Below are 72,089 nucleotides of genomic sequence, written 5' to 3'. Positions count from 1 at the left end.
GAGGCCAAGAACAACTTTTCAGATGATCCGCTCGTGCTTACATGCAGGTAATCATTCAGTAAAGTTTAAATTTAGAGTGTTTATTATTCAGCAATCATCCTTCCTCCTATCACTCTATCTGGGTCATGTCGATTTGGGATGGCGAAAGATAATGATTTTCTGTTGTAAACTTCCTGATTGATGGCCCTATTTACCTCCACCAACGAAGTTGGAGGAGGTTATGTATTCACCTATGTTTGTTTGTATATCACACAATATCTCCAGAAGTTCTCTATGAATTTCAATGAAATTCTGTGGAAGGGTGGGCCAAGGGCCAAGAAAGAAATGATTAAATTTGGGGGGCGGATCCGGAATTGGATCCTATGTATTCCGCCCAATATCTCCAAAAGTTCTCAATGAATTTCAATAATATTTTGTGGAAGAGTGGGCCACGGGTCAAGGAACAATTGACTAAATTTGGGGGCGGATCCGGAACCTATATATTCCACACAACATCTCCACGGATTCGCATCCTTTTTTAATGGCACTGGCACTGGCGGTGGTATGCGCTCTCAGTGCTTTCTAGTTCTACTATATTCTTACCACTGCCTAATGATTTAATTCAGCTCATGGAAGATCACAAGGAGTAATGGGGTTAATGAGGTGAATGATGATAATATAGACGATTATCCCTGTAGAGTGGCGCGGAGAAATATCAAGGCCTCACAGTTGGCTGCTTGGAGGTATGATGTATCTGCATTCGGTAATGTATGCATGAATATAACATTTTTTTTTTCTTCGTTTTTAATCCTACACACCTTTATGACTTTCCATACTTGCGAAAATTTATTTCAGCAGCCCTACAATACTTAGATAAATATACAGGCAAATATACGGTAAAATTCGCCTGTTCCACTGTCCGTTAACTCTGATTTCAAGGTGGGAATAATGTCGAAGTAATAATATCCACGTCGTCCCTGCGCATCAAAAAAAGATAGATAGATAGATAGATAGATAGATAGAGAGAGAGAGAGAGAGAGAGAGAGACGCAAAAAGCTGGAAACTCTTATTATCGCAATCTCAACGCCAAGCACTTGTGTTGCAAGCACCCTCGTCCCTCCCACGGCACGGTGAGGATAACACTGTACCTGATCTGTCCTTTCTCCTTTGATCTGAGTCCTTTCAGAGATTAAAAGGTATTGCTCTAACTCTTTCCTTTACTTTAAAACATCAAAAATCGTTCTAAGATCATGATGATGATGATGATGATGATGATGTACTACAGCTGCAGTGACAACATTCCGCACTATCAAACATATACCTAAGATGCAGGAAAAATATCTCGAGGAAAATCGCTTAGTACAAACTGCGCCTAAAATCAGTTTGCCCATAACCTACACCTACTTAACATCTATAAGCACTTGTTATTGTGGGTCCAGGCTCAACTGAACGTGAACCCAGTAGACTGCAGGTTGAACTTGCCCTCATCCCCCAGCCCACCATCCTTCTTTCGGGGGATGGGGAGGGGTTGAAGCCGCTCTCTTTCAACAGTCCACCATCCTTTCAAGAGATAGGGAGGATGCTGAGGGACGTTATATAACCGGGGCGCTCCACTGCCTGGCTATATCAGTGTCACCACATGAAGGGGACCCTCTCCAGCACCCAGCGGTAAAACAGAAGCCACCAGATAAATATGCGCCAGATCCTGATGTTGGATGATGTGCCGAGAGGAAATCCGCTTATTACTCTTAAATATCTCATTCTAACGCACCAGATGCCAAAACAATCGAAGTGGCTTAAAACTTATTACAACTGGATCTCCACGTCTTCAGTACCATGCAGTGTTCTCTCTCTCTCTCTCTGCTTCCGCCAGATAACTATACCGGTACTCAGGTTAGTGGAGGCCTCTCGCAGGGAAGCGGTTAACATTAGGGGCCGGGGAGACAATAGTGCGTTTACGGTAACCTGACAAAGAGTACTCACCCTCTTCAGCTTGACTAAGGGCCAAATGTAGTCAGACTGGAGGATCGCTTTGACTAGTAACCAAGGAGAACTATCCCTACCTCATAACCAAGGCTCGTCGAATGTCACGTAATCATGACTTAATAGTGAAGTTCTGGGAGTGGCCCCGTTCCGTCAGATGAAAACTAACGTACTAATATTCTTGTAAATGATCGTAGTATTACCACCTCCATTACGATGAAGATTTAGAGTCTACAGTATTATATTCTTGCTACCGATATACGATTTTAGTCAGCCTAAGGGAGACCTGATATAGTAAAGGAGTTATATAATTTCTCACCCCGTAATAAACATGGTCTTCCTGAACTAGAAAAATAAATCAAAATAAATCAGTAACTAATAAGTCATACGACATCAAGAATATGATAAAGACGACATTGTATTGAAGCTGGTACCCCTTCAATCCGATGACGCACTTTTCAATTCAACGTCATTCCCGCCAATTAGACGATTTTATTCAGCTTCTCGAACCGCAGGGGTTACACACAGCCTTCCTTGAGCTGAGTGAAATCGTCTGGAAGCAGCAGGAACACAGTGGAAAAAGACGTGCTCGGGTTGAAGGGGTTAAGGTAAAATCTGACTTGCCATATCGTGTCTTGATATTGTCTTAGAGATCAGGCTGGGTGTTGGATAGGGACGCCTTCATGTGGTGGCATCGATGTTACCAGACTGCTCCACTGCCTGGTTACACAAATGTCTCTCAGTTACCTCTCTATCCCCCGAAAGGAGGATGGTGACCTTCACAAGGGCAACTTTGGTTCACTATAGTCACATCCAGCTGAGCCTGGAATTGCAACTACTACCGTACTACTACAACTACTACTACTATACTCCCACTCCTACAACAACAATAACAACGGCAACTGTAACTACTACTACAACAACAACTACTGCCACTACTACTACTACTACTACTACTTTCCCATATTGCAACATTCTAAATACAGCTCACTAACCCCAGCCACTGATATGCCAACCACTTTTTGCCCGTTCGATGTAACAATGTGTATTTGACGACTTATTCAGCTTGAGGCAGACCTTTCGTAATGATGAGGTTATACAATAGTTCCCATTAACCTTTTCAGTACGATATTATCCTTTATATTTCATTCTTACTAGCGCCAGACGATTTTACTCGGCTTAAGAAAGACCTCGTACAGTAAGAAGCCTAATCCCCTTCAGGTCAAGGAGAGTCAGCTGAGAATCGTCTGGAGTTAGCTATAAAAAGCGTCCTTGACCCTAAGATGTCATGCATAATCACTGACGAATCGCTAAAGGAAACGATCAAGGGAGAGTCACGAGTATTTTATTTAAGAAAAACACTTCGACAGAAACTGCATACGTTGTGCGATGACTAATACGGCCTTCCTAGTGTGCCATGTGCCTGAGAGGTCGGGGTGAGGGGAGGGGAGAGGGTGGGGGCGAGAGGTGAGACATGAATGGGTAATAAGTGTGTGTGTGTGTGTGTGTGTGTGTGTGTGTGTGTGTGTGTGTGTGTGTGTGTGTGTGTGTGTGTGTGTGTGTGTGTGTGTGTGTGTGTGTGTGTGTGTGTGTGTGTGTGTGTGTGTGTGTGTGTGTGTGTGTGTGTGTGTGTGTGTGTGTGTGTGTGTGTGTGTGTGTGTGTGTTGATGTGGTAGTGAGATGTGTGGGGGTGTTGGGATGATAGGGATAAGGGGGAGAGGTGGAGACAGAGAGGAAGGGTAACTGCTGGTGTGATAGACTAAGAATTCAGGGATAAGGTCAATGACTGGGGAGGAAGGGGCGATGAGGAGGAAAGAAGGGATAGGAAAGGAAGAAGGGGTGGGAGGAGAAGGTAGGAATGATGAGAGGTGTCGATTGGAGCGAGAAGGAGGGGGAGGGGGCTGTGATCAGGAAAGGGGGGGGGAGGGAGAGAAAGACAGAGTGAGTGTGATGGAGAAAGTGGGTTAGGGTCATGAGAAAAGCAGGTAAGAGAAACAGGTACAGCACTCATTGGAAAGTGGGTGGGTAGAGTTGATGAGAGGTGGGGCAGGGAGCGAGTGAGGAGGGGTGGAGGGGGAGGGACAAGGGGGGAGGGGAGAGTGCTTAGGGAAGGGGAGAGGTGGGTGAGAGTAACGAGAATGAATGTGGGTGAGGAAGGGAGAAGTCAGGGAAAGGGACGAGGGGGAGGGAGATGAAATATACGATGAGGGGAGATGAAAGATGAGGGAGAAGGGATGCAGAGTGAGGGAGTGGGATGAATGGTGATGGAGGGGGAAGGGATGGGAGGGGTAAAAATGAGGATGGGTGAGGGGAGGTTAAGAGAAGGGACAAGCGCTACAGCTGCCTTCTGTGTTCATTCAGGAAAGAGCGACAGAGGGCGCTAACTATGCCAGAATGTTATGCTGTCTTGTGTGTTGGCCGCCCAAACCCACAAACACAAAAAATAATACATACATAACCTGATGTAACACATATACATGTACAAAACCTGATGCATATCACACACACACACACACACACACACACACACACACACACACACACACACGCACGCACAAACAGCTTGTTACATTTATGCACACACAGTCCTACGATGAATAAAATAGATCACAAAGAAACAGCACGAATAACACCACATGGCGGTCCTACTCTCCTTTCATTGCCTTCTGCAGGGCCCGGAAGATGGCCTTCCTGTCGAAGGGGCATGAAGAGAAGGCAGTGGCACAGGCCCTGATGCCCTCAGTGGCACCCAGCTGACCCGCAGACAGGAACACCTCAGAGGCGCTGCCGGGTCGCGATAAGCCGTCCAGTCTGCAGCAGGAAAAGTGGTTAAATTAATTACTATTGACTGCACAAGGAGTAAAGGGGTTAGAAATGATCTCTGTTAACCCTTTCAACCCAAAAGCGTACTTTATATTTCATTTTGGCTAACGTCGGGCACATTTACTTAGCTTAAGGGATACCACTCGAAGTGAATGGGCTAAAACAGACAACCAGTTTTCCCAGTCACGGTCTTCCTTCACAAAAACTCACCCGAAGAGGCTACGTAGCATCAACTCCTCCTGCACCAGCTCTGCCACAGGGGTGGCCTCCAGCTCACACACGTACCGCTGCCCGCACTGCTGCCCGTCAGAAAAGACGGCCATCTTGAAGTATATCTCCGGGTTGGTGAAGGGTACGCAGGTGCGTGAATTGGCGCCCCCGAAGGTGTCACGCTTGCCCCTGCTTAGCGCCCCCAGCACCACGGCGCCGGCAAACAGGTGGGCGACAGTGAGAGCCGCTGCAGTTGTCACTGCACCTGCCGCTGCACCTGCAGCTAGCCCTGTCGCCAGCCCGGCGTCTATCACGACTATGGGTGCGCTGAGGCCGAACAAGGCGACCACCACAGCGATGAACAGAAGCACACGAGAATTCATCTGGAGAGAAAGTCGGGTTTTACAATTATATACCTCTAAAAGCATGAGTATGTACGAGCATGTACGTATGTAAGTATGTATATATGCAGGTGTAGCAGCCGGCTTGCAGAAGCCTGACATGGGCAAGTAGCTGTACTGTACACGTTTAAGCCAGTGATCCGTAGGGCCGAGGAACACCACTATCTGTTACCGAAGAAGTGACCCGCCCCCACCCAGTGTCTCCTTGATGTGGTAGTGTGTCGAGTCTTGGGTAAATAATAACAAACGAGAGAGAGAGAGAGAGAGAGAGAGAGAGAGAGAGAGAGAGAGAGAGAGAGAGGAGGGGGATAAGAGAAAAGTTATGGGAGGTAAGGCTAAGAAAGGTTAGGGTTCCCAATATAAGAATTAGGTAACCAAGACTGAGGACCAAAGAGGAATGCGGAAGGGCCGAAAGCTTGGACATAATCGGATTGGAACCTTCAACTACGTAATAGTGATCGTGCATAGGGGGGACCTGAATCCATAAAGCTCAGAAGTTTAAAAAAAAAATAGTCGTAATTTTTGTTAGTTGAAATAGGTGTATGTCTATCGCCAAAACAATGGCTATGACGGCACTACAGTCATATCCTCCATATTTTGATACTTTCATATATTTTTTCTTTCTTTTACAACTTCATGAGGAGACAGATGGATTGATATATAAGTATATAAACAGACAAACTTTTTTTTTTTTTTTTTGCTTATTCTTACCACCTCTGGACGATTCTATTCTGCTGGAGAAAGCTTTGATCGGAAGGGTACTGATATGTCCTTAACAAATCCTTTCACACCTACACACCCTTCCACAGTTAAATCAAATCGTATGAAGAGCAGGAACTGAATGCAAAAAATCCGTCACCGTAACGATGAGGTTAATATCCCCCTGTATGCTACTGATGCTAGCCATAAGTAAATAAACAAATAAATAAATAAATAAATACAATAAAAAACAATCAAGACAATGGGAATGTAATATGCAGAATAAGTGCCTTACGAACAAGAGCTAGGATGTTTCGTGTGGCTAAGAATAAGGCTTCAGTGCTTAACACCTTCTCTCCTATTACGCATATTATTTTCTTTATTTTCTAACCCCACATGATTTTATTCTGCTTTGAAGAGACTTTTGGACCTGGTGGGGTTAGGTACAGCTTTATTAATCCTTTTATTAATAGAGGTTCCTCTGCTTTGATGAAAATCGTCTGGCAGTAGCGAGAATAGAAGGGAAAATAAGTCCACGGGGGAAGTGGTTGAGATGGCAGGCGAGAAGTGCTGTCACCTTGCCCTCCCTTGCGTGGTAATCGGATTGGAGGCTTTGATCACAGCACCCCTCACCGCGTCAAGGTAAACATATACACCCACTGGAATAGCAACGCGTCATGTGCAAAAGTCGGACCTAAAGAGACTTGATTTTTTCCATCACATATACCTGACTTCAAAAATGTGATAGGCTTAGATGTGAGTAAATTGGAGCCCTCGTCAAATATACCTAAACCAGAATACGAACGTGTCACATTTATGTAAACCTTTAGGAGACTTTTATTCTTTACCCAGCATACTAAAATTAATTGGATTCAAAGTTTTGATTACACCAGATTGTACAGGTGTAAGTACCGTTTAAAGCTGGTTCTTGAGATTATGTAATCACATATTTTAGCAGCCGGCTTGCTCACGCCTGACATGCACTACAGCTCTACGATACAAGTTTCAGCCGTGTCTGCAGATCCGGAATGACAACTGATACATAGAGCCAAGAAACACCACTTTTTGCTGATGGATAAGTAATACTCCCCCCCCCCCTCCCAGCCACCGCTACACGTGTGGGCAAAGGTCAGAAAACACCCAAATGCAACATCAGGAGTGCGTGTGGATGAGTGGGTATTTGTATGAGTCGTGATTGTAAGGCGCTCGAACAAAAAAATCCAGTGTGGCTGCTGAATGCGTAAACGTATTAAAACTTGGGTATAAAGGCATTCCGATTGTCGACCGTCAGATCCATCCAGTAAGATTACGCCTTAATGTTTTAGTTTTTATCTCCTCGCCTTTATGTTTTATTTTTGCTCACACCAGACGATGATATTGACATTATTAACAGTTTTAGAAATAAAGGTTTTAGACACAGCCTTCCTTAGCCCTTTCCGTATTTTTTTTTTTCCTGAGCTGAATATATCATAGTCGTGAAGTTGCAGATAAGATTTAAAAAAGTATATATATATATATATATATATATATATATATATATACAGTATATTGTAGTAACAGGGCTGAACATAGGAAAAAGGGAGTGAATCTACTCAGGCTTGGAGCATGCAGGTAAATATAGATCATGAATTTTGTCCACTGAACGAGTGAGGTGATGCTGGATTCCTTACAATAAATACTTTCCCATTATGTACAATGCGAGAGTCAATTTCCTCCAACTACACCTCAGCACACAGAACCAACCTTTGCTGATGAGGGCGAAGTGGGTACTGATCCTGGTGGGGACGAGGCGTGTGTTTTATAGGCGAGGGGAGGACGCCCTTGCCTGCGCCACCCCACACAAGCGCCCCACCTGACCTTCCCACAACAGTTACCCGGGAAAGATGCCCAACAGCAGGAAGGACCGCCAAGGTCGCCGCGCGGTGCCGACGATGACGACGACGACGACGATGATGATGATGGTGATGTGATATAAGAACATGATGATGATGACGATGATGTTATATGAACATGATGATGATGATGATGTTACATGAACATGATGATGATAAAAGAACATGAACATGATGATGATGAAGAAGAACAATGATGATGATGGCAATGACGATGACGATGAATGATATATGACATATGATGATGATAATGATGATGATGACAATGAATTATATACACATGATGATGATTATAAAAACATGATGATAATGACGATGATGCCAATACAGAAACATATTACTCACTCAGTACTGCCCTCATTCCCGTTAATGGCTTGAAATTGGTGGAAATATTTCATTAAGGACGCTATATTACCGCAATACAAGGTGCTATTGGAAACACCAGTATCAGAAGGAGAAAATTCAGAGTCAGACAGGTCCTCTTCCCCTGTATAAAGCCATGTAGTGGTATCCAACATAAAGTTTTCTCTGGATGACTTGCATAAAAAAAAAAAAAAGACGTTCTCTACCTGTAAGCGATACTACAGGAAAATCAACTCGTATTACACGTTCGAAAGAATCCCTTGAAACTGGAGGAAAGTCTCTCTCTCTCTCTCTCGCTCTCTCTCTCTCTCCCTCCCTCTCTCTCTCACTTTTGTTACCAAAGGTCATGGGAAAGGTTCTCAAGAATAATAGTTTTTGATAATGTACCTCTTTCATTCACAACATTAATTTCCTACTATCACTTTAAAGAACTTTTATATATATATACCTCTGTTATTTCACAAGCTAATATCTGAGTAGCCTACTTTCCGAGGTGGCTGAGATTGAAACAGCCAAGTTTTTTTTTTTTTATAACAACTCATTATTTCCACTTTCTCCCGGCACACCAAGGCCAAGTATCAAAGCGACCTATAATAAAACTAGAACATCATCAATATCATCATCAACATCAACATCATTAACATCATCATCATCACCCAACCCTATTTAAGTGTCAAAAATGGGGTGGGCATGATCTAAATGTCTAACAACAGGGAATGGAAACAAACTGACACAAATTTCACTCCGACTATCCAGTGAAATTCGCAGTACCATCAATCAGCCATCATGCAACGCCTCCAGAGAAATCAAGCAGTATGTAAAGGCAAACCACGTACTTTACACTGAGTAGCCTTTGATATTTTTTTGGCCACACTATTTCAAGAGTTTTCCTTCCTTATTTTTTTGTGCTTCTTTCATGTGTTTGGATACTACCTCAGTCCATCTCGCAGGCAGGATTTGGGTTGACGGTGGTGGTGGTGGTGGTGGTGGTGGTGGTGATGAACAGAAAAAGACTAACTAGCAAATTTAAACCAAGTACCAGCTGTCCTTCCTACACAAAATAAAATCGTCTAGAGTTACTCGGAATGAAAAAAGGAAAAATTGTCGGAGAGTGTTGGTGTAAAATGTTCAATAATAATAATGATAATAATAATAATAATAATAATAATGAACATGATGCTATATTCTACAAAAACTTTACACACAGACACAGGCGCAGATACAGAAAAAGACACAACTACACATGCAGAAACAAACAGCACACACACACACACACACACACACACACACACACACACACACACACACACACACACACACACACAATGAACACCGAATATGCATAGACGAAGCCTGAGATAAATTTAACAGCCTTTTGCAGCCCAATCCTACGCTGCAGTTCACTTATACACTACAGGAAGAGACTGTAAGCATGCCTGACGCTAGGATTTATGGCAGAGAAGCGTGTTGGAAATTATCAGTGCCATTAGTCAGATGGCGTAGTTTTTTCTGTTTTACCCTTGCTGATGTTAGGTGATTTTGCGGAACTTAACACAGCTCTCGTGATGAAGGGGCTAATAAGGGTTACACCTAAGCTACCCGAGTAGAAAAATGTCCCCCAAGCTAAGTAAAGTGGTCTGCTGAGAGGATGATTATAAACCGCGTCATCATAGTGAAGTTGGTAACCATTCTGATGACTGGGGTTGTTAAGAGAGAAACTTTATAAGGGTAAATCTTTATTGGTATAATGTTACCATGCTAGATCACTGCGTCGTATAATAAAGGCTCTTCCTTATAAGTTTCCTTTGCTATTTATTTATTTTTAACAACTGTCGGCTCTCCAGCTTATTCAACTACTGGGATTTCTCTTTGCTAGTACACCATCGCCTTTTTTTTTTTTTCTGAATATGTAAGTGTGTCGAGAATAGCCAAAAGGTTAATTACGCTATTTTTTTTACCCCCCTCATTACTAGGATTTCTCTGAGCAAATATTAATAAATAAAATAAAAACTTAACGTCAACCTGAATAAAACAAAGGTGAAACGTGGGAGTCAAGGGGTTACTACAACTCTCTAGCAGCGATGCAAGTTTGTCACTGTTTCCGTTGCTGTTTACTTACTCATGCCAAGATAAAACAAATAAATCTACCAATGTACTATCCTTCTCGTAGTACTAGGGACTGTATTCTCGTGGGCTTATAAGGTTCCCAAATTCACATCTTTGCATATTACATTTTATTGTTCTCTTGTACGTCATTCATTTATCTTTACTTCTGTCACACTCTGAATTCGAGCAGTGTTTGTTTATTTACTTGTCTGTACAAGTATTTCTGTCTGTCTCTCTGTACTCGTCCATTTATGGGTTCGTCTGTCCACCTGTCTGCTTGTTCATTTATCTCTCTCTCTCCAACTTCCTATCTGTCCGTCGTTCCACCTGATTACCTTCATTACCACTTTCTGACGGTCCAGCCATCACAGGGTAGTGCTCATGTGTCATCCTCTCTGCTGGAGTTAACCAGCACAATGGCGCCTTTTGGCTACCGACAGACGTTTGTATTCAAATTGGGGATACCTCTCGTAGCGAAGGACTTAATTAACCTTATCGCTGATGGGGAGTAACCTTTTCATGTACGTATTTATAAAGAAAAGTTTCGGGCAACGAAACCTGCAAAAGGAACCTAGTTCTGTTTTTCAAAATGATGTGTAAACAAGCGCGTGCACGCATACACGCGCGCGCAGGCACGCAATACACACGCACTCAAGCACAAGCACACACACACACACACACACACACTATATATATATATATATATATATATATATATATATATATATATATATATACCACCGGTAGATTAAACATCTCTAAGAGCGAGGCTTCGTAGCCACCTCGCCACTGCGGGTCTAAAAGGTGTGAGAGCATCACGTAATGTGATGTTTCCTTTCGGATTCCCACACCCCGACCCACTGAAGTGGCTGCATTAACTTAAATGCCTTGGGCCCATCCCTCTCTTTTCCTACCATGCTCTAAAAAATAAGCAAAGAGAAACTGCCACTGGAAATTTACCAATTTTTGTAGGGAGATTTATATTGTCACAGAAGAATTAGTGGGTACAGCTGGAATACAAGGGGTAAAATGGTCAAAGGACAAAGTAAAGCTTTCTCAGAGATTCATTACTATCGAAGACTGAGAATCAAACATAGTGAAATCGTCAGTGTAATTCTTTTTAGCACCAATAATGTTGTGCGAATATGCGTTGTCTGTGTGTGTCTGTTCACATTCGACCCCGTCAGGTTCCGACGTGCCAAAAATACATCAAAAGGCGGAACAACGGGCTGACAACGATGGTGTAAATTATAACTGCGTGCGGTCTGTTGCGGGAGAGCCACACGCATTTTTGTGTCCGATTTTTCGCCACATTTTGGGAATCCTCTACAGGTTATACCTCTGGGTGGAATGAAGTGAAATTTAGCATGGGCGTGGCTGATATGTCAGAGTAGGTCCATGTCACGTTTGGTGTCTGTGCGTGTCTCAGAGATACGCGCTTAGCGGCCCAATAAGCGCTTGTTCTTCACGAATAAAGGATAAGTTGCTCCCTTCGATCTGCCCATTCTAACTACAAACGCCTTAGAGGCATTCAGGCTAATTTAAGAAAATAATGGACTATGTTCCGGCAATAGCAATTCTCACACTATAATGCTCAATTATTTGCACAGTACGTGGTAACCGCTTGTCTGTCAGCCGCCTCCTGGCATGGAACTCGTAATACAGTCCATGTAATTACACTGAGCCTGGATACCTGGCGCATCCAAGCACATCTGTAGGTAAAAACTGGATTCCTCCACTTTTTCCCTCGGCCTCCTCCTCCCATACAGTTATCTGACTCAGGAGAAGAGAGGGTGATGGGGAACCTACAGGAGGGGGAAAGTGGATAAGAGAGAGTACGGTGGTGTATAATTATGTAGAAGGGTGGTGGTGGTAGTGATGGTGATGTGATGGTGTGGTGGTGGTGGTGGTGGTGGTGGTAGCGATGGTATGGTGGTGGTGGTGGTGGTGGTAATGTGGAGGTGGTGGAGTGCTGAGTCGGGACGGAAATAACTGGAGAGTTCTTTTATGACAGAGAATACAGGTACTGTAGGCAGCATCAGGAAAGAAAGAGAAATAGACTAACAGACAGACAGACAGACAGGCCTACAGATAGCCAGACACAGGTACAGACAGCAAGCTAATTTCTTAGACAGGCAACCAGACAGAGACAATAAGACAGATATTCACACACATACATCGAGACAGACAGACAGACAGACAGACAGATCGATACAGACTGAGCAAATGACACAGACAGATAGACAGATAAACAAACAGACGCATCAGATCACAATGCACTCCCACACCCATACAATAAACGAAGGGGTAAATAAAAACCTGTGTTCTATGAAGCCTGAGGATGAAGGTGTGAAATCTGAAAGTATAGAGACCACCACTCACAGGATGCAGCGTCAGGTCACACAAATAGACAGATTGACAGACGGACATATACATAAAACAAACAGGTATACACCGACTGACAGATAGACAGATATAGGCAGATAGATAGATAGATAGACAGACAGACAGATGGATATAGATAGATAGATAGGTAAACAGACAGACAAAATGAGACAGATATATAAATACATATAGTAGACAGAGGTACAGATAGATAGACTGATAGATATATAAACAGACAGACAGACAGACAGATAGACAGGCAGGCACAGAAAAAGACAGGTCACTCACATTAGACAGACAACAAAACCAAAACAATAAGCATATCAGTAAACAATTCTTATCCACGAGGAAATACAGGAATAAATACGATATGCACGAGGAGGTCAAGGGATGCAAGGTGGCAAGCAAGGAAACAGACATATCAAATTCGCAAGGGTGCTGGGACGGGATGGAACAGGCTCAGGTTAAAATGGTGAGGGTCGAGAAAGTTGGATGTGGCTTTTGCTCAGCCGTGAACTGGGACAGGATGATGACTATGACGGTGATGATGATGAGGAGGAGGAGGATAAGGAGGCGGAAGAAAGAGATGAGAATAATGATGATAAATGATGATGATGATGATGATGATGATGATGATGATGATGAGGAGGAGGAGGTGGAAGAGGAAGAAAGAGATGAGAATAATGATGATAAATGATGATGATGATGATGATGAGAAGGAGGAGGAGGAGGAGGAGGTGGACGAGGAAGAAAGGGATGAGAATGATGATAAAGATGATGATGATGAGGAGGAGGAGGAGGAGGAGTAAGGGGAGGAGGAGGAGGAGGAACATGAAGAAAAAGAGGATTGAGAATGATGAGGAGAAGGATGATGATGATGATGACACTGATGACAGTAATAATAACAACAACAACAATAATAATAATAATAATTCCAAGAAATAATAATAATAATAATAATAATAATAATAATAATTAATAATAATAATACCGGTAATAACAATAATTCTCACACTAACGATCATGATAACGAAAATGATGATGATATTGAAGTCAGGAAATCACGCATCAGTTAATCTTATCTAAACAATGAAGGCAAAAAATTATATATACATATTTAAACACTTCCTGCAACAATACTACCGCTATAATAAAAACCAATAAAAATAAAGGACCGTGTAGTAAGTAGGCAAATAATATTGATAAAAAAGGGCGAAATAAAAAAACAGTAAATTAATAAAGCAACTGTAACTACACTACCGGTATAATTAAAGGAGGTACTAATAAATAACTGACTATGATGAGTAGGCAAATAATATATATGTAAATGAATAGAACTCGAATGATAAAACACACACACACACACACACACACACACACACACACACACACACACACACACACAAAGAACTGCATGTTTGTAAAAGACTGATTATTTATCGATATTTTCTGCCATTAAAAAATATGAATAAAAAACATAAAAAGAAAAGAAAGGAAGCTACAAGGAAGGAAACTGAAGAAGAGAAGGAGAACAGGAAGAAAAAAAAGGTGATGACACACAAAGTAGAGAAAAAGTGGAAAACGAAAAGAAGGCAGGAAGTAAAGAAACGGAAGGAGAGGAAAAGTGAGAATATAAAGAAAAAGAAGGAATAAAGGAAAAAAAAATACAGAAAAAACAGATGCACAGAAACAGAAAAACATACACAAGAAAAGAAAGGGCGAAAAAAAATTAATACAGACGAAAATAGCAGAGAAAAATGGAAACAATAACAAAAGGAAAACGGGAGACAGTACGTTTCTTTTTTTCTATCTTAGGGGGAACGATACAAAAAAGTGACGACTCGAGCAAGAACATGGTCGCGATCTGTTACTCCTACGATGATATGCGGTGTAAGTGATCCCTTCCTTGTGTGCGTGTGTGTGTGTGTGTGTGTGTGTGTGTGTGTGTGTGTGTGTGTGTGTGTGTGTGTGTGTGTGAGAGAGAGAGAGAGAGAGAGATGCATTAATGTGTACAGGTATAAGTATGCATGCCAGTGATAATACATGCATGCATGAAAGTATATGTGTTATGTATTTACGTATGCGTGTATGTACGAATGGCTGTGTATACGTATGTAAGTGTGTTTAAGTGTCTGCGCATATTCGTCACAGTCATCCGATAAGGTGGGTTTGACTGCCCGCTGACCTCGCCCCAGGCACACACACACACACACACACACACACACACACACACACACACACACACACACAGCTACCAACACTGCTACCACACATACCAACACCACGATGACTTCCAGAATATGCAATACTCTCTCTCTCTCTCTCTCTCTTTCTCTCTCTCTCTCTCTCTCTCTCTCTCTCTCTCTCTCTCTCTCTCTCTCCATGTCTGACCTGCAACCATATCTCATTATATCAACTAAAGGATTAAAGACAAAGAACACATCTCACATGACCAAACTACAATTCCTCATCTCTTCAATATTATCTTCATTATTGTTAACATCACTAGGAACATCGTCATTATCACCATCATTATCACCACATGATCCTCGAAAACATTAGCACCATCATACTCATCACCACCACCATCACTCTTAGCTTTAACATCATTAGGAACATCGTCACTATCACCACCATTATCACCACATTATCTTCAAAATCATTATCACCATCGTACTCATCACCACCACCATCATTCTTAACTTTAATATCATCATCATTATCATCACCATCACTCTTAGCTTTAACATCATAATCATCATCATCATCAAATCCCTATTTTCTACTGTTAAACAAAAGGTGGGTCAGATCTAGTAGCAGGAAAAGGGAACACAGATTTAGGGCATCAATCATCAGTATGACTTGCGAAACTGGGACCACTGTCACTTAACCCCTCCCACCCACCCCTGAGAGAGAGAGAGAGAGAGAGAGAGAGAGAGAGAGAGAGAGAGAGAGAGAAAGAGAGAGAGAGAGAGAGAGAGAGAGAGAGAGAGAGAATCATCCTTTGTCTTCCACTTTGAAAAATTAAGATTCTCCTCTTGCTTAGGTTTGTTCGGCCTACCGCATTACTTCGGCTCTTGGCCTTCATGGAGGGGAAAGTTTTTTTTTGTTCGTTTCTTTCCAGATGTTTCTACCTGAGTTATATTACTGCATGTAGTGGTTGCTCTTTTTTTCTTTTTCTTTTTTATTTTTTCAACCACGGATCTTACACAGACGCATGGGATTATGGCGGAGTAAGATTTCTTTTTTCTCACCTTTTATATTTTTTCACGTTTGATCTCTGCCTGTGCTTATCTTACTGGTTTTCTGGTTTATTTTCGTTTTCGTACGCCCAGTGATCCCAAACAGGTGCTAAAAATGTGAGGAGAGGTGAATTGGTTAGGCAATGACGATACCGAACACAGACCAAAATTATGTTCACGGCAAGTACAATTAATGAAGACTTGGACCATCTGATTTCCCTTATTGTACTATCCAAACTGAGAGCGGCAAGGTGTGGATAAGCTCATATTAACTTGACGATAATTTCCAAATGATTACATGACAGAATTCTTATGACCTTTAGGTATCGCATCTAACTACACTGTGTAATGTGGGATGCAGGCTAAACATAAAAAAAAAAAAATACAGGTGTTCTCTAAGTGACGGTCAATAAATAAATGGATAAATAAATAAGAATGGGGCTTCCTCACAACTTCACCCAATCAGTTTTTAATATGATCACTTTGTCCGCACTAGTGGTGGAGATGGACGCCTTCATGTGGTAGCACCGGTAAAAACGAGCTGATTCGCTGCCCGGTTACATGAATCACCATGCCCCACCCTATCCCCAAAAAAGGAGGAGGGTGGATTGCAGGAGGGTTATCTGAAGCCTGCAATCCACCGGGTTCACGTCCGGTTAAATCTGGAGTTGCATCTTCTACCACCACCACCATTACTACTACTACCACCACTACTACTATTACTACTACTACTGCCACCACCACCACCACCACCGATACTATCACTACTACTACTACTTGTACCACCACCACAACTACTACTATTACTTTGCCTTCGCTCTACACAGCCTAAGCTCTAAAGTTTGGGCACTCTTCCCCTCCTTGACACAATACTGAAGACTCCATGCTAAGTATATTGCTGGCCTGAATCACGAGCACAGCAAGGCGAGTAGAGAGGCGTTTGTTTCTTAAGTGGGAAGCACAGGGATATGCTGTTTATTTTGTGGGTTTGGAAATTTTGGTAGGGATATTCTCTCTCTCTCTCTCTCGTTCTTCCTTCCTCTTCCTACTTCGCTGTCCAGTTCTTGCCTCCCCTCATTCTCTCTCTCTCTCTCTCTCTCTCTCTCTCTCTCGCTCTTCCTTCCTCTTCCTACTTCGCTGTCCAGTTCTTGCCTCCCCCCTTCTCTCTCTCTCTCTCTCTCGTTCTTCCTTCCTCTTCCTAATTCGCTGTCCAGTTCTTGCCTCCCCCCCCCCCCTCTCTCTCTCTCTCTCTCTCTCTCTCTCTCTCGTTCTTCCTTCCTCTTCCCAATTCGTTGTCCAGTTCTTGCCTCCCCCCCTTCTCTCTCTCTCTCTCTCTCTCTCTCTCTCTCTCTCTCACACACACACACACACACACACACACACACACACACACACACACTTCCAAGCATCATTAACCATCAAACATATGATCAGCCACTTCACGACACGACCGTCTTTGTTTATTCATTCCCATTACCTCCACACGAGTTCCTTCGGCTTCGGGACACTTCGTACAGGAGAGGTTAGATACTGTCCCCACTAACCCTTATCCTACTAGGAATCTCGGTAATCAGAAATAAGTGTCAGGTAACAGCAACAATATACTACAAAAAACAATCCCACACACCAATTCATTCTCCTCCTCACAGCAATCATCATCATCATCATCATCATCATCACAACCACTGAATGTAACAACTCCAACATAATGACGTATTTTGCTTTTTCTTAAAATTTCAGGCGATTTTCCTTGGGAGAAACATTTCGAACAAGCGTTAGATGCTGCTGTCATTTTACCTCCTGATTATCAGAATACTCTCCAAAACACAAAAAAAATATTCTACAAGTGGAAGAATAAGATATATATATATACATATACATACAAATAAACTATTACCTTTCTTGTGTCACTTAAGCCATAATTTTTTTTTTAAAGTATTATCATCATTACTATAAAAACAATAATTAAACTTTCTATCTCTCACAAATTCATCCTCCTCTCTCCAACTCACCACCTAAACACACACACACACACACACACACACACACACACACACACACACACGCACACACACACACACAACCACTACAAGAGCAGTAAATCTACCCACCCACCTCCCTTGTTTTCCAAGCACCTTCCCACCCTCCTCAAGGCAAGCCACTCCAACACCTTGAAAACTCTTGACGTTAAATAGCAATCATATGCAACACCCTGCTTGGTTATTGGGAAGACTGAAAAAAGAAATAACTAAAAGAATAAGAGGTGTTTAGCGTATTTCTGCTACTGGAGAGAGAGAGAGAGAGAGAGAGAGAGAGAGAGAGAGAGAGAGAGAGAGAGAGAGAGAGAGAGAGAGACTCAGGTACAGTTATTATACAAGCATGGGTGGAGGCGGGTCACTCCTCCCGCTACAAAAACTGGTGTTACCTAAGACCCATGGATCACTTGCCCTTTTGGACTCGCAAAGGAAGACTTGCACGTGTATAATAAAGCTATACGCCCCTGTAGCAATGCGTGTGTAAGATGGTCGTTAAAATACACATACCTGTACAGTATATTCAACTCACGCAACGTATAGTTTTAGTTCTCGTACTGTTACATGGGCCGACCAGAGTTGAACTAAAAATTGCCATTATTTATGGCGTCGAACACCCTACAGTCAGGAGCATGGGCATATAGGTTCATGAATTTGTATATGAACACGAAAGTAAAACGGCTATGAACTAAGCGCTCAGTAAAGTAATCCATACATCTTTTTACTCAACGTTGGTCTTTAAAGTGCTTGGTTCCACCTCGCATCAAACAATCCATACAAACTGGGGATAGAGACCATTCTTTCGAGTGTCAGGTAAATAAAAGGTGGAATCCTTGTCACCTACTTCATCAAGCATACTTATCCATCTATCATTGTTAGTCTGCCTCCTCGACTTCCATGCCTCGCTTATATACACTTTCACTATTAAAATCACTCATCTTCTTCATGATCTTCTACGTCTTCTTCTACCCTCCAACTCATTCAGAGTATACTTTTTTCACATTCATTCCTCCATGTGACCATTCCATACAGGCGGCCTCCCATGCTTTGAATATCAGATTTCCATACTCCACATCTTCACGAAACTACACTGATCTTATCTATCCAACCTGAGCAAATGGTATGCATTCCTCAACAGCGCCATTACTGCTGTCCTCATTTATAAATTATTCTACTAACACCATTCCAAACGTAAATATAGGTACTACTATACCTCCATGTAATTTCCTTCCAGCCTCTACACTAAGATCTGAATTTTCTACCGACTCATAGCAGTAGTTACTATGCGTGAGTACATATATATAGGTTCATATACATACATATATATATATATATAAAGAGAGAGAGAGAGAGAGAGAGAGAGAGAGAGAGAGAGAGAGAGAGAGAGAGAGAGAGAGAGAGAATGGAACAAAATATATACAGAAAAATAAAGATACCAGTCGCTAAACAGATATCCATACGAACAAACCCAATTCTCCACGACCTTGAAACACCCTCCCACCCAAATTCCATCCCAGCCCACCCCGTCATCCACTTCCCTGTTCGGAGTGGCATCTACCCAGCCCCCTGTGGGTTGCAGGAGGAAGAAAGTGGCTGGCCTTGAGACGGGATGGGGGGAGGGGCCATCCTTCCCAAACCACGTGTTACCTCACTCTCACTCGCTCTTTTCTCTCACTTTTATATTTCCTGTAATGTCTCCCTGAAATTGTGTGAGAAAGAGGCCAGCCGAGTCTCGCCGGTGCTGTTCTCTCTCTCTCTCTCTCTCTCTCTCTCTCTCTCTCACCAGCTTAACATAATATCTGTTTACGAAAGCCTTCCAGGTTCAATAAAAGTTCAACGAGAGAGAGAGAGAGAGAGAGAGGAGAGAGAACTGCATACACAACAGTTACTGAGATACACAGATCACACACACCCTTGGGTCCACACATGGCAGTGCGGCCTTACTGTAATACAAAGGTGTTACTGTACAAAGGATACGTAGAGAAATCGGGAGGCCCCTAACACCTCTTCTTTAGCGACTTATTTTTGGACTCGACGCGTTAACATCCATGTGTATGTTATTCACGCTGAGTGTGGCGATATTAGTGTGATTTCAGTGACACAGAAGAGGAAAAATAAGGCGTAATAAGGAAAATAAATCGCTAAGGAGATGGCGTTACGGAGCTTCCATAACCGACGAGAATACGGGTCTTTATGTCAGCGGAAATCCCTTTGAATTAGCTAAGCATCCCGTCAATCGTTCTACTGCCAAACATTAAAGATTTGTATTATTTTACTCGCTTTGTTTATGTGTTTCCTTAGCGGTATTTTCACACATTATATCTATCCATAAACTCTATACTGGGACGTGTATGCAAATAATTATACATAAGGAAGTGCGACACAATTTACTTACACACACACACACACACACACACACACACACACACACACACACACACAAATGACGGTAACGAGAAACAGGTATAAATATTTTCCCACTGTAGAAAAAAGAAAACAATGACTGAAAGTTCGCAATGGCCATCTTCCCCCCCTGGAAAAAAAAAAAAAAAAAAAAGGATAGTCATCTGAGTTGGTGGTGGGTTATGGGCGAAAGGGGGGGGGGGAGGAGGGCTAATACATCCAGTGAATTGTAACATTATTTTCTGTTTTACCTGTTGTATCTTTCAGAGAGAGAGAGAGAGAGAGAGAGTGGGGATTGCAGGTAAGTGGTCTAGGCGCAGTGAAGGCTTAAAATAACAAAAACAAACAAACAAGAAAAACAACAACAACGGGAAAGTAAACAGGAAGCATCCAGTACTCTCATATACCTGGCGTCTCAATCAGCAGGTAAACACTTGAAAAAAATAACTGCCAATCTGGACTGGCGGAGAATCAGATAAATACACACAAACGAACGATTATGAGAGGTGTCTGTAAACGCTGGGAGAGAGAGAGAGAGAGAGAGAGAGAGAGAGAGAGAGAGAGAGAGTACCGAATACATGAGGAAGTCAGGAGAGATTGGCTGGATGGAGAGACATGAAGAGAAAAAACAGCACACAAAAAAAAAATAGTTGCACAGTACACAAGCATGGCCGCAGATAGACACAGACAGATAGATAAATAAATAGATAGACAGACAGACACACAGACAGATAACCAGATAGACAGACAGACAGATAAAACAGACAGATATATATAGAGACAAGCGACCGATTATACAGTATAAGGAAGTCAGCAGAAGGGGGGGAAAAAAAAAGAAAGAGGAGGGCAATGTACACAAGTGAAGTAGCCCAAGCCAAGGGGAGCAGAGTCAACAGAGAGAGAGAGAGAGAGAGAGAGGGGGGGAGGGGGGAAGGAAGCTCTATTCTCGTGGGCAGAATCCGTAGCCCTTGTTCCTTAGCGATTTATCTGTTGCACCTTAATATTCTCCAGGAAAGTTATATTTATTTCCTGAACAGTGAGATGGTTTGCATCAATAAAATAGAAGAGGATGTTTAAGTGCAATAACAGGCAGAATAAATCGGCCGGGAAGAGGTGTTGTAAAATCACCTACCTTCAAGTATATGGCCCGACTGGAGAGGAGGAAGAAGAGGAGGAGGAGGAAGAGGAGGGACGAGAAATATTGTATAAGACGTGGGATTTGTGGGAGGGAAAAAACTGAAGTCGATAATTTCGCAGACTGGCAATTTACTTTTTTTTGTATAATGGGTGTCCGTCTGTGTGCCTGCTTGCTTGCTTGCTTACTTGCTTGGAATGTTTGCTTTGCTTGACTCTATTTGCTTCCTACTGAGTCTTGACATAGGAAAAGAGTGATTTATTCTTTGTTGTATTTGTCTCTCTGTGTTTTATCTTGCTCTGTTTGGCCATATTAGATGATTTTTATGCGTATCTGTGTTTTGGTTGCTTTTCTTGAACAAATAATAATAATTTGATCGTGTTGATTACGTGTGTGTGTGTGTGTGTGTGTGTGTGTGTGTGTGTGTGTGTGTGTGTGTGTGTGTGTGTGTGTGTGTGTGTGTGTGTGTGTGTGTGTGTGTGTGTGTGTGTGTGTGTGAGTGAGTTTTCTTGCATTATCTGGAAACACTTATATAAGCCCTTAAGCGTTATTTTTCCTTACTTTACTGGAATGAAAAGAAACTCAACGTGACACGGAAATATTTAAACGAGTACAATTACCTTCGTTAATTACCAATAATGCCTTTTACCGGCGCTCGTACGTACCTTTATTACCCCTTAGATTACAGTGACCACTTTCTCGTCTTTAATATCATAACTAATTTTCTTTACTTTTTAGCTTGCTATCTCCAGACGGTTTTATTCATCTTAGGGGGACTTCTCGAACTGGAGGGGTTAGATATAGCCTTCATTAACCCCTTCACTATACATATCCCTCCAAATATTAAATAAAATCGTCTGTGGTCAGATGGTTTCTTTCAGCTTGGGATGTTTAATAGTAACGCGGGTAATGACGGCAATTTCTATCCCCTCCAGTTTGAAGTCTACCTTACGCTGAGTGAGATCATTTGAGCATAAGAATAAAACAGAAAAAAAGGGCAAAAAATTACTTCTTTATATTGCATATCCTTACTGCTGCTACGCGATTTTATTTGTTACGAGCAAGCGAGCGATGTTTACTGTCAAGTTTGGCAATGAGCGGCCCGGCCCTACCCGACCGTCACGCTAAGAAGCTAATATCGTTACTCCTACTGTATGTGAAGTAGAGTTGAAATTCTTCCTGCATGTCATGCATTCAATTATTTTTGTTACCAACTAAAAACTCACCCATAAAGGCGTACGAACCCCTTGGAACCTCGAGTTTTCCAAGGGAGTGTTCGGCTCTAATTGGTGAACGCCTCAGTTACAAAATCAGATGAAAAAGGATTTTCCGTCGTAACACTATTTTTTTTTTGCATCAACTATAGCAATTAAATATCCGAGATTCCGCCTATAATTTTACATTAACGTTTTTCCTATGTTTTGATGGTGCAATCACCAAGGGAATGTCAGAACTCCATATTATAATTACATCCCATTTCTGGCTTCCATCATCTCACCAATAACCAAGACTTTATCGTTTCAGTTTGTTCGACACAGCAGGTTGGCAGCAGAGACTGTAGAATATAGCACTGCGCATGTGATGAATGCTACGGCGCCTCGCTTTTCTATCAGACGGAAATTGTGATAAAATGGCGCTCGCTCGCTCGTCACGTGCTCACAAAGCTCACTTTACAGGTTTTAATTTACTCATTTATAATTTTATTATTTATTTAGCGAAGGGGAGACCTGTAGGGTTAAAAATGATCTCCATAAACCACTTCTATATGATGATGTATTTATTTTAGTCTTGTTTCCACCACGTCATTTGATTATTTCGGTATGGGAGAGACCTCGTACTGAAGTGGTTGTGTCAATAACGTCACTGTCACCCTAGATAAGAATTAGATCAGGATATTGCAAGAGATGGAGACAGACTGAGTGGATAGATAGGCCGGTAGATAGACACAGACAGATATATAAACAGAGAGACGTAGCGAGAGTGAGATAGATAGATAGAGGCAGATAAATTACACAAATGAGACTGGAAAAGATAATATATATACATAGGTAGGCAGGTTGTGTGTGTGTGTGTGTGTGTGTGTGTGTGTGTGTGTGTGTGTGTGTGTGTGTGTGTGAGAGAGAGAGAGAGAGAGAGAGAGAGAGAGAGAGAGAGAGAGAGAGAGAGAGAGAATCACAGAAATATAATCAGACACACACCTGCAGAGGGAGGGACCGACACGCACAGAATAACAACAAAAATCCTTGAACCGTATAACATCATTTTAGTTTATTCCTCTTCTCTCTCCAGACGATTTTATTCAGCCTGGGAAACACACTTCTAACTGGAGTGGTTAGATACGGCCTTCATTAACTCCTTCAATTTTACATGCCTTTTTTTCCATATCAAATAAAATCGTCTGGTGTTGGGCATTAAAAAAAAAATGTCATTATATTCATCCAAAGCAAAAATAAATAAATAAATAAATAAATAAAAATAATAAAGAATACATCACTATGCAAAGGTTAGCCAGATCTTTCCCACTCCCCCCTCGCCCCCCACCCTGCCCTCCACGCCACCCTCCCGTACTCAAAGTGGCACAGGTACAGCCAGGTGCAAAATTCATTCGCCTCACCTGGCTCTCTCATCACATGCTTGAGACGTAGTGGACAAAAGTACGTATTTTCACCCTCTGATGGATAATAATATACGCCTTTAGTCAGCCATAGGTTATAATGACGCGTCTGTCAATTCAGAGGTGAACGTACTTTTGTAACTGACTGTACAGGTAGACGCAGGGACATCAGATCGCCTCCTTTGCCAGTGCGTCTCCTTCACACTTAGGCATGTCCGGCACTGTCCTCCCTGACACATCATATCAGAGAATAACGTATGGGCAGAGAAACATATCAAGCCTCTCTCAACTTAGGTAATATCAGCCAGCAAAGGAAAGTGAGAAGAGGTGAAATTATAGGCGAACTCTTCACCAGTCTGTACTCTGGGAAGTAACCCACCCTAGTAACAGAATGACACACACACACACACACACACACACACACACACACACACACACACACACACAAGCTGCCGAGCCCAGGAGCATCGTTTACTAACCTCTTCAGGCCGCATACGTTACCTATTTTTTTATGCTTGCTAGAACCATATCCGATTACGAGGAGTGCAGGATTAGGGAAACGGTTCGTGAAAGCTATAACAACCTAAAACTGAATCTAATCGTCTGGTGGCAGCAGGAATAGAAACGAAAATGGCTTCCTCTGGCTGAAGTGGTTGTGTACTGAGGTCATTTGTAGTTAATTTTTGTGAACCAGAGACTAAATAGGATAATGCGATAGATCATTCAGGACTGTGTGTGTGGTGAATGAGGTCGCTTTGGTGGAGTAGGAAGTGTGGGGGAAATGATGTGAGAAGCTTTCAAATATATCCTCGCTTCATTCTCAAGCCAGATTAGCAAGAACAATAGAAAAAGATATTTAATAAACCCATTAACTCTTTCTGCGTTTTGTGTCACGCAGTGTTGTTGTTCTACAATACATAAGACGAATTAATATCTACGAAGGAGACACAAAAAATGAACATATATATATATATATATATATATATATATATATATATATATATATATATATATATATATCTATCTATCTATCCGACACACTAAATCCTGGCACCCATGATAACTGTTTTTCTTTTCTGATGCTGAAGGCTTTTCCTCATGTAAGGGAAGCGCACAGAACTCAAAGGGTTTAAAACCTCAATAATATAATCAGCGGTAGGTAAACATGGTAATAAATCATACCACCTCATCTAAGCCCCGTCAATTTCTGTGGCAGGAAGGCACAGAAACGAACCAGATCACCCTGACATCGTGTGGTAATCGGCCCTCATCCCAACTCAGCTCAAGATGTGTGTGCTGCTGCTGCCTCTTATACATATACTCGTTTGTTTCCAGCCCGGCCACTGCGTCGGCCTCGCTTGCGACGTCACGGGGGTATTTCCTCTTTAGTGCAACATTCCCCCTCCCCCTCCTACCACCATCACCCTCCTCGTGATACTTCCTACCTCACACCACCTTCACTCTGATCCTTAACTCTCTCTCTCTCTCTCTCTCTCCTTGCCTTCGACGCACATAAATTAAAAGAGTACGAAGGCAGTACGAAGGACAGCAAACAGCAACATATTTATTTGTCTTTTCGGGGCTGTTTGTTATACAGAAGACTATAACTATGATATCCAGTTCTATGCCATGATGACAGGGATTGCAGAACAAGAAGGCTCCCATATACTGTAAATAACCTCGAAAGGACCATTAGGGATATTGCTGTTGGCGTTCCATTGCCTTCCCTCTGTTTGACAATCTTAGGCCCCTACCGTCTCTATGCACTTCAACCCCACCTCTCTCTCTTTCTCATTTCTCCATCCCTCTCTTCTCTCCCCGTGACTCATCTTCCTCTCTTCCCTTCTTCCCATCCCTTATCCCACTCATCCTCCTCTCAGTAAGGTCCACTCCTCTTCACCACCCACCCCACCCTGAATAACATCCTACTTCCCCATCCCTTTGCCTTCTCCCCATTCCCTCTCTTCTTATCGATTCCTTCCCTTTTCCCCAGCTTTTCATCTCTTTATTCCCCATTCAGCTATCTTCATATCCCACTTTCCCCTTCCTTACTCTTCCCCCTCCACACTATACAGCTCCACCTCCCTTCTTTTCTTCCCTGACCCACTCTTCCCTCCCCATTCCCTTTTCCACTCCCTATCTCTTTTTCCCACTCCTCTCCCCAACCTCCTCCCGTCTTCTCACTCTTCACCTCCCTATCACCCTTTCCCACCTTCCTCCCTCCCCGCTCCCCCTATCTCCCTCTCCACACAAACTCCCCTGCCTTACCCATCGTCATCATCGTCTCTCTCCCATACAAAATCACTTCTCGTCCATCCAATCCCCTACACTCGCCCCATCCGATCCCTTCCTCTTTTCCCTACTTCCCCTCCTCCCTCACCCCACAGCACTCATCTTCCCCCTCTCACATCTACCCACCGGCATTTTTCTTCTACGTATCGAGGGTATAATGAAGTGGGAAGAGGTTGGAGGAGGAAGGTAAAATAAGTGGATGAAAAGGAAGATAGTGGAAGAGTATATGTGTATGGCGTAAGCTAATTAGAAGCTGTTTAAGAACCTTTCAAGTAAGTATTCGTGGCACCTAATTCATATACGCCCCTCTCGTCTCCACTTAGCCTACCCCAAAGCAATTTGTCCCCCCTCCCTTTCCCTTACCCTTAGCCCTCCACCCCCCTCCCATGGTATGTTCATAGGAGAGTTAATGGTAGAGTACGACAGATACGAGGCACAGGCGGTGAAACTGATGATATTGGTAACAGAGAGTGACAGATTAGAAGGGAAGGACAGACATTACGTAAGTTAGGAGAGTAAGGCACATACATGGAACAAACAGTGAAACAGGAGATAGTGGTTGTAAACAGTAGTAGAGTGTAAGTTAGGATGAAAGTGAGACAGATATATGGCACAAAAGAAGAAACGGGTACTAAACAGTGGTACAGAGTGTCAGAAGGGTTGGACTGACTCAAGGCACATACGGTGAAGCAGAAGGCTGGTATGATGTAGGTTGGGAAGAGGATAGGACAAGGTCTGGGCACAGGCGGCAAAACAGAAGACAGTGATAGCAGACAGTAGTAGGGCGAAAGAGTGAAGGGTAGGACAGATACAAGGCTTAAATGGTGAGAAAGAAGACAACTATTGGCAGTACACAGTGGTATGGTGTAAGTTAGGAGGAAAGCAGGACAGATACAAGGACAACAGAAGAAAACCAGTGAAAGCTGATAGTGGTATGGTTTGCTGGGAGGACGTGACTGATACAAAACACCGACGATGCCAGTGATGAAAGTGGTAGTACACAGTGATAGGCAGAGATGTTATTTGGTGTCTCTGCCCTGCTATCTCCCCCCACCCTCCACGTAACTCAATACACCACTCATTTTTTTATCCTCTCTCCAGTGCCTCGTTATCAGCTCGCTACCGACCTCCACATACCCTGCAGCCATTCGTTCCCTTCCCCCCACTCCCCCTTCGTCTCTCCTCCACCCTTGCTCCAAACCTTCCTTACCAATTCCTCCCTTCCCCAATCCCCTCTTAAACACCCTTACTTTGTACCCCTTTCACGTCCTTTTCACATTCCCTTTACCACTTAATTTCCCTCCCCCCTTCTCTTTCTCAACGTTTCTTATCAATTCCTCTCTCCTTCATTCGCTCTCTCCCTTCAAACACGCCTTACTTCGCACACCCCTCGTCCTCTCTTTACATTTTCCTTAGCAACTCCGTTCTTCCTTCAAGCCCACTTATTAACGTGTTTCTCCTCTCACACCAGTTTTCTCAGTAGTCGTTCTTCTTCCACTTCCCACTCTGCGCATTCTTTACCAGTTCTTCCCTTTCTCATTCCCCTTTATACATTCTTTTGCCCACTCCTCTCTTTGCCACTCCCTCTCACCTTTATACCCTTACCTCGTTCTCTCTCATTTCCCTCTTCACATTGTCCTCAGCGACTCATTTGCCTATAGTCTTTTCCCTCAGTTTTCGCTATAATCATTCCCATCTCACGTCCGAAACATTCCTCACCAGATCACCTCTCCCCAGTCCCCTTCTCACACTCACTCCCTGTCATTCCCCTCTTCATAATCTACTCCTCAGCAACTCTACTCCCTCCTTCTCTTGTTTTTGTCTAATGGCTGAAAATTGAAGCTCTCGCCAACTCGTGACTGCGCGAAGGACAAGCACAGGAAGGGGGGAACGATAAAGGTCTTGGCTGAACCACACTAGTTTTTCTTGACCCTCCCAGTACTATGACGTCACTTACTACGTCACTTTACGATTATATTCATACGTCACTAAGATTAAAGCTTCAATGCCATCAGTACGATTAACGTCTCTTATTCATGTTACGCTTTTATTAAACGTAAGACACACCTTCACACAACACTTTCCATGCTAGCGACTCTTTTCACGGCACTTGCATATTTTACTATGGCAAATGCGTGGTAGTACTATTAGCTGGTGGAAATTCTTAGCGGCTCAAGGATTCAAATATATGTCCCGTTATCTCCTCCGACGCACTTAGGGATATAATTCTAACACATGATTTTATTCAGCTGAGGATAATGCTTAATGGTTAGCCTCTTCACTACGAAGTATCCCGCTAAGTTCAATAAAAAAGCGCCATCGCAGTGGAAAGGTTAACACGTTCAGCCCGAGGACGCCTTTCATATTTCGGTCTTGCTGTCTCCAGGTGATTTTGCTATGCTTTGGGGACACTATTGGAACCGGAGGGATTGGATGGAGGATTCATCAAACCCTTCAATAAGCAAAGTCTATCCTAGGTTGCACAAAATCGTTGAAAATTACAAAATTAAATAAATAAATAAATAAATACAGTAAAATAAAATACCATATCCTAGTAGTGAACTGCTTCGTGGTCGTTGCTTTTTATCCCATCAAAGTTGCTCTTTTTCAGCCTGACAAAATCGTTAGGCGGTATCCCCCCCCCTTAAAAATAAAATAAAATAAAAATAAAAATTCATTCCTGTACCAGAAACTTTAACTCATAATTTCTGAGGAGTTCTTACTACTTTTGTGGCTGCTCTGATCTCTCTCCTAGGAACCAAATCGTTAGCTGTTAGACCGTATAAAGTAGGTCAGTTCCTTGATGGCAGCCGTACATGGTGGGTTGGAGGGACGGCTAAAGGATGGGTGTAAGACGGGATGAAGTGGGTGTAGGGTAAAGGATGGGGTGGCAGTGTAGAAGTGGGTGGGATAGGCTGAGATGGCGGTGGGTGGAGTGACTTCGCGAAAGTAATGCACAAGGTGAAGACAGGTGTTGTAGGCTGTTTATATATGACTGACAAAAATTTACTCGAGTTACCTGAAGTCGTTTAGTAAGATGATGTATAATCTTCGGACATTCACTACTACTTTCATAACCTTCACTGTACCACGGACCTGTGAATCCAACTGCACCACCGTTTTGAGGTGTAAAGGTTAACTGGGTCTGACAGGTGTGTAAGTGCGTGTATCAAGACCAGTAGTTACTATTCCTTGCTCCCCTCGTCCCTCTTTCCCACCTCACCTTTCAGGACAGACTCAAGTAATTACCCAGAGCTTAAAACCTTACTATATTGCCTTAAATAAATAAACTAAATAAATACCAGACGCATCAGAAAGAAGCCCATCTTTCCGGCTCCCCCGTCCTCTCTCTCTCTCCTCAGCCTCAGGATATTTTCAAAAAATTTCCATAGATTATAAGCCTACAGTTTTATCCCCCTTCCTGCTCCCTCCCTCCCTCCCTCAGGATACTCCCTATTCGAGACTGTTCCTCATTCCATCAGCCCCTAGGCGTCTTTCCTCGTAAACACTCTGGCTCCTATGACTCACTCCCAGTTGAAGGAAATCGTATGGCGGTAGGTGTAAGAAATTACTAGAGTTGTCCCGTCTATGTGAGTTGCGGTGATAGTATTTACCTTCAGACTTCTATGACTCGGAGAAATGGGATGGGAGGGAAGAATGGAAGAGGGAAATGGGATGAATGGAAGAAATGGGATGAAAGCAATGAATGGAAGAGACAAATGGGATGGAAAGGATGAATGGGGAGAAATGGGATGGATGAATGGAAGAGAGAAATGGGATGGAAAGGATGAACTGAAGAGAAATGGGATAGGGGAGATGAATGGGGGAAAGAAATGGGATGGAAGAGGTGAAAGAGGGAGAGAAATGGGATGGAAGAGGTGAAAGAGGGAGAGAAATGGGATGGAAGAGGTGAAAGGGAGAGAAATGGGATGGACGAGGTGAAAGGGGGAGAGAAATGGGATGGAAGAGGTGAAAGAGGGAGAGAAATGGGATGGAAGAGGTGAAAGAGGGAGAGAAATGGGATGGAAGGGGCGAAAGAGGGAGAGAAATGGGATGGGAGAGGTGAAAGTGGGAAAGAAATGGGATGGAAGAGGTGAAAGGGGGAGAGAAATGGGATGGAAGAGGTGAAAGGGGGAGAGAAATGGGATGGAAGAGGTGAAAGGGGGAGAGAAATGGGATGGAAGAGGTGAAAGGGGGAGAGAAATGGGATGGAAGGGGCGAAAAAGGGAGAGAAATGGGATGGAAGGGGCGAAAAAGGGAGAGAAATGGGATGGGAGAGGTGAAAGTGGGAAAGAAATGGGATGGAATGGGTGAATGCACGAGGGTGGAGAGACGGGTGGGGAAAAAAACAACAAAAAACAAAAAGGTGTAAACAAAGGTTGTACAAAGAAGGATGGAATGAAAGCAGAGAGAGAGAGAGAGAGAGAGAGAGAGAGAGAGAGAGAGAGAGAGAGAGAGAGAGAGAGAGAGAGAGAGAGATGGGGGGAGAGGACGCACGATACACAAGTTACAAAGGAATTAAGCCTTTTAGCCCGAAGACGCAACTTTTTTTTTCTAAGTTTTATTCCTGCTTCCCCCAGACGATTTATCTACATCAGGAGGGCAGACTGACAGCGAAGGGGTAAATGGAGGCTGTATCCAACCCATCCCCCTCGATCAGTCTCTCCTTAACATAGTATAATATTCTGGTAGTAGCATGAAAATAAGTAGATAGATAGATAGATAGATGGACAGATAGATAAATAAAGTAATAAATAAATAAAGAAAGTAAACGCCGTAGTGAATTAATAAAGATATCAAAGCAGCAAGACAGAGGTGATGAGTGGACGTGACGACAAGAATGGAAAAGAAATGGCGAAAGCAAGAATAAAGAGTGGTATATTAAGAACCGGAAAGGTTGGAGGAATGCAAACTGAGAATGGATGGAGGCAGTATAAGAGAAACCAGAACAAGAAACGTGAAAACTACGGTGAAAGGCACACACACACACACACACACACACACACACACACACACACACACACACACACACACACACACACACACACACACACACACACACTCACACACACACACACACACACACACACACACACACACACACACACACACAGAAATAAGATACTAGAGTCAATGACAGAAAGAGCACACAGAACAGGAAGATGAAAACTGAGAAAGGAGGAATACAGAGACATGAAGTAAAAGCAGTAAGAAGACAAATACAGCAGGAAACAGGATACCATCAGTGGAAGGATTACACACACACACAGGAAAGCAAACAGCAACAGACCTTATGGTCCTTTCGAGGCTGCTTGTAAGAGAAAACTATGACTACAAGATCTAACTCTACATGCTGAAGGATAAGGATAGTAAAGCAAAGGAGGAGGAGGAGGAGGAGGAGGAGGATGATGATGATGATGATGATGATGATGATGATGATGATGATGATGATGATGATGATGATGATGATGATGATGATGATGATGATGATGATGATGATGATGATGATGAGGAGGAGGAGGAGGAGGAGGAAAAGGACGACGACGACGACGACGACGATGATGATAATGATGATGATGATGATGATGAGGAGGAGGAAGAGGAGAAGGAGGAGGAGGAGGAGGAGGAGAAATTAGATACTAGTAAAAAAGAAAAAAAGAAAAAAAAAAGGCTGCTGAGAGAAAGAGGATGAAAACAGTGAAATGAAGAATGCAGTCAGTTTATTTCACCTTACTCACGGAAAAAGAAAAAAAAAATGTTACGGCTCTACACCCTATTCAAGCACTTTCTCATGGCTAGCAGCATACTCTACCTGTAAGTGTTAATCTGCTCTTGTTATAACTCAATACTCTAGAGATAGCAATTTTAGGCCAATTCAAAATAAATGGCGTATAGTTGCTTTTTGTCGCCCCATGAAAGACCTCTCGTAGTGAAGGAATCACTGAAAGCTACATGTAACTCTCTTAGTTTGAAAAGATAGATAAAACTACTCGACGACCCTCAGTCATTGCCTAATTGTCTCCCTATAAACCTCTCAAACATCTACGCCTTTCCTGCATCAGTCTACATGCCCAGTCTACTTCCATTCCTCCTCCCTCTTTAATCAGTTTCACAGTTCATCTTGTACAGCTACACTTCACCCCTCTCATTCTCGCTACACTTCACCCCCTATCCTTGCCAAGTTGTGACCCCTACAGTATATTCAGTAACTCCTAAATAATCACGCCTTTGCAACACCGGTCTACTTCAGCTTTATATGCTTTACCTGTTTACCCTCATACTTCCTCACTAAAACACTCCTCTTCCCAATGCATCAACTAACCTCATGGTTTTACTCCTAACCTTGGCTAGCCTGCGATTCCTACATACCATCCATTTCCTTCCTTAACCTACATCGCACCGTCTCATCCCCTTTACGCACTTACTCAGTCCCGTATGTCTTCAGCACAACTCCCTCCCTCCTGGAATTACCTCATTTCGGCTCTTCACCCCTAACCTTTGCCTACCTGTGCTCCTTACAGTCCTTCCATTAATCCACGCCTCTCTTACATTAATCTACCTCGCACTGTTTCGTCCTCTTTATTAACTTCATTACTTCCTCTATTACAATTTCCCTCCTCCATCCAATCTTCTAATCGCATAACTCACCTCTAACCTTTAACCCGTGCTCCTTATAATCCTCCAATTAATCTACGCCTTTCTTGCATTATTCTATATCGTACCGTCTCATCCTCTCTACTTAACCTTATTGTTACCTCCACCAACGAAGTTGGAGGAGGTTATGTATTCACCTACATTTGTTTGTCCACAATAATATCTCCAAAAGTTCTAAATTCAATGCATTTCTGTGGATGGGTGGGCCATGGGCCAAGAAAGAATTGATTAAATTTGGAGGTGGATCTGGATCCTATGTATCCCGCACAGTATCTCCAAAAGTTCTCAATGAATTTCAATTAAATTTTGTGGAAGTGTGGGCCATGAGTCATGGAACAAAGGTTTAACTTTGAGGAGGATCCGGATCCTACGTATCCATTATCTCCACGGATCTGGATCCGGACCCGGATCCTCTTAATGGTAATTGCATTAGGGGAGGTATGCGCTCTGTGAGTGCTTTCCAGTTTCCTCTGTTACAACCTTCCCCACCTCTCTGTAGTCATCTAATTTCCGTACTTCACCCTTAACCTTTGCTAGCCCCTCTCCCCTTACAAACCTCTCATTAATCCACGCCTTTCCTGCATCAATCTACATCGTAACGCACCATCCTATTTGGCCCCCAATTTACTACAAACCACCATCTCCACATGTAACTACCTAATTGCTTTACCTCTAACCTTTACCTATCTGGGCGGCATATTCCCGAAGTCTATTGCTATTCAGCACTTCTGCAAGCCGCTTGAGCTATGGGTGACGCTCGGGTCGTAGCTCACAAACTAACCACGTGAATCCGTTCTAACTGTTCTCAGTTAATTTCCCGGCAAAAAGTAATACCTACACTATCCTAGCCTAAACCAGGTCGGGTGCCGAACTTCGGGATTATACACCCGGGAGAAAGACACACCTCTTATATCTCGTCTTTCTAGTATCATTCTATCTCAACCGCCTCATCCCCTTTACTTAATCTCATATTTACTGCTCTACAGCCACTCTCCTCCATCCACCTACTCATAGCACTTCACCTTAACTTCTGCCGACTCGTATATCTCATCCTACATCCACGCCTTTCATACATTCATCTGTATTCCACAACAACCCTCTTATCCCCTTTACTTGTCCTAATTATCCTAAGTACAGTAGTCTCATGCAACCACCTACCAGCAGCAGTTCACTCCTAACCTTTGCTGCCTGAGCCACAGACATCTCTCTCTTAGCCCACAACTTTCCTCCATAATCTCTACCCTACCATCTCATCCAACTTGTCCCGTTCCCCGTGCGTTTCCTGTTATTCTCCTCGATCAGCAACCATCTAATTTCACCGCACTGCCCAAAACCCTTGCTTATTTCCCCATCTTATAAATACCTCTCTTATACCCAGACCTTCTCTTCATCAGTCATAATCGCGCCATCCCGTCCTTGTGGCTACTATCAGCCTCCTATGAATCACTTAACAGCTGAGTAACATCGTCTCGCGTTAGATATAATAATGTACTAGAGTTATTCCGTCCATGAGAGAGTTTTTGTCCCTCACATTATCTCAGTACATCTCTTTCCTGCACCTAATCCATCTAACATTTTACTCAACCTTCGGCAACCCACTCCTTTACACACCTCCCTTGGATCCTCGATTTTTCCTCATTAACTCACATCAAACCGTTCTCGTCCTCTTTATCTGCTTAACCTCACATTTCTGTTACCTTCCCTCTTCCTCCCTCACCTGTGCTTCATTACACTCCCCTTACACGCCTCTCTTTTTATTGTCACTGTTCCTGCATCAGTCAACATTGCACTTCTCTCCCTCGTTAATTAATATCGTATTCAGATCTGAGCAGATTTTTGGCAATAAACAAGACTTTGAAGAAATTAAATACTAAAATGAATCGTTTTACTTTGCTGTATTTTTTTTTATCTTTAAGCATTTGCACTAGTTTGGTTGTGAACTGTTTGGTGGGTGTACTGAGTGAAGACAAACGCGTAAACAAGCAATCCCATACGCAACTTAATCTTAAAACTTATGAATATTGTTCCTGTTGTTTCACGTCTCCTAGTTCTTCGATTTCCCTTCATTAATATTTGCATGTTACTGAGTCACCCTCTTAATTCCCCCTCGTATTTCTGTAACTTACACTCCCCTCCTGCAACAGCAAACTAATCGCATCACTTCACCCTAACCTTTGCCCTCCTCCTCCCCCAACCATCCTTTCATTCTAATTATTGAGAGCACCACCCTTCCACCTTCCCTCATCACACCTTTATATACTACTAACTTCACTTTCATTCTTTTGTAAATTTATATATTACGCTTCTTTAACATGTGCAACCAGAAGTCCGTTTCAAAATACAGAACATAATTATCCAGTTGAATAATCGGTACTCTGTGAACCATCAAACCTCAGCTCATGCCTACCTCTTCTTACAAGCAATGAAAAAGTATACAAAACTAGTTACACAAATAAATAAACGTCATAATTTTTTGTTTACCTAATGATGGAAGGAGAAACATGGGAGAAAGTACTAAATAACTATCAACAGTATGCCCGGTGAAATGCAACGGACACACACACACACACACACACACACACACACACACACACACACACACACACACACACACACACACACACACACACACACACACACAAACACACACACACACACAAATAAATGAATAAATAAAATAAATAAATGTTTAAAAACCTTGCTGTCTGTACCCCTGACAGAGGAAAGGCGCTGTTAAATCCTCACAGGTAACCCTATATAAAGAAACACAAGCTAATCCAACATACTGTACGGACAATCTAAGTCCGCAAAACTCTCAAACACTTCAGGGCACCATGATCTTCCTGAAATCTCTTCCATACTTCAACCAAACACCGACATTCTTGCTGAATATTTAAAATTACATGCCACTTCTTGGTCACAAAAACATTAAAGAAAAGTTCTAGATACTAGCATTATCTCTGCTTACTTTCAAACCTCAATTAATACCACTGTCACTACAGCCATCAGAGCGGCAAGTCACTTAATCACAAAGATCTCTCGAAAAATCAGGAAAATCACCTCACCCGTGGTTACATCCATACCTAAGCCAGCGCCAGTCATCGCAGATTCATACACATCATGTACCAAAATGTCATCACGGAAGACCACAAACCACATTCAATATTACATCCACGCCTTTAAAATAATAACAGCAATAATAATAGTACCGTAATAATAATAATAATAATAATAATAATAATAATAATATAAAGTGTCCTAAAATATAAAACAAACCAATTCTTAGCAGTTCTCATATTAAACTTCATCTCTGGTTACCTGTACAGCTCATCCATATACCATTTTACATACAGATTTATCAGTATTACATTCCACTTCTTGATCACAAAAATGTCAAAGTTCAGGACAGGTCAAAAATCCTTGGGCACTTCTGTATGGAAAGTCAGGTGGAACAGGGAATTTCTTGGGCTTTAAGTATTAAGTGAATGGGCTGTTTATAACGTAGTTTTGCTTCTGTGCTTTCCTGATGGTGTTTTTCGATTTCTCCACTCCCGCGTATTAGTGAAAAATAAGTGAAGACGATGACGATTTCCGTGCCTCAACCGTATGCCATCATTTTTACCGATTCATGAAAACTACAAGTCGTATCCACCACAATTCCATCCTCATCCTGCAATTTACAGGGCCTTGTATTTGAAGCTTGGGGTCCGTATTCTAGTCGGTCAAGGATGCTCCCTAGCACTTCTTCCTCACCGATCTATTTTTTGGATCCAGCTAGATACCATCATTTTATACTTTAATTATGCAGAATATGGCGGTATTAGAATTATTAAAGTAACACATAAGAGGGGATTAACACAAAGAAATTAATTCACCTAAGAAGAGGTGTTAGGGGGCTTCCATAATCCACGAGAATGTGGGCCTAAGAGTCTCATAAACACATTTCGTATCAGCTTATTTTGAATACTGCACGTTGATAATTACCTTACTTGTGCAGACTACATCAGTATTAAAATACACAACATACAAGAGCACAGTATGGTGTAATATGGAGATCACATCGCTAAGAGAGGCTACAGGGACCCAACTTGGTCCACGATAATACGGAACACAGAGCATAAGATGACTCGCAAAACAATCCCCCTCAGGAAAACGAGGAAGGGCTATGAGAAGTCCACGTCCCTGAATTGTATGTCGTCCTTCTGAGGCCGTATTCTCGAGGTCGAGGATTTTTTTTTTTTTTTTTAACCAACTTAGCTTACTTGTGCAAATATCAGGTTAACGTACGTCTCTATGGTATTCCTGATATTAAACTGATATAAACAATGTGAAAGGTGTCATTACGCCGTATTTAACGTTCAAAATTATTCGCGAGACAGTGCTTGGGACCTCCTACGTACACGGCAAATAAAATGGACCATATTCTATTGAGTTGGGCGTTTCCTATCACTTAATCCTTGGTGAATTTATTCTGCATATTACTGTTTAATACCGTATGTTAATCATATCTTTTTATGACAATTTGAAAAAAAAAAGGGGGGGGGGGATTACCATGATCAATAAAAGAACACGAGAGGAAGTGGTTCTAAGATGCCTCTTAACCCCTTCAACTCAGGAACGCAGTTTTTCAATGTATCAGACTACACATTTCAGTAACAGGCATATATCTGGTAACGATGGTATCTGAAATTATCTAAACCGCTTCAATACGATGTTTATTATGCTCGCCTCGTCACCTCCAGACGCTATTATTCAATCCAGAAACTTCTGATAAGGAAGGGTTTAAGCTCATAAGAATACGACCAAATAAGTTGACGCTACTCACTACTCACCTCCCCTACAACAAACGACACTCAAGGTTTCCCATTATCCACGCGGAGAGAACAACTGCGCCATCATCCTATCGTCAGCAGCACCTAGGACGCTATCCCCCTAAGGGCTCCTCGCAGGGGTCAGTTTGAACTTCCCGGTTTAGCTGTCATTCACTTGACACTTCCCTGTTGTCTGTAGCTACCAGATTTGCGGTGACTTCTGAACGATCACAGGCTGAATACTAAAATACCAGATAGCACAACTTTGCATTATGCTATGCCTCGTACAGCTCTAATTACACAGCTAGTAACTGTAAAGCAGATGTGATCATGAGGAGTTTTGCTGAACTGAAATTTGGTCAAAACTGCTTATCACACACTACGGATGACAACAAGTGGGAATGTGGGACTTAGCGCGTGAAGAGGCGAGAGTAAAATTTGTACGTGAGTGTAACAAAGTGTGTTGTGAAGTACCCGTGTGTGTGTGTGTGTGTGTGTGTGTGTGTGTGTGTGTGTGTGTGTGTGTGTGTGTGTGTGTGTGTGTGTGTGTGTGAAAGACTGACGAAGAGAGTGTATGTGAGTGAGGTGGAGGGGGGAAGAGGGAGGGGGAGGCCGAGGATGAGATGGAGGGATGGGGTGGAGAGGTATATGAGAGAGGGGGGTGTGAGTTGGGAGCAGGGCAGTGAAATGGCGGGGGACAGGGCGACTTGGAGGCGATTTGTTTGTGGCCACCCCAAACGGGATTGAGGCGTCTGGCAATAGACAGATAGATATATATATATATATATATATATATATATGCGTGCGTGTAGCAGGGAGGGATGGGGGGTAATTACCGTATCTTAGCGAGATTCGACCCCAAACGTTCTGACGAGCAATTAGCAATGTTGTGCTTAAAAGTGCACACCACATGAAGATATCAACAGTGCCTTACTTTGAGATACTGTATTTCCTGGGGCTTTACGAACTAATCCTATGGCCATTCCTAGGTCAAGCATACAGCATCAGAAGTGTTATTTCCAGGGCATTTTATCCATGCACTCAGAGACTGGTTCCAAGTCCAACTGCACTAATGAAATGGCACTAAAATAACACCTGTGCTGCTGCTAAAAGAAAAAAAAAAAGCTGGATGGCTACATCTCCTCATAAAACACCCATTTAACACAGCATGCCTCATGTCAGGTCATGCTGATTTTAACTTAGTATGGTTGTTGGGGGAGCTCACCATCCACTTACTCGATGTAGTGCTGCTCTCGGATGCCTGTCCTTTCCTCTCTTCCTTCTTTTCATCATTCCTCTTCTGTCTTCATTCATTCTTTCCTCTTGTCTTCGGATGACTCTACTGTACACTGAGTGACATGCCAAATGGTTTCCTGTACACCAGGAAACCATTTACTACGCTGGGTGGTAAGCGTATAACCAAATTATGACGACTGGTGGTAAGGTGCTCCAATCAGATTGAGCCATTGCTCACGTAATGCCACTCAGGGATGAATGAGACTGGTCACTCTCATCTTAAATGTCAGGACCAACTTGCCTAGCCTCGGGCTCCTACGCTCCTCATGGGGCAACACCGGATTAGATGATGGATAGTAAGGTCATGCTGATTTTAACTTCACCGAGTTGTGCAGTAGGGATTAATGTAGCCTGTGCAGAGTATTCAGGATTCAACTTATAGCGTGCACGCGCGCGCACACACACACACACACACACACACACACACACACACACACACTGATGTCAGGGTTCAAGACATCAAATCCATCCGGGGCATACTGGCGTAAAACCACCCTTCATAACAAAAGCTTCTATCGTCCAATCCTTCATCCTTATTGCTCCATCAGGAGTTGCCAACGGACAGATTACAGCACAAACATTTAAGGCAACAATGACCTGTTACTTGCCCCACAGGCTTCTCGCGAGTAAAAAACTGGTGGCAGAAAGGGACAAACTTCCTGGTGGTGTTTGGTATTACCAGAGACCTTCCTTGAAGTTTCAAAATTAGAGTACTGTACTAACCATGTCTCTCTCTCCTTTTCCTATGGCCTCTCCCTACACAGACATGGTCCCCGAAAGATCTCTCCTTGAAATGACACTCCCCATTCCCTCTCCTTCCCTATTCCCTCGTTAAGTATGGCTAAGATTTTTATTCTTAATAGGTCTGACACTGGCCATGGACAGTCATTCTGTTGCTTAAGGTTCCACTGTCCTCCAGTATGTCAGACACCATCATATGTGACCACTTCAATGCTAATACCCACTGAACAGATGCTAGGGATCCTTTCAAACCGCATACAGCTTCTATAACCACTCGCTTACTACCTCCTCCAGCTGCATGAAAACACAATCAAAACAACACTGGATGAGCAGTGATAGTGAACTGCTGATAAAAAAATTACTACTGATTGGCTGCACGAACTGCTTGTAGAACGCCCAGGTGGGAAATTATCCTTCAAGTAAGGTCTTAAGAAGTACATATTTTAGGAACTAAATGAAGAGAGTCTTGAGAAGAATGATATGGGAAAAAACGAATACTGATGAGATGCAGTTTGGGTTACTGTCAGACAAAATGGACCACTTATACAATATTCACTGTCAGACAGCTTCAAGATAAACAGACCCTCCCTATAACGAAATAACTGGGGAGAAACCTGATTCACAAAAGCCGATGATCCATTATACTGTATCTGATTGTCCCCCCTTCCTTCCAGGTGGGATTTCAGGCATATGTTTGAAAATAAGTGAGTACAACAGCAAATTCTAGTTTGAAAATTGAAAACTATACCCGTTTTAAACTAAACTGGAGCAAAATTTTGCCCTTTCGCAGTTTATTTTACAACCTTGTCACTGTACTTCTTCATGACTATACAGTACTACAGTCTGTTATTACAACTCAGCAGTCAACATAGAGAAGGGGCAAATCATGCCAGGTTGGAGTAAAACAGGTAGGAAACACATGTATTGTGACCCACTGCACTCCACTTTACAATGTTCATTATAGCTGACGGAAGTCTAGTGGCCTTCGTAGTGTCCATCAAATTCAATATTCAGTCCATCGAGGTACGTTAAACTGAGGGTCTTCTGGATAGACGAGGGAAGAGAGAGCTGTGCTTAACTTTTGCTGACTCAAAGAAGGCTCTTAACAGAATGCCCTGGGCGATGGTGAAGTGGGCAAGGAGAAAGGGTGGAAGTGAAGAATGGTTGGTTGGAGTAGCCATGGCAACATATGAGGGTGCTATCACAGAGGTGAGAGTGAGTGGAAGTTTGGGTGATGAATTTTCCATGAACAATGCTGTGTACCAGGAGATCAGTTTTAAGCCCCTGATGACTTGGTGCTGATCACAGCGACTGTTACCACATGATCACTTTTTCCTATACGACACAGATATTTCAAAGACTCAGTTACATCAGGTTCTTTGGTTAGCAGTAAATTCAATCTTGCTGGTGTGTCGTCTCTTCGGAATCATGTTTCTTCTTTGACTCACTGCGTCATCACATTATTCTATCTATCTGTTTATCTATTGCCAGACGCCTCAATCCCGTTTGGGGTGGCCACAAACAAATCGCCTCCAAGTCGCCTTGTCCCCCACCATTTCACTCCCCTGCTCCCAACTCACACCCCCCTCTCTCATATACCTCTCCACCCCATCCCTCCATCTCATCCTAGGCCTCCCCCTCCCTCTTTCCCCCTCCACCTCACTCACATACACTCTTTTCGTCAGTCTTTCACCCTCCATCCTCTCCACATGGCCAAATCACCTCAGTGTGTTCCTCATAACGCTTCCTATCACATCCACATCCACACCACAACGCTCCTTTATATCCTCATTCGTCAGCCTGTCTCTCCATATGACTCCACAGGCTCCTCTTAAATAACTCATTTCCACTGCTCTCACTCTTGACTTGTGTCCTTCCGACAACATCCAAGCTTCACTTCCGAACGTTAGAGTTGGTATCACAATAGTCATGTAGTAACTTTTTCACTTCCATGCTCACTTCCCTGTTTCTTATCACTGCTTTCAAGGAACCAGCAACCTTTCTTCCCTGCTGTACCCTTTCAAGCACTTCACCCTCCAAACCTCCATCCTTACTCATCACACTACCCAAGTACTTAAACGTACTCACATTTTCCAATTCCTCACCATCCAACCTCGCTGTACATTCACTGACTTCACCTCTCTCAAAGACCATCACTTTACTCTTCCCTACATTCACCTTTAGATTCCGTTTCTTACACACTCTCTCAAACTCATCCACCAAGCCTTGCAGCTCCCCTTCGTCTTCACTCAACAACACAGTATCATCTGCAAACAACAGTACAGGGAGTTTCCAAACACTATCCTCTCTCACCAGGGCCACTCCAACATCCACTACCCTACCTTGTACCTCTTTTATTACCCCATCCAGGTACAGATTGAACAACTATGGAGACATGACACATCCCTGTTTCAACTCAACCTTCAAAGAGAAAAATTCACTTAGTTCACCATCCACACGCACTGCAGCCTTCGCACCATCGTACATACTCTTCACAGCATTCAACAACTTTCCATCTACTCCATATATTCTTAACACTTTCCACAATCCTTGTCTATCCACCCTGTCATATGCTTTCTCCAAATCCATGAAAGCCGCATACAACTTCTTTCCCTTCTCTAGAAACTTTTCCACTAAAGATCTGAGAATGAATATCTGATCTACACAACCTCTTCCCTTCCTGAAGCCTCCCTGTTCTTCTCCAACTAATTTCTCTGTTCTTTCTCTAACTCTGTCAGTAAGTATCCTACCATACACTTTTCCTATTATACTAAGAAGACAAATGCCCCTATGATTACCACACACTTCTTTTTCCCCTTTTCCTTTGTACAAGGGAACAATTATACCTGACTTCCAATCCTCAATTATAAGTTTAAAAAGGGATTGTCAAACCAGTGTCAAGTTTCACTGTACCTACTTCATGCAACTCAGTACCCTGTCAGCTCCCATACCTCATCAACTTCCATATCTCACTTCTCACAGATTTATTTATTTACCATAAACATTCACTTTCTTCCTGGATTACACCTCCTCACTCATTCACACTAAATCACATACCATATACCCCTTTTTTTTACTCTCTTGTCAACATTAATTCTCTCCATTTGACTATACCATTTGAGCCCACCCTCTTTTATCCTATTATGAACATACAGTACTTCCTTACTCCACATCTTTCCCAAGTCACTCAATATTTTAATACTATCCACTCTTGACACACATTCCTCAACAGCCCTAGTTCAACTGCTCATACTCTTGACTTTTCCAGGAACCACCCTGCTCATATATTCCACCTCTTCTCTGTGCTCTGTGCACCACTATACCAATCACGCTCACCACCACACAGAATCATAAGCATAAAGTTGTCACAAATCCACATATATTTTCATTCTGATTCACTCTCACCCCTGCACCTGTTTACTTTAATTTTTCCTAAAACATTCTTCATATCTACAGACATTATGAAGCAACCTTCTAAGGCTACCTCTAACTCTGCCAATAAGACAGCATGACTAGCATAAAGACAAGTTTTAATTCCACATCTTGGTTCTAGTTCATTCCTGCATCTACTTTTTTCAATTTGATTCTCCCTGGAACACTATCCATATCAACACCAATTAACTATGGTGAAATAACAGGTTTTTCTTACTCCAGCTCTAATCTCAAAGTATCATTCACTCTACTTTTCACTTACAGACTGGCACAAGTTTCCAAAATATGTAACAACCATCAAGAGTCTTTATCAGATTCCATATTTCTTTAACACCTGCTATACAGAATCCAAGCTGACCAAGCCTTCCACGTTCCCCAGGTCTGTGAAAGCAGTATAGTTTTTTAACGTAAAGTGTTTTTCAATAGCGATTCTCAAAGTAAAAATCTGATCTACACAACCTTTTCCCTTTCTAACCCCTCTGTTCTTTCCCAAGGCTATTCTAAATCATCTTCAGTACAGTATTTAAAGTATGGGGCTCTCTTGTAGCTTTTCAAGGTATAATGAGATACATTCCTACATAATACTTTCCATCTTTCCGTTCATTCCTGTATGACAACAAAGATGAAGTTATATGTGCATTCACTAATTAAAACTATGACAAAGACAAGGCAACAGTTTATGCACTGTAGCAAGTACTTCTTATATGTAAAGAGTGACAGTTCTGAAAGTGAGACACAGCACATACAATGACCACAAGAACCTATATAAGTGGAGATAATGCAGTGAGCATTTTGATATATGGGTGGCTTTAAAGCAGGATGTGTGTTGTCTCCTTGGTTAGCTAGAGTTTAGTATATAGGAGATGAAATGATGAGTGCAGGTAATGGTTCTGGGCAGGGCTACTAGCCTCAAACTGGAAGCCAGACAGTGGTTATTAACTAGTTTGGTTGCAGATAATGCTTTGACATCTGAGAATGAGGAAGGGAAGCTACAGAGATCAATAAGGGAACTTCAGAATGTCTGTGAGTGACCAGAGATGAAAGTGGAAATGATACTGAAGAAATGTACTTCCAGAAGGTGTTCTGTGAAGTTGACTGGAGCTGTGATACAATGTTTGAAGTTTTGGCAGGGACGACCCAATGGATGAGGAAAGTGGCAAACCAGGATCAGCATCATAAGGAAGTGACAGGCAACCTAACAGCTCAGACAGGGGATATAAATGTTTAAAGTGGCTATACATATATCAATACATGATAGCGTGCTGGAGCCAATGAAACCAAATCTAACAAAACAAAACAAAACAAAACAATAGTGTGCTGCTGCCAACTTATGGTATTAAATATGGATGTGAAACAAGGATGAAGTTAGAAAAACCAAAGTTATGATTCAAGATAGCAGAGACAAGATACCTTTTGAATGAACATGGAGTTGTCTGGAGAGAGAAGTGAAATACTGCAGACTGTAAATGAGTGGGCAGATAAAAAGTGGAGATTGACAAGTGTGATTACCATACATGTACACATCTTTGTAGGCTGTGGATGCCGTACTCTCACATCTCTCTTTTTCCAGGCACAGTTTGACTGCCTGAGAAGGCTCTGTATGATCCAGCCTGACTATATGGTTTCTCACTATATGTAGGAGGAATGGGTAATGCATAACAAAATTCATCTTCACTTAGTACCACACTGCCTGTTATGCCATATCATCAGTTAACATATAACACCTGCCCACCCTCCCCTCCCATCATCCTAGCAATCACTGCACTTTTCACTGTTTTTACTCTTTTACCATTTTACAAGGCTAGATAAGAAACAATGGTAACAAAACAGTGTTTGTGTAATAAATATAATATTACAGAAAATGAAATACACACAATTAAGCTATTTCAGTGCAGCCTCGTTATGTGACAGGGTTGCATCAACTAAAGACCTACTGCATAATGAATTATCACATGATGAGGTTGATATAATGCGGGTTCAATGGGGTTAAGTAGGGCGACCTCGACCACAAAGCCTTAAAAAAAAAAAAAAAAAAAAAAAAAAAAAAAAAAAAAAGGCCACCCGCCTGATGCTTCTCATATGTCAGTACAAATTGTCACCAAGGGTACCTCCAGATGCTAGTTGGAAGGCCTGGATGACCACTCCACAATAAAGATACGGTATCATTTCACTCAATATCACATACTTCATTATTTGTTTAATATTTGAGCTGTAATTTGGCGAGAGCAATGGTGTTTCTGTGGCCTTTCATGTAAGAAGTAAAATGAAAGGCAACAATCACAGCCAATGTAAATACTGGGCAGATATCTTGGCTAAGTCAGCCATGTAATGACCCAAAAAGGGGATGATGATTACGTAAGGTTGACTCGATTTCTAAGTCACAAGTTTCAGTATTTCACACACAAAAACTATCACTTACTTGATATTGCACACTGCATTATTTGTAAAGCACTTGCACTGCTATTAAGCAATAACAATGGTGTTCCAGTGGTCTTTCATGTACAAAATAAAATGAAAGGCAATGATCAGAGCCAATGCAAATGCTGGGCTGGCATCTTTACTCAGTCAGCTGTGTAGAGGCCTAAAATGGGGATGATAGTTACATTAGGTTGGCACAATTTCCAAATCACAAGTTTCAGTATTTCACATACAAAAAAGTATCACGTCACTTAATATTGCACACTGCACTATTTGTTAAGCACTTGCACTGGCATTTGGCAATAACAATTGTATTTCAGTGGCCATTCATGCAAGAGTAGAGGCCCAAAATAGGGATGATGGTTACATAAGCTTGACAAGATTTCCAAGTCACAAGTTTCTCTATTTCACACACTGTACAAAAAAATTTCACTTAATTCATATAGCACATTGCACTATTTTTTAAGCACTTGCACTGTTATCTGGCAATAACAATGGTGTTTCAGTGGTAATTCATGCGCAAAACAGAACAAAAGGGAACGATCAAAGCCAACGAATACACTAAGTGGCCATTTTGGCTTGTGTGCATCACCGCATCTGCACAGGGTTCACAAAGGCAGCCGTCGAAAATATCATTGTAGTGAAATCGTGATTTTTTTAACGGTGTACCGAGACAGGGTATATCTTGTTAATTATCGCTGTAGTGATTTATCACAGGAGGTATCGTATAACAAGGCTGCACTTTATAGAAATTGTTGTTATATGTATTCTATGAATCCCAAACCCAAATAGACAAGCAGTACGGTGTCTAGTGTATGTATGAACCATAGCTCTAACTAGTGGGTACACACGGAGACCTGAGAAATGGACGACTGGAAAGGTACGAGGAAGTAGTGAAAAGTGGCAACAGCTGTGGAGGCTATTTTCGATCACACCACAGCCGCCACTTCCATAAACTCATGTACTATACTGGGCATTGCAAACAAATCAACATTACAGAACAAATACTAAACTACTAAACTACTGCAGACATGCAAGGATTATAACATCTGATTTCCTTATAAAATACGAATGGGATACATAATAATATGCTAGGCAAATAGAATAGCAACTTTTATAAATCATTTACATAAAAAATACAAAAAGAAAAAAAACATGCAATGTTTCTTCCATCATTCACACATGCATACACACACATTTCATGTCACCAATAAATATTCGGCAATGCATAATAGGATGATTCACAAACAGAAGAATCATTCTAGCAGTTATTCAGCTCATAGTCATCTTTCTGAAGAAGTGCAAAACAGATACAGTAGGCTCGCACAGTGCGCGTCATCGCAGTGCACGATTCGCATTGTGCACGAGTGACCAAAAATCATAACCAAAAACCCTTCAATGCGCGAGTTTACCGCACAGAACGCGAGGCAGAGGCAAGGAGTGGCTCAAAAATGCCATTTTCTACTAGTGCGCGACCACCCCTCACACAGCGCGTCACGTGTCGTCATGTGATGCGCAGAAATTCCAGGGCATTCTACTGCGCAGCTTGGGGTACAAGGGAGCGGGCGCGCCACAACAGTCCTGGCTCGTGCACTGTGCGGATCCGCTCTCTACAGCTAACCTGTCGTGTACAACGTGTGGTGTTTTTTGTGCTGCCTGTACTTTGCTGCACCATGGCTCCAACCCCAAGAGTTAAGAAAATTCTGATGCACGCCACCAAGTTAAAGATCATTAAGATGAAGGAGGAGGGTCAAGGAAACACGGCTATCGGGAGAACCCTGGGACTGGCTGAATCGACAGTGAGAACTGTGTGGAAGAACCGTGAAGCCATAAAGGCTGTAGTGAAGATGTACAGTGCTTCTGACCTAGACGGACGTTTGCGGGTGGGAAATCGTGCTATGATACTAATGGAGCGCTATCTTGCCACCTTCATAATGCGGAAAGAAAAGGAAGGTGTTCCACTCAATGGAAGATTTATTTGGAACCAAGCCCAGCTCTTTTACAAGGCTGCATCTCGCAGGTTAAAAGTGGAAAAACCTTTCAGGGCATCGGTTGGATGGCTGTACCGATTTCTCAAGCGCAAAGAACTCCATTACGTAAAAGTGTCTGGTGAACGTGCCTCTGCTGATGAGCTGGTCACGAGAGACTATCCTGTGATATTTCGCGCGATTATTGAAGAGGGACAGTACACCAAGAACTAGATCTACAACATCGATGAAACATCGTTATATTACAAGGCCATGCCAAAATCAACTTACATCGCTAAAAGACAGAAAGAAACAAGCTCCAGAAGTGAAAGATGACGGTAATGTTCGCTGTAAACCTGTCTGGGAGCCACAAGATGAGGCCAGTTGTTGTACACACAGCTTCACACCCAAGGTGCTACAAAAACCTCATGAACATGGATGCAAGTGGCGTGTATTGGTACAAGTCCGCAAATGGTTGGATGACCGGGAACATTATGGCAGACTGGTTAACGAGGCAGTGTGTCCCTGATGTGAGGGCCAAGTGTCGGGAACTGGGCATTCCATTTAAGATGCTCCTTGTGCTTGATAACGCACCAGGTCACCCCATTGTCGTGTCGTGTTTCTGCCGCCCCGTACGAAGTCACTAGTGCAGCCACTGGATCAAGAACTATTCGCCACAGTGAAGCATTTCTACCATAAGCAAGTGTGCGACTACCTACGCAGGAATACCAACACACAAGAGGAGCTTCATGCCTTACAAGAAGATCACAACGAAGACCTTGATGAGCAACCTGCTCCCGTTCCATCTCCACCAGCACCTGTATCCCGAAATGCCACAGATGCCATGACTGTTGAGGCATTTTGGCGTAACTTTACGGTGAAGGATGCAGTTGATTTTCTCCTTCAAGCCTGGCACCAGATTACACCTGCAACGGTGAACCATGCGTGGCGAATGCTTGTGCCTCACTTATGCATCACCCAGGAGATGGCCATTCAACCACTGGCCGAGGCTGAGGCAGCAACATTGACAGCAGCACAAGTTGTACCAGGTTTCTAGGACGTTACATTGGTGGACATACAAGAAGTGCACACTGCTACTGACGAACAGCCTCCCAAGGAAGTGTTGCAACGGATAGACGAAGCTGACGCAGAGTCCAACGCCAGAGAGTAAAGTTGAGCAGCCTAGCGTGATGGAAGGCAGGACTGAGCTGTGTATGTCAAACATTAGCAAGATCCTTGCTGCCGTGGATAAGCTCAAGGAAGAGGTGAAGGAACAGGATGTAGGCAACCTAAGAAAAGAGGAACTTCTGGTTGGTATCGGCAAGCTCTTCCGTTTCTACACAGACAGGCACAGGGAAGAAATAAACAGGAGAAGACAGACGTTCATAACAAGATACACACAGCGGGCTCAAGTTGGTGAAATTGCGGAAACTGTGACATCGTCTGCTCCTGTTCCTGTTGAGGATGAAGAGGATGCAATGTCAGAAGTGTCAGCATTGGACTTTGAAGGGTTTATGGCCGAAGTGAGTGACTTTGATGCTCCTGGGGAAGGTGATCAAGAGGAGTCTGTGGAGGGAAGTGTTGGTGCGGTGGGAGGTGAGGTGGGGAGTGCGGCGCTGTAAGTGTTGCCGCGCCTCGGAACCCCTGTTATTTAAGGTCATCAGGCCTGTTGTCTACTGTTGTTAAGGCGACTACCCATATTTTTGTTATTGTAGCTATAGCTTTAGTACAATGTCTGAAACATATGACCTTTATTATGTCTCTAAGGGCCAAAAAATGTCCAGGTATGAGGGGGTACCACCAATATGTAATTATTCCCATAAGTTTATGTATTCCTAGTATGCGAATTCCCAGTGCATGAGGTCGTGGACCGCCCAATCTCTCGAGCACTGTGCAAGCCCACTGTATTAGAAAAAACTGAGCATTTGATTATTATTCATAAGCTGTATAAAGTAGCTCTTCTTGTATTACACATTAAGTCTGCCCAGTTACATTTCAACCTTATTATAAAAAAAAAAAAAAAAAAAAAAAAAAAAAGAGGGCTGCTGAAAGTCATGAATAGTACATTTAATACACAGGAGCTCTGATATAATATGGCAAATAAAGACAAAGTCAAAAATTATTTTGGGGAAAATGCCTGTCATTAGTGATACAGAGAAAACAAAAATCAAACTACAGTACTGCATAATGTACGTATCTATCTACATATACACAGCATATCATCATCATCATCATCATCATCCTGCTTCTATTTTCGTACCTGTAGGTGGGGTGAGGTAGGGTACAGAAAGCCAAGAAAAGGAGAGGATATGATTGTGGGAGAACTAATCAAAAGCACGTCCAATGAAACGGACCACACACGTACCGCATTCATTCTAGCAGTTATTCAGCTCGTAGTCATCTTTCTGAAAAAGTAAGTACAGAACAGATATTAGAAAAACTGAGCATTTGATTATTATTCATAAGTTGTATAAAGTAGCTCTTCTATTCATACACATTAAGCCTGCCCAGTTACATTTCAACTACCCTCAAAAAAAGAAAAAATGCTGAAAGTCATGAATAGTACATTTAATACTAAGGAGCTCTGATATAATATGGCAAATAAAAACAAAGTCAAAAATTATTTTAGAGAAAATGCCTATCATTCATGATACAGAGAAAACAAAAATCAAAGAATTGCATATGTACAGTATGTCTCTCTCTCTCTCTCTCTCTCTCTCTCTCTATATCATCATCATCATGTCCGGACCTCCTTTTCCACCCTGGGGCAGGGTGAGGAGTAGCAACGTCCAGACAGCCCATGTCTACCCCCATCCAACATCACGTTAAAAAGGGGTGCCATATCCCTGATCATGTACTTCTTCTCACAACATTCATCCAGCCAGATCTATCTCTTGTTAGTCCCGTAGCTTCACCAACTTCCATACCCATCTTCTTCACACACTCATCCACCATATCCCTCCACCTTCACCTTGGCCTACCTCGCTTCCTCCCTCCTTCAAAATTCGCTCTGATATACCTTTTTTACCACTCTATTGTTATCCATTTTCTCCACATGACCATACCATCTCAGTACACTCTCTTCACTTCTGGAGTCCATAGGCTTCCTCATTCCATATCTTTCACAAATCACATTATATTGTAACCAATCCACTCTCTGTACTCTACACACATTCCTTAGCAGTCTCATCTCCACTGCTCTCACTTCTGATGTTTCATTTTCATGCAACACCATAGTCTCACTTTCATATGTTAAAGCTGGAACAAATTCATAGATAGATATTATACAGGTCTAATGGCATACTGGTGCATCTTACTGTTGTCTACCAAAAGTGTTGTCAAAAAAAATTTTCATTTTTTATTTTATGGATGAAATAACATTCTTGGCTTGTGAAATCAGTTTTAGATAACATACCAATACTAGCACTTAATGGAAGTCACCAGAAACAATGAACATCATGATTTTATCTCACCATATGAATGCCAAAATACTGTATAGTAAATGGTAATGGGATAGGAGAGAATAGTATGTATAAACAGGAGGGAAAAGTTGGATTTATGAAGGACTGCACTGCCTGATGATGGTGCTAAAGAAAGACTGATTTTTTATTGCAGCCATGGGACAAGATAGGCGTACCAAGATAAGGCACCAGGCCAAAAACTGACCAGCACAGACAGGCAGATACTGTAACTGACACAGGACTGAATATTTACCGCATCATTGTACTGCATGACGTGCTTCTTGATGGCAGAAGTATTGACCCAGGTGACATAGTCCTCCATTACCCTGTAAACAACAACTATGAATCAAATATACCCAATACCATAGTGCAACTTCTCAATTCTCTGCTGTGTAAAGAATGGGTTACAGCTAATTATACACACTTCAGACACAGCACTGCAATGTGAGTATCAGACGAGACTCACCAATGTTCACAGTACCTAACATGGGGGGGTATGGGGGGGGGAGGGATGTTGGAAAAATCTACTTCAGACAAAATGAACTTCTTATGGGGGAAAATTAATTTAGGACAAGATCCCTTCAAACAACATTCAACCAATCTTTTTCAAAACAAAGTGGATCCAGTACAATTTTTAATGTATTTCAAGCACAAGGGAAATGGCAAGAGCAGCAAAGAAAGATTTTATGTCAAATCAAATAGAACTGACCCTGTATTAACCTTTAAAGTACTAATAGGATTGATCGATCCTTTTCCAGAACTTTGCTAGATGCTGAATATGATCAATAGAGGAACCTTTGTAAAAAACTGCAGACACTAGGCTTCGGACCGACTGTGACGTATATTGATGCAAACCAATGAGAACTAAGTCCTGAGTAGGGATGGGGGAGAGTCTGGGCCCCTACTCATGGTGGGGGGTTGAATCCCCCATCACCCTCTTGCCACCTTCTTCTACCCCAATACCTTTGTTCCCTCTCCCCCTCCCTCACCTATGACTGTCTCCTGCTCCCTTTCCCCCCCCCTCCCCCACCATCTTCCATCACACCACTGTGGTTCCACCCCCCTTTCTGTCTCCCTGGGGAGGGTTATATCCCCCCTACCCACCCTCCACACCCCTGTACTCCCTCTCTGTCTGTCCACTTTGTCTTGTGGTGTCTGTCTCCCACCTCTATACCCCCGTACCACCCCTCCAGGCCTCTCCCAACCCCACCCCCTGTAGTATGCTGTCCGCTTACCCCTACCCCCCCCGCCAAGAGTATTATACGTCATTGTTACCATTCACGTCATGTGTTTTCATTCAATACCAGATTATTGTTTGTGTTACCGCATACACCAATGCACAAAACAGAGCATGTATGTTTTTCATTTTTTTTTTTATTTTGACAGCTACAAAGCTATGAGGGAAGGGAAGGTGGGGAGGGAAGGTGGGGAGGGGAGAAGTGTTGGGGAGGAAGGGTGTTGGGAGTGAGTGGGGAACACGAACATTATTATTTTGCATGCTATTGTTTGGGGGGGGGGGGGGGGAAAGCTGGAAAATTCTGAAGGGGGGAAGGGGAGGGGAGGTAGCTCTAGCTTTTTTTCCCCTTGAAATTCTTACAGTTACTTGATTTGACAGGTCTGAGGGGAGGGGAGGGGAGGGAAGGGGTGAGAGGAGAGGGGATGGTGGAGTGTGTAACAGCAAGAAAAAGATTTTGCATGCTCTCTCTCTCTCTCTTTTTTTTTTTTTTTTTTTTTTTTTGACATACACAGCTATGAGGGAAGGAGATGGGGGTAGTGAAGGTGGGGAGGGGAGAAGTGCTGGGGAGGGGGGGAAGGGTGTTGGGAGTGAGTGAGGAACACAGACATAATTATTGTGCATGGTATTGTTTGGGGGAAAAAAAAGAAAAAAAAATGAGCTGGAAAATTCTGAAGGGTAGGGGTAAAGGGGAGGGGGTAGGGGGAGGGGGGGAGGGGAGGAAGAGGGGGGTGATGGGAGTGGGTGAGGAAGGTCAAGGGAGGGGAGGAATGAGGGAGGAGTGGGGTGAGGGCACATAGAAAAATGGAGTTGCCCCACCTGGAAAGGTAACTTTTTTCAACTTTGACGGGCTATAGCTCATGAACCAGTTGGTCTAAAATGCTCTGGTTTGTGGCATAAGGTGTGTAAATTCAAGCTCTAAATCTTGGGAATAAAAATTTTTACTTATGTATGAGTCGAAAAATTGGCTCCACATACTGTACAGGTTTTCAGGGATGTTCGGTTAATCAAACTGCATATCCTATGGGTTAACCTTGAAATTAATTAACAGAAATACATTCATGCACAAAAACTTTGTAACAATGGGTTCAGAATATTTCAGACATGAAAATATGTAACAAATGGGTTCAGCATATTTTAAACATGACTGTAAGCACGACACAAACATTATTTAATACAAAACAATAGCAACAGAGAGATTTCAATCATGTAAAAAACTAATAATGAACTGGAAATGGAACCTTTGGATTAGCATATACAATATATCTAGAAACCTTTGGATTAGCACAAACATTGCATTCTACGAGCTTTTGGATTAGCACATACATTATATTTAAAATGCCTTTGGATTTGCACATACATTACATCTGGAAAACCTTTGGATTAGCACACATAATATATTTAGAAAATGTTTGGATTAGCACATACAATATATTTAGAAAACCTTTGGATTAGCACATACAATATATTTAGAAAACCTTTGGATTAGCACATACAGTATATTTAGAAAACCTTTGGATTAGCACATACATTATATTTAGAAAACCTTTGGATTAGCACATACAATATATTTAGAAAACCTTTGGATTAGCACATACAGTATATTTAGAAAACCTTTGGATTAGCACATACATTATATTTAGAAAACCTTTGGATTTGTACATACATTATATGTGGAAAACCTTTGGATCAGCACACACAATATATTTAGAAAATGTTTGGATTAGCAAATAAAATATACTGTATTTTAACCATATAACCAAATTTTGGCGCCTGGTGGTTTAGTGGGTAATTATTGTGCTCCAATCAGATTGAGCCGGTGAAGGTTTATATCCAAAGGGTGGTTGAGGTTGACTGCTCATGTGATGCCACTCAGGGATGAGTGAGGCTGGTCACTCTCATCTTAAATGTCGGGACCAACTGCCTAGCCCTGGGCTCCTACGCTCCTCATGAGGCAATGTAGGATTGGATGATGGATGGATGAAGAAAGCCTTTGGATTACCACAAACAATATATTAAAAAATTAAATAACTAAACCAATGAATTTAGCACATTTTTGGTATAAGTATGCTTGAATCAAGCAAGAGCAACAAAGAAAGATTTTAAGACTGATACCAAACAAAAATGACCCGTAATGAAATGCTAAAATTAGCACAAATATAATACATTTAGACATGACAATTTTTCTTACACCCCGTGCTGCACGTACTACCCGTAAAAGAGCACATGATTAGCAAGAAATGCATGAAATTATGAATAAAAGATCATAAATAAGTGTTTTGAAGTTGCACCTTATGCAATTTCTTTCTTTCTTTTTCTTTTTTTGTGTGAGAGAAAAAGAGGTGTCAATCTGGCAGTCACATCATGCTGCAGTAGTAGTAGTCACAAACCCATGCTCATCTAAATGCAAACCCAGTGGACAGCAGGCTGAAGCTGCTCTTCTCCAGCAGTACAACATCCTCCTTTCAGGGGTAGGGATGGAGCTGAGAGATGTGTACATAACAGGGCAGAGGATCTACATTGTGTACTGTAGGAATCACCATATGAAGGCTCCAGCAGCATGCCATGACTTTCATAGTAGATATGGTGTAAAGGAGGTCTGGGTATTAGTATTTTTTTGTATTCTAATACAATGTACATTACAGCCTCCATTTATGCGCCCCTGAATTGCACGAAACATGATTTACGTGGTAATATAAACCTCTATCCCAATCCCATTTACATGTTCCAATTCCCTTTCATTCATCATCTAATCCAATGTTACCCCATGAACAGCGTAGAAGCCCAGGGCTATGCAAGTTGGTCCTCACATTTAATATGACAGTGACTGGCCTCACTCATCCCTGAGTGGCATTATATGAGCAATAAACCCCAACCACCCCTTGGATATAAACCTGCACCAGCTTGATCCTATTGGAGCGCCTTAACTGCCCACTAAACCAACAAGTGCCATAATTTGGTTATATGGTTACCACTCAGTGTAGTAAATGGTTTCCTGGTGTACAGGAAATCATTTGGTTTGACACTCAGTGTAGAGTCACATGTAAGCAGGCGAGACTGAAGAAGAGAAAGACAGAAGAAGAAGGTTGGAAAGAAGAAAAATTGCTGACTATTCCACTTATGTACAACAGAATTCAAAATACTCAAGACAAGCCTCTGACGAATGTGAGGAGAGTGATTTTGACAGTTCTGAGGCCAAACCTCAGCCATCAAAGGATTAGACTCACTGCTGATTTCCCCTGCTCTAGTCTCTCAGCCACAAATACCCCTCCTTTCCAAAAACAACCATCACTTCCATCATCTATTAACGTGAGCTTAAACTCTACGTACTGGCCGCTTATTACTCTGGCCACTTATTACTACTACTGAATACAGTACTGTATTCTCGTTCATGCACTATTTCTATGGCCAAATGATGATTTGTGTGTTTTTAAACATGTGTCTGGTGGGGGTAAACAGGGGCTTGGGGAAAATTCTGGGATGTCATCCCCTGTTGTTACAAGTATCTTAATAACTATGGTTCTTATAGCATGATTTAAAGATTTATGTTTACATGGTATGAAAGAAATGAAGTGGCAGGAACTAAGAACCTCTTTACACTCCAAAATTTAACAAATATCAGAGTTCTTTATCTGGAGCCTATGCCAGCCTAGGCTCACTTAAAGCTATGCAGGCATATGTGGCTGTGTGGAATAAGAATGATGTGACTGAAGGATGTACAGTACAAGACATGAAGTACTGATGATGTTCGAAAAAGGAAGGTATGATGTGATGGCATGAGATGAATGAAAAGGTGAGGAATGAAAACTTATGGACAAATTGCAGAGGAAGCTGATCTGTTACTGAATGAAGTAAAGAAGAGGGAATTTAATTATGAATATATTAACTCAACATTCATGTTGGCCATGCTTAAGTGTCTGAAATGCAGAGTGAGGCCAGGATTACTCTGAGTGTACTCTGTGATACTGTAAGAGCAGCATGGAAAAAAATAATTAAAAAAAAAAGAAATGGATGCCATATTTGCATCTCTCCACCTAGTTAACAGGGGAACCACAGTAGGCTCTAAATAACCCAAGTATCTGGGGGTAGGGGGGTTTCAAGAATACTCCCCCAGTATCCCTGCTTGTCGTACGAGGCGACTAAAAGGGTTGGTGGTGGGTTAGTGCCCCACCCCGTAAAAAGAACTAACTAAAAAAGCAAATAAAGCGCCTCGGACCCGGACGGACCATACGTTGACGACTAAGGAACGGACAAAGGACATTCTGAGAGTAGGAACGTGGAATGTGAGAGGAGTGAATGATGAAGTGAAAGAGAGAGAGATTGTCCAGGTGCTTGAGGATGCAAAAGTGGATATATGTGGATTGACTGAAACTAAATGGAAAGGTGAAAGGATGAGAGAATGGGAATACGGTGTAGGTATATGTGCGGGAGTCAGTGAGAATGAGAGGGCAAGAGAGGGAGTATGTCTGATGATAAGCAAGAAGTGGAAGGAGAATATAAGAGAGTATGGAACAGTGGGTGCAAGGATTGTATGGGTGAGGATGAAAGTAGGTATACAAGCATGGGCGATTGTATGTGTGTATGCTCCAACAGAGGATCGAGTGGCAAGAGTGAAAGATGAGTTTTGGGCGAGAGTAGAAGCATGTATGGACAAGTTTGAGAGGAGCGAGAGAGTGCTGTTGATTGGAGACATGAATGGCAAAGTCGGGAATGTACGAGTGGATGGAGTGGTTGGTCAGTGGGGTGTGCCAGCAGAAGTAGATGGGAATGGTAGTGCTTTGGTGGACATCTGTGCTAGTAAGGGGTTGGCAATAGCCAACACCTACTTTAAATCATAAGATGATCCACCGGTATACATGGAGAGTAATGAGGAGGATGGATGGTGAACTTGTTGAACGAAAGGCAATGATAGACTACGTGTGTGTGGATGAGCGAATGAGAAGACAAGTGTTGGATGCAAGGGTGTGGAGAGGGTGGGGGAATGGAGTCTCGGACCATCACTTAGTGATGGCCAAGGTAGAGCTGCAAAGAAAGTGGTTGAGGAGGCGAAGGGGAAGACAGGAGGAAACAGCTCCTGTGAGAAGAGTGGAGAAATTGCAAGATAGTGAGAAGAGGACAGAGTATAAGAGCATAGTGGAAGAAAGATTGGGAAGGTATGAGCTAGAGCAGATGGAAGGGGTGGAGAAGGACGTATGTAAGATATTCACGGAAGAGATAAGCGCAGCGTGTGGGGTGGTTTGTGGAGTGAGGAGGAGATGCAAGGGTGTGCAAGGGACAGCATGGTGGAATGATGAGGTGAAGCGAGCTGTGGAACAAAAGAATAAGGCATATGGTGAATGGTTGGCGAGTAGAGGTAGGGAGAAGATGAGAGAGAGAAGAGAGGTATATGTGAGCAGGAGAAGGGAGGTTAAGAGACTGGTGAAGGAGAGTAAGAAGAAAGTGGATGAAGAGTTTGGGAGGAATCTGAGTGTGAAATGGAGGGAGAGTAAGAAATTGTTTTGGAAGGAGGTAAAGAAAGTAAGGATGTGTGAAAGGGAAATAGTAGGGGAGTGAAAGATAGGAATAATAGATTGTTGGTAGAAAGAGAGAGAAATTGAGGAGATGGAAGGAGCACTTTGAGGATTTGTTGAATGTAGAGAGTGAGAGCAGTGTGAGTATAAGTGGTTGGGGAATGGCTGGGAGAAGAAGAGATGAGAGGAGGGAGGAAGAGATCAGTAGGTCGGAAGTAGTGGAAGGCGATGAAGAAGATTAAGCTGGGAAAGGCCCCAGGAATTGATGGAGTATGTGGTGAAATGCTTAGGTATGGGGGTGAGATTGTTGTGGAGTGGATATGGAAGTTGTGTAGATTGGCTTGGGAAGAGGAAGGGTTCCAGAGGACTGGAAATCAGGTATAATTGTTCCTCTGTACAAAGGAAAAGGAGAAGAAGTATGTGGTAACCATAGGGGTATTTGCCTTCTTAGTGTGACTGGTAAAATATATGGTAGAATACTCATTGATAGGGTTAGGCATATAACAGAAGAGCTAGTTGGAGAAGAACAAGGGGATTTAGGAAGGGAAAAGGGTGTGTAGATCAGATATTTGTTCTAAGATGTTTAGTGGAGAAGTATCTAGAGAAGGGAAGGAAAGTGTACGCTGCCTTCATGGACTTGGAGAAAGCTTATGACAGAATAGATAGGAAAGGTATGTGGAAGGTATTAAGAATATATGGAGTGGAGGAAATTGTTGAGTGCTGTGAAGAGTATGTACGAGGGAGCTAGGGCTACGGTGCGAGTGGATGGTGAGCTGAGTGAGTTCTTTGATCTCAATGTGGGACTGAAACAGGGGTGTGTAATGTCTCCATGGCTGTTTAATATATATATGGATGGGGTCGTAAAGGAGGTACAAGGTAGGGCAGTGGATGTGGGGGTGGCCCTAACGAATGAGGGTGAGATTTGGAAGCTTCGGTGTTGCTGTTTGCTGATGATACAGTATTGTTGAGTGAAGATGAATGGGAGTTGCAAGGTTTGGTGAATGAATTTGGGACAGTGTGTAGGAGGAGGAAGCTGAAAGTTAATGTAAACAAAAGTAAAGTTATGGTGTTTGAGAGGAATGAAGTCACAGAGTGTGCAGTGAGGTTGGATGGTGAGGATATGGAGAATGTGAGTGCATTCAAGTACTTGGGTAGTGTGATGAGTAAGGATGGAACTTTGGGGGATGAAGTGCGTGAAAGGGTACAGCAGGGAAGGAAGGTTGTAGGCATGCTGAAAGCAGTGATGAGAAATAGGGAAGTGAGTATGGAAGTTAAGAAGTCTCTGCATGATGGTATTGTGATCCCTACCCTGACGTATGGAAGCGAGGCGTGGACCTTGCAAAGAGGGGAACAAGTCAAGAGTGAGAGCAGTGGAAATGAGTTACTTGAGAGGAGCATGTGGAGTGACATGGAGGGACAGGTTGACGAATGAAGAAGTGAAGGAACGTTGTGGGGTAGATGTGGATGTGGTTGAAAAGATTAGGAGAAATACACTGAGGTGGTTTGGACATGTGGAGAGGATGGAGAGTGAAAGACTGACTAAGAGGGTGTATGTGGGTGAGGTGGAGGGAGGGAGAGGGAGGGGTAGACCGAGGATGAGGTGGAGGGAGGGAGTTGAGAGGTATATGAGGGAGGGGGGGGTGAGTTGGGGGGAGGGGAGTCAAATGGTGGGTGACAGAGTGACTTGGAGGCGTTTTGTCTGCGGCCACCCTTTGCGGGATTAGGGCGTCGGGCTATAGATAGATAGATAGATCTGGTTATATGGTTACCACATAACACAGTAAATGGTTTCCTAGGTTACAGGAAATCACTGGGCGTGTCATTCAGTGAGTCACCAGAAACAGAAAAAAGTGTAATGAAAGAGACAGAGAGGAGAGCAGACACAGGAAAAAAAATAATAAAGCAGGGAGGAAAGACAGAAGAAATAAGATGAGAGGAGTGCAAACAGAAAAAGAAAGATAAAGGAAAAAGGAAGAGGTAGGCAGCACCACATCAAGTAAGTCAATGATGGTCGCCACCACCTACCACTGGATCCACTGGGTACGATAAAACAACACACACCAAGGAATTAAAGGCTGTTTCTGTTGGAGGACATTTTCCTGATGCACCTGCCTAAAACAATAATAACTTTATTGAATCATTATGAGTTGCTATTAAATACAAAACATTCACCAGATAAATCTCTGTAGCCTGTTTAATGTAAATACTTTAATAAATACTGTAAATATAATACAGTAAATGAATAAAATTTCAAAAATGAAAGCTTAAATGATGAAAACTAAATACATTATGATATAAACTGAAATTTTGCTACTGTATTACTGGAGTATTATTATGGGCTGTGTGTGTGTGTGTGTGTGTGTGTGTGTGTGCACATACACACACATACATATGTGCATCTGTGCACACTTGCATATGCATGACATACCTCGTGACAAGAAAAGCAGGATCCTTCACAATTTCAGGTCCAACCCTGATGTGGCCCTGCTCAATGAATGTAACAGCTGAAGTCATATCGGGGGCCATTTTGTTTCTTACCAAAATACAAGGCAGGCGTCGGCGACAAAAAGAGCTGGCAGTCACTTTATCACACAACTGGAGGTTCCATTTGGTTGGGATAATTCCCATAGTATACCTAGAATAGTGGGCAAGCACATCAGAAATTTAACAAGCAACTGATCTGTGAGTGGCTCTGTACACTACACTCAGTATTTACTTATCTGTATATACAGTATGTAACCTAATAATTAGACACTGTTGTTAAATACATTATAAAGCATGTACAGTACAGTACTGATAAAAAAAAAACAATACAAATATCATTGTACAATACAGTGCTGTAGTTCCAGTAGTATTAACTGCTTTTCTTTCATTAATAACAATTAATCTCAATATGGTACTCATAACCTGCAGTCACGTGTTTGTGTTTGGTCTGCATAATTCTGCCTATGAAACATATTTACAGTAACAATACCTGACTATGCTTACCAACAGCCACATATATATATATATATATATATATATATATATATATATATATTTACTAGTTTTTTTAGAGGTAGGTGGAGGTGCTCACCATCCACTCACTCAATGCAGTGCTGATTTGGGTGTCTGCCCTTTCCTCTCTTCCTTCCTTCCTCTCCTGTCTTTCTTTCCTTCATTCTTTCCTCTTCCTTCTGCCTATGGGTGACTCTATACTGAGTGACAAGCCAAATGGTTTCCTGTACACCAGGAAACCATTTACTGCACTGGGTGGTAACCATATAACCAAATTATGGCGCATGGTGGTTTAGTGGATAATTATGGAGCTTCAATCGGACTGAGCCGGTGAAGGTTTATATCCAAGGTGTGGTTGGGGTTTATTGCTCACGTAATGCCACTCAGGGATGAGTGAGGCTGGTCACTCTCATCTTAAATGTCAGGACCAACTTGCCTAGCCCCGGGCTCCTATGCTCCTCATGGGGCAATGTAGGACTGGATGATGAATGAATGAATAAAATATACAGTCAAGTCACCTAAGTCATGGCTAATTGGTTCTGGACCATGCCCATGCCATAGAAAGCTGTGCCATAAAAATAACTAAACCTATGGGGAAAATGGTATTTGGTTCTGGATGTTTGCCCAAAGTCCCCCTTTTCACTCCACTTTTCCCCACTTTACATACGCACACAATCAAGCTATCAGTCAATGCATGTATTTACGTGTAACAACAGGCACAAAAAAACGGGAGAGTGATCAGCCCTGTCTCTACTTGGGCAATACCATGTGCTGCAGATCGAGCGAAAAAAAGCTCAGCTAAGTAGACACAGGTCAGCTGACCAACCAAAACATTAAAGATGGTGGAGGCTGCCTGGTCAAGCACTGACTGAAGTTTATTTGATAAAGTTTGTATCCTCAAGTGTCAACAAAACTCACATTTAACAATAATGATCATTCTTATATAAATGATGAGGATGATGGGAGGCATTATACTTCGACTTAGCTCAGAGACAGGTGCTTCGTCAGTAACCCGTTCATAGTAGTTTTATGAACAAACCTATAAACTAGTCACAATACCGAAAGAATCTTTAATGTTTCATTACTAAACACAATGAATTTGGTGAAGTTTAACGTCCTCATAAGAGAGAAAAACGTCCACAGTTGGAGCTGAAGTGGTCACCATCTTCTTTGTTTACAAACGGGAGTGCGCCAACTGCCAGGGGAATTTGCCCGTGCGTTTCAAACCTTGCAGTGCCCGTGCCATAGGTATACAGTGCTCGTCAGAAGTATGGGGCGCCCTGCGTCCCTCCTGAGAAACAAACCTTTCAACATTGAAAAAACATATAAATAATGCATTTTATTTACCTTTAGTGCTTCGTAGGGTAGCCTTTACGTTTCTTCACGGACCTGAGACGTCTTGGAAGTGAAAGGGCGAGGCTCCTGAGGTGCTGGAGGGGTATTTTGTCCCGGGAGTCACGAATTGCGGCTTCCAGCTTAGGCAGAGAGCTCACGTCCTTCCCTTGGAGACTCTTCTTTACGAGGTACCAGAGGTTTTCAATCGGGTTGAGGTCTGGGCTATTTCCTGGCCAGTCTGTCATGAATGATACCTCGCAGTCACGAAGCCAATTGGTGACCGATTTGGCCTTGTGAGCAGGTGCACCGTCCTGCTGAAACACTCGTGCACCTGTTAGCTCGAAGGAGTCTGGTAAATGATCACACAGAAGCTCCAGGTAAACATCCTGATTCACTCTGAGGTTCTTGGGAAGTACAACAAGCTTCCCCAAACCCTTCCCTGAAAAACAACCCCATACCATGAGTGAATCAGGATGTTTAACTGTGCTTTCTACATACCGTGGGTCAAGTGGGTCACTACCTTTGCATGCTCCTCTGTTACAGGTAACACTAAACGTTGCCTCATCAGACCACAACACTGACAACCATTGCTCCTCACCCCAATTTAGATATTTATTAGCAAAGGCAAGCCTACGAATTCTCTGGCTGCTAGAGAGAAGAGGCTTTTTCACAGGCCTGTGACTTGTGTAACCAAGCTCATGCACCCTACGAGACACTGTTCTCACTGACACCTCACCAAACACTTCTGGGTTGCTCTCCTTAATTTTCCTTGCACTCACACAAGGATTAAACTCCACTGCACGTTTTAAAACATTAACAGACCTTGGGGAAGTTTTCCTAGGCCTACCAGACCTCGGTTTCTTTGTGGGAACTTCACCACTGTTTTCCTCCCGAAACCGCGCACACCAACGACGCACTGTCGATCGTCCCACACCAACCAATTCACTAATTTCCTTTGTCTGGTGGCCTGCCTCCTTTAGAGCAATGATCTGGGATATGATTTCACTCGATAGTTCACGGATAGGTGCCATAACAAAGTTTTGAAGGCCAAAACACTGCAGGACACTCGGTAAAAAATGGCGCAATTTGAGAGGGACACTCGGCGGAGTTCCTCTCTCTCAGGCAGCCCGTGGGCAACTGAGGCGGGAACCAACCAGCGCGTCAGAAGGCCTCAGGCTACCGTGACGTCATGCTCGGAGCTCAAACTTGTGGCTCAATTCTTACCCCCAAAAATGGGTGATTCTTTTTGGGCCATAAGTATTGCGCGCCCGGCGGACATCGCTGAATACTTCTGACGAGCACTGTATATTATATGAGTGTGGTTCATTTTGGGGGGGTCTGGCACCTTTTCGTGTCATACAAACCATGCTATAGAAGCATGCACCATAGGCGACTTGACTGTGTGTGTGAGTGTGTGTGTATGTATATATATATATATATGGGGCCCTGCGTGCAAGAGTATACCCATGCACCACCTTCTCGAAAATTGAGATAATGCTATCCCACAGTCCCTCAGAGTATGTACTTTCATGTGGACTTGGTGGATGTGATGTATGACCCAAGACAAAAGGGCAAAAACCCATAGAAATAACATTGTGTTTACATCGCCACCCTTTATCAGGTGCAACCACTGTATTCATTAATAAGATTATTGATGTAAAACATCATTATTCCTAGTATTATGGTGTTATTTTGTTTGTTATTGCATTTAATAGACATAAAGTGTCTATTATTCACATAAAAACACGAACATCGAGGACCAGGTAAAAAAAAAAAAAGTTGCGTAGACAATTTTTTAAAATAATTTATGAAACTTATGACAATAACCAGGCAAATTCATAACCAACCATTCCACAGACATTCAACTTCATCTTACAACATAAAGGAACTCCTAGCTATTGGCTTGTGGTACTAGTTTATGCCTAAAAGTAGCAGCTTGGTATGCTAATACGTCATTTTTTTTTTCTTTTTTAGTAAAAACAATGGTCTATCTATCTATTGCCAGACGCCATAATCCCGTAAGGGGTGGCCATTTAACTTTGAGTTATTTGTTTTACGGGGAGGGGCACTAACCCTCCACCAACCCACTTGTTGACACGTAGGGAACCCGTATGGTTTGGTTATATGGTTACCACCCAGCGTTGTACTTGGTTTCTTGGCTTACAGGAAACCATTTGGCTTGTCACTCAATGTAAAGTCACCTGTAAAGGAAAGAAAAGCAATAAGATGTGACATGAAAGATGGGAGGAATAGGAAGAGAGGAGGGCAGGCACAGAAAAAGAATGATAAAGGCTAAGGAAGAAGTAGGCAGCACTACATCCAGTGAGTGTACCTTTACTAAAAAGTTTTTGGATAGAGTAGAGACAATCAGCTTTACAATGATGTAAATGCCATTATCCTACGTATAATGGTTTTTGCAGTATCGTTCTTCAAAGTTGTAAAAACTTTAAATGCGATTTCTGCCACTTTAAAAAATTGGTGCATTTGTATGCTCTTGTATGTGGGGCCTCATACTGTATATATATATATATATATACGATATATATATACCTGTATATCTATATATACTGTATATCTATATCTATATCTATCTATCTATCTATCTATATATATATATATATAAATCTGGTTAATCCTAAATAATTTCATTTCGGACAAGACATCCCCAGGTTGCAGGGGTTAATCCCTGACGAGCTGATTCACTGTAAAGTAGCTTACCTCCCCTGAGTCACCATTTAATAACCTCTGTAAACTGTGCCTCATATAAGGCTTGCAGTGTGGCCCTTCAGTGTGCCTCATATGAGGTCTGCAGGTCAGCAAGGGTTACAAGACTGGGGGGGAGGGGAGGGTCTCAAATTACCCTAATGAAGCATAATGTTCTGAGACTACTGCAGGGTAGGTTATTGGGGGGAGGGAAGAAAAAAAAAAACTCAGGATTTGCACTCATAAAACTGATGCACAAAGTACGGTACATGAACTTAACTCATACTGATTTCTCAAACAGCTAGACCACCAGGCCTCTGCTGTCAGCAATAAACATAAGCAGTTTTTATATAAAAGTACAAACAAAATCTGAATGCAGTTATATACTTTATTAGACACTAAGATGCTTGATGTTTCTGCTTGGGGTACTAAGTTAAATAGATGTAAGCAAAGAATAAGTGAAACCAAACTGGTCAAAGAGACAGCAGCCCACCATGAGAAAGTTGTGAGTGAATCTGTCAAAATTCAGTACTAGTGATGTCTATCATTAAGCATACTCACAATTTTTCCAAAAGCCTTCCACTCGCCTCAACTCTGTATGGATCTTTGGGATCTAAGTCTTTTATCAACTTGGCCAGGTCCCATATCTTACGGGCCATTGTGTTGTATCTGAAATAATTAAGTCTGGTATTAGAATAAAAATACAACTATTGGTAGACAACTGTTCAGTATGGTTGTACTGTACCTTTTTATTTTTTTTAAACTCTATTACTGTATTTAATATGAATCCTATTTACACTACATTAATCATCTGGCTGGAGGCACAGTGCAATTAAGATCATATTTACAACAGTTGTTCTTGTTGGTGATCAACCCAAATCTGTCTGGCCATGCAGACCCACCAACCGCTGATAAGCAACCTCCCCTGCTTGCCCAACCTGTGCAATGAACCGATGTTCCCGTCGCCCTGTCCTCCGCCATTTCACTGCCCTGCTCCCAACTCACACCTCCCTCTCTCATATACCTCTCCACCCCATCCCTCCATCTCATCCTCGGCCTCCTCCTCCATCTTCCCCCCTCCACCTCACTCACATACACTTTCTTCGTCAGTCTTTCACCCTCCATCCTCTCCACATGGCCAAACCACCTCAGTGTGTTCCTCATAACGCTTCCTATCACATCCACACCACAACGCTCCTTTATATCCTCATTCGTCAGCCTGTCTCTCCATGTGACTCCACAGGCTCCTCTTAAATAACAACTAATAGTTGTACACTCATTTTTTTTTTTTTTTTTTTTTGCAAGGAAGAAGGAACCAAAGGTTTGCTATTTGACACATTAATTTCTTTGATAACTATATGATTCTTTAAATCAAACATGCAGTGAGACTGCAGAGTTCCTAATTAAACTACCCGGCAATCACTGGTAATTCCTGAGTTTGTGAATGCTCCCATTGGGTTAAGCTGGTTAGCTTATGATAGGCTAGGTTAGGTAAGGTAAGGTAATGTTTGATTTAGTTTATTTAAACGTAGATGCAGTAACAGATGGTGATAGGAGACTGCAAATCTCCCTCCCCCCCATTTACTTTGAATGTAAAAGGGTATTTGCAACAGATGCTTATTGACAAGTGCTAAGAATTGCTCAGGTTTAGCAATGAATCTTAAGTACCCATTGGTCCGGTGTAATTCTGAAAGCTGAGCCATATTTTCAGTTAATGTGGAAGTCCTCCAGAGTTTCATAAATTTTAATGAACCTCATTAGCTGGGTATCAAGTCGTTTGTCGGCATATCTAATTATCTACCATACTACTCAACACCCAGATTAATTTCCATGGAAATGGAGTCATTACCACAAAGCTTCGGTACTGCCATTAACAAAGTTCTTTTTACCATAACTTACAATGAATAATCCTCTCGTCTCTGGATCTTAAACTTTCTCAGTATCTTTATCTCATGCAGATTATTATCCACCTTCCAATTTATGAAGTCAGTGTGCTTCAGGAGCTTCTTCTCAGCATAGGTCAGTTGCCTCATCCTGAATAACTATTACAACGATGAACAAACAGAAAGACACGTGCAACCCTCAACAACCACACATAAGATGTTTACAATTTCGTGATGATGTCAGTGTTTCCACATTAAAATCTATAAACACGCTAGAATGTAGCAGAATACAAGCCAAAAGAACGCTAAACTCCCATGTAGTACCACCAAAATTAGCCTCCGCCTAAAATCTACATGTAGTGTAAACAATAACTATGGAAAGAAAATAAAGTAGAGGTTATATATCTGCCTGACAGAATTTCTAAAATTTCCTCTAGCAAGACCTACTACTGCCTAATCGGCCATATCTGAGAACACTGGTGGAGACATTTAATAGAAAATGGAGTTTAAAGGTCCCATTCTCGATGTTTTTGAGGGACTAACCATTTTTTTTCAGCAATATTATTCAAGTGCATCCATCGGTCCTTTCCTCATAAACACTGTATCAATCTACCTTCCCTGTCCCTTCTTACCCTGTTTTTCTTTCCTTGTATCCATCAAACTTACCTTACCTGCCCCATACCACCCTACATTCCGTGTCCCTTACCGCCCTACCTTCCCTGTCCCCTTACCACCCAACCTTCCCAGTCCCTTACCACCCTACCTTCTCTTGTATCTTTACACCCTACCTTCCCCGTCCATTGCTCCATCTGGCCTTACCTCCTTTACATCTCTCAACTATCCACTATGCCGGACCCGCCCAGTTCCCGACTGACTCACAGCGCCCACCTACCACATGGAAAAAGAAAGAACAGTTCGGTCACTTGTTCTGAGGGTAGCTTGACAAATACTGTAAGTATCCCAGTCAAAGCCGCGGTAAAAGAGGTGAGACACGTGGAAAAATGATTCTCTTACTGACCCCTACATCCAAACAGGAGACACAGGCCATACGCAACCAATGCCAGTGACAAGCGCCCTTGAATACAAAGCAGACAACAGCCATTCTCACCCATTTCTCCCATGCTCCTCTAAGTTTCATTTCCAATATTGCACTCATATTATGAGGAAATATTCCTCACCGTCTCGCACCTCTACGTTGCAAACACGTTCTTATACACCCAACCATCCTTCGTTAAACAAGGACAGTATCAATCAGATTTGTTTCAAGGCTATGTCTATTCTCCATGCAACGTAAATGTATTTATTTAATTTATTCTGTTTAAATTATACTTTTTGATACATACTGTTACTTGCTCCAGCAGGGTAACGCCACAAAACAGGAGAAAGCAACCACGCTCACACATTCGGGCTCTCAGCTGTCGTGTCTAACTGTTTACAAAGAGCAGTCATTAACCACCCACAACTAGGACCCGCTGATTTATGATTTACCCCCGTCACTTCACTTCATGATTGTTACTGACCTCTGACAGCGAGTCATTCCCCCTTAAACCATTTAATTCCAATTTGCTCTCCTCCATACATGCCTCTCACTCTACGATACAGTACTTCTTTCATCCTTCCTGATGCACAGTTCCTTCAGCAAACTTGCGCCATCATTTTCCCCTGAAACATCAAACGACCCACATCAGTTCTTCCATTCAGGTCACCTGTCACAAACAATCTTAGCTGATTCCAAAACCAAACTTTCAATACCATAACCATGCCACCACAAAAATCAAAGACCATAAGGTAAACAGCAACCACAGTCTACACCTATATTACCCTCTTTGAAACGTAAAGCCACAGATTAAGGTATCATAGGTACCACAGTCGAGATCAACCTACGGCCTGGTGTCGTTTCGCATTATAGGAAAATCTCTAGCCACTTCAAGAATTCAGATCGTAGCAGGTAATTAACAACTCTTTCTGACCTGAGACCTCTACCACCAAACCACAAGAAATTTTAAAATGCATATGCAGTTATCAGAGCCACTATCACCATCTGAACTTTGATATATATATATATATATATATATATATATATATATATATATATATATATATATATATATATATATATATATATATATAATGCTTTGGTGGACATTGTGCTGGTAAAGGGTTGGCAATAGCCAACACCTACTTTCGGCATAAGGTGATCCACAGGTATACATGGAGAGTAATGAGGAGGATGGATGGTGAACTTGTTGAACGAAAGGCAATGATAGACTACGTGTGTGTGGATGAGCGAATGAGAAGACAAGTGTTGGATGCAAGAGTGTGGAGAGGGTGGGGGAATGAAGTCTCGGACCATCACTTAGTGATGGCCAAGGTAAAGCTGCAAAGAAAATGGTTGAAGAGACGAAGGGGAAGACATGAGGAAACAGCTCCTGTGAGAAGAGTGGAGAAGTTGCAAGATAGTGAATAAATGGCAGAGTATAAGAGCATAGTGGAAGAAAGATTGGGAAGGTATGAGGTAGCGCAGATGGAAGGGGTGGAAGACGTATGTACGAAATTCACGGAAGAGATGGGCGCAGCGTGTGAGGTGGTTTGTGGAGTGAGGAGGAGATGCAAGGTTGTGCAAGGGACAGCATGGTGGAATGATGAGGTGAAAAGAATTGTGGAACAAAAGAAGAAGGCATATAGTGAATGGCTAGCGAGTAGAGGTAGGGGAGAAGATGAGAGAGAGAGAGAGAGAGAGAGAGAGAGAGAGAGAGAGAGAGAGAGAGAGAGAGAGAGAGGGGGGGGGTATATGTGAGCAGGAGAAGGGAGGTGAAGAGACTGGTGAAGGAGAGTAAGAAGAAAGTGGATGAAGAATTTGGGAGGAATCTGAGTGTGAAATGGAGGGAGAGTAAGAAATTGTTTTGGAAGGAGGTAAAGAAAGTAATGCAGTGTGAAAGGGGAAATAGTAGGGGAGTGAAAGATAGGAATAACAGATTGTTGGTGGAGAAGAGAGAGAAATTGAGGAGATGGAAGGAGCACTTTGTGGATTTGTTGAATGTAGAGAGTGAGAGCAGTGCGAGTATAAGTGGTTGGGGAATGGCTGGGAGAAGAAGAGATGAGAGGAGGGAGGAAGAGATCAGTAGGGCGGAAGTAGTGGAAGCAATGAAGATGATCAAGATAGGAAAGGCCCCAGGAATTGATGGAGTGTGTGGTGAAATGCTGAGGTATGGGGGTGAGATTGTTGTGGAGTGGATACGAAAGTTGTGTAGATTGGCTTGGGAAGAGGGAAGGGTTCCAGAGGACTGGAAATCAGGTATAACTGTTCCTTTATACAAAGGAAAAGGGGAAAAGAAGTATGTGGTAACCATAGGGGTATTTGCCTACTTAGTGTGACTGGTAAAATATATGGTAGAATACTCATTGATAGAGTTAGGCATAAGACAGAGGAGCTAGTTGGAGAAGAACAAGGGGGATTTAGGAAAGGAAAAGGGTGTGTAGATCAGATATTTGTTCTAAGATGTTTAGTGGAGAAGTAACCAGAGAAGGGAAAGAAAGTGAATGCTGCCTTCATGGACTTGGAGAAAGCTTATGACAGAATAGATAGGCAAGGTATGTGGAAGGTTTCATTCATTCATTCACTGCCAGACGCCATGTATCCCAAACGGGGTGCCAAGGGCTTAGAGTTAATTGTTTTACAGGGAGGGGCACTAATCCTCCACCAACCCCACTTGACACGTAAGGAAAACGTTATGCCAACAGCATTATGGTGTTCCCAGGCGGTCACCCATCCAAGTACTAACCAGACCCAAGGTATTAAGAATATATGGAGTGGAGGGGAAATTGTTGAGTGCTGTGAGGAGTATGTACGAAGGAGCTAGGGCTGTGGTGCGAGTGGTTGGTGAGCTGAGTGAGTTCTTTGATCTCAGTGTGAGACTGAAACAGGGTTGTGTGATGTCTCCAAGGCGGTTTAATACATACATGGATGGGGTTGTAAAGGAGGTGCAGGGTAGGGGAGTGGATGTGGGGGTGGCTCTAACGAATGAGGGTGAGATTTGAAAGATTCCAGTGTTGTTGTTTGCTGATGATACAGTATTGTTGAGTGAAGATGAATGGGAGTTGCAAGGTTTGGTGAATGAATTTGGGACAGTGTGTAGGAAGAGGAATCTGAAAGATAATGTAAACAAGAGTAAAGTTATGGTGTTTAAGAGGAATGAAGTCACAGAATGTACAGTGAGGTTGGATGGTGAGAATATGGAGAATGTGAGTGCATTCAAGTACTTGGGTAGTGTGATGAGTAAGGATGGAACGCTGAGGGATGAAGTGCGTGAAAGGGTACAGCAGGGAAGGAAGGTTGCTGGTACACTGAAAGCAGTGATGAGAAATAGGGTGGTGATCATGGAAATTAAGAAGTCACTGCATGATAGTACTGTGATCCCTACCCTGACGTATGGAAGCGAGGCGTGGACCTTGCAAGAGGGGAACAAGTCAAGAGTGAGAGCAGTGGAAATGAGTTATTTGAGAGGAGCATGTGGAGTGACATGGAGGGACAGGTTGACGAATGAAGTGAAGGAACGTTGTGGGGTGGATGTGGATGTGGTTGAGAAGATTAGGAGAAATACAATGAGGTGGTTTGGACATGTGGAGAGAATGGAGAATGAAAGACTGACTAAGAAGGTGTATGTAGGTGAGGTGGAGGGAGGGAGAGGGAGGGGTAGACCGAGGATGAGGTGGAGGGATGGAGTTGGGAGGTATATGAGGGAGGGGGGAATGACTTGGCGGGAAGGTAGTCAAATGGTGGGTGACAGAGCGACTTGGAGCAAGGCGTTATGTCTGCGGCCACCCTTTGCGGGATTAGGACGTCGGGATATATATATATATATATATATATATATAGAGAGAGAGAGAGAGAGAGAGAGAGAGAGAGAGAGAGAGAGAGAGAGAGAGAGAGAGATTCCCTACTTAATAATATCACTAACTTCTCTCTTGTATTCATGATTTATCAATTAATTTCTTCTAACTGTGAGTGCCAACACCTGGTTTTATACATGTCATGCCTTTCTTCATCCATTTCATTACCTCTCATCTTCACTTCACATTCGACATCA

The 72,089-nt window shown here is 42.5% G+C and overlaps 2 protein-coding genes across 3 annotated transcripts; both read right to left on the bottom strand.

Moving 5' to 3' along the window:
* Positions 1-4,544: 4,544 nt before the first annotated feature.
* On the bottom strand, positions 4,545-11,745 carry LOC145404609 (uncharacterized). The gene is made up of 3 exons (XM_080276128.1): positions 11,629-11,745; positions 4,996-5,378; positions 4,545-4,773 (listed from the first exon to the last, which is right to left on the bottom strand). The coding sequence occupies exons 1-3, from the start codon at positions 11,743-11,745 to the stop codon at positions 4,608-4,610; spliced, it is 666 nt and encodes a 221-aa protein (XP_080132254.1). The 3' UTR covers positions 4,545-4,607.
* Positions 11,746-47,124: 35,379 nt separating this feature from the next.
* LOC145404726 (U3 small nucleolar ribonucleoprotein IMP3) lies at positions 47,125-67,228 on the bottom strand. Of its 2 annotated transcripts, XM_080276278.1 has the most exons (6): positions 67,019-67,228; positions 65,681-65,788; positions 60,513-60,719; positions 51,594-51,666; positions 50,245-50,284; positions 47,125-47,203 (listed from the first exon to the last, which is right to left on the bottom strand). In XM_080276278.1, exons 1-5 carry the CDS (start codon positions 67,150-67,152, stop codon positions 50,255-50,257), a joined length of 552 nt encoding a protein of 183 aa, XP_080132404.1. In that variant the 5' UTR covers positions 67,153-67,228; the 3' UTR covers positions 47,125-47,203; positions 50,245-50,254. The 2 variants fall into 2 exon arrangements, with proteins under 2 accessions (XP_080132404.1, XP_080132403.1); XM_080276277.1 differs by lacking the exon at positions 47,125-47,203 and having other exon boundaries at positions 50,119-50,284.
* Between the last annotated feature and the right edge of the window lie 4,861 nt (positions 67,229-72,089).

This window comes from Coenobita brevimanus, chromosome 64 (genome assembly GCF_032717465.1).
Source record: "Coenobita brevimanus isolate Jiangsu-jjx chromosome 64, ASM3271746v2, whole genome shotgun sequence".
NCBI lineage: Eukaryota > Metazoa > Arthropoda > Malacostraca > Decapoda > Coenobitidae > Coenobita > Coenobita brevimanus.
Note: the sequence above shows the minus strand (reverse complement) of the source record. Positions and strands in the feature narration are given on the sequence as shown.

Excerpts from the sequence above, each read along its gene's own strand:
- LOC145404609 (XM_080276128.1), bottom strand. The coding sequence starts at position 11,745 with ATGCGTGTGGCTCTCCCGCAACAGACCGCACGCAGTTATAATTTACAC. Across the intron at positions 5,379-11,628 it reads GGAACCTGACGGGGTCGAAT|ATGAATTCTCGTGTGCTTCT; the intron begins GTGAACAGACAC and ends CTTTCTCTCCAG. Across the intron at positions 4,774-4,995 it reads ATGCTACGTAGCCTCTTCGG|ACTGGACGGCTTATCGCGAC; the intron begins GTGAGTTTTTGT and ends TTCCTGCTGCAG.
- LOC145404726 (XM_080276278.1), bottom strand. The coding sequence starts at position 67,152 with ATGAGGCAACTGACCTATGCTGAGAAGAAGCTCCTGAAGCACACTGAC. Across the intron at positions 60,720-65,680 it reads GGAAGGCTTTTGGAAAAATT|GTATACTATGGGAATTATCC; the intron begins GTGAGTATGCTT and ends CCACTATTCTAG. Across the intron at positions 50,285-51,593 it reads TCATGCAGTACAATGATGCG|AAAGATGACTACGAGCTGAA; the intron begins GTAAATATTCAG and ends TTACTTTTTCAG.